General features: G+C 40.0%; 1 protein-coding gene across 2 annotated transcripts; it reads left to right on the forward strand.

Annotated features, from left to right (window-relative positions):
- The first annotated feature begins 11,464 nt into the window (after positions 1-11,464).
- On the forward strand, positions 11,465-60,423 carry LOC103068121 (flavin containing dimethylaniline monoxygenase 3). Of its 2 annotated transcripts, XM_088153975.1 has the most exons (13): positions 11,465-11,597; positions 30,633-30,826; positions 32,120-32,309; positions 32,419-32,484; positions 33,738-33,942; positions 34,477-34,614; positions 40,816-41,004; positions 42,216-42,378; positions 45,092-45,234; positions 45,826-46,025; positions 52,561-52,919; positions 53,392-53,464; positions 54,166-60,423. In XM_088153975.1, the coding sequence occupies exons 6-13, from the start codon at positions 34,483-34,485 to the stop codon at positions 54,506-54,508; spliced, it is 1,602 nt and encodes a 533-aa protein (XP_088010101.1). In that variant the 5' UTR covers positions 11,465-11,597; positions 30,633-30,826; positions 32,120-32,309; positions 32,419-32,484; positions 33,738-33,942; positions 34,477-34,482; the 3' UTR covers positions 54,509-60,423. The 2 variants fall into 2 exon arrangements, with proteins under 2 accessions (XP_088010101.1, XP_088010102.1); XM_088153976.1 differs by lacking the exons at positions 11,465-11,597; positions 30,633-30,826; positions 32,120-32,309; positions 32,419-32,484 and having other exon boundaries at positions 33,547-33,942.
- The last annotated feature ends 525 nt before the right edge of the window (positions 60,424-60,948 follow it).

A 60,948-nucleotide genomic window follows, 5' to 3' on the forward strand; every position in this document is an offset into this window, starting at 1 on the left:
CTGAATTTCTCTAGTGGAGCAGAGAGCTGCTAATCTGGAAGCACATTCAGCAGTTCAGTTCTGGTAATCTTCTGGTAATAAAGAAGACCATGGAATTAAAAAAAAAAACTTTTAATGTTGTAACCAAGATTGTCTTTAAATCTCTTGAAAGCTGCAGCAAGATATGGTAGCATAGTGAATTTTCTTCACTTTAGTTTTCTTCAAGATTTCAGCCTCTATGAAAAATTTCTCTGAAAGAACAACCTACTGGTCTTACTAGAAACTAGGTAAGTTATAATGTAATTTTTAATTAACTGAAAGATGACTGACTTTTTAAAATTACACAATAAAAATATTCACCCAATTTCTTTGTCCTCTCCTGTCCAGTTCTTACTTCTTTTTTGGATTTTGCTTACTACATTGTCACTTAAAGAACAACTGTAGCCCTTGGTCCATCAGGAATTGCATTTCAATGTTCTAGTACCACACTAATTTAGTGCCTCTGACACGGGCAAAAACTAGTGCAGGAAATCTCTAGAAGGTTGGAAATGGGGTGATGATGGCATGTGGACTGAAACTGTTCAAGGAAGATGTATTGTTGAGAGGGCAATGCTTTGAGAGGGCAAGGGGCACCACTGCTTACAGCAAGAATGGTTTCTCTTCTCTTACACAGCAGTCTTTCCAGTTTTAGTTCTCTAAACAGAAGGATCCTTGGACAGAATATGTTCCATTTCAACTTCACTTGGCAAAAGCATTTAACAAGTGTAAAATCCTCAGTTAAGGTATCATAATGCCCCTTAAATTACAGCTGACCCTGTCTCTAAATTTCTGAAGAGCAGGAGAGAAACACTGTCCTTCACTGGATGGTCGGTCTTCTTTGAGAGTCCCACCTTTATGCAGCATTTCCCTCCTGGGCTTTATGGTGTACAGATAAGGTATGTGTGCTGGGAACTAAATGAGCAGAACAAGCATAGTTATCTTTTGAGTTAGCTGAGCAGTTACTAAATCTCCAGAGACAGATGAAGTACTGCAGTTTGTGAAGGAGGAATGATCTCATTGCTGCTTCACTTTTTTTTGTGCAGAATCTCTATGGAAGACGAAGGCTCTGACAAAACAACAATAAAGTTACACCAAGATTTTAAAGGGAGCACCTGATGGTTATATAGAACTGAAGGAGGAAAATGTTTCCCTGCCAAACTGGTGCTCAGGACCCTGACCTTCTCTGAGAGTGAATAAGAGGGAAGGTACTCAAAAGGGTGGTAATAGAGGCTCAAAAAGAAGCTGGACCAAGAGTCAGGAGATGATTCTCCCACAATATATCAAAGTCAAAGTAATCTTTATTGTCATTGTACTTCTTGTACAATGAAATTAAATGCCACCCCAGTGCAGCTTTAAAAATATAAAAACCATAGAACACATAAAACACATAAAACACATAAAACACACAAAACACATAACCTTCACATTCCATTCACCATTGCACAACCCCTGATGCTGCATTAATACTGCACTATACGGTAGAGTTCAGTATAGTTACAGCTCTAAGATAGAAGCTATTCTTCAGCCTATTGGTCCTTGTTTTCATTATCCTGTACCGTCTGCCAGATGGTAATAGTTCAAAAAAAGAATGTCCCGGGTGGGATGGATCCTTAAGAATGTTTTGAGCTTTCTTAAGGCAGCGGGAACTATAAAGTTCTTCCAAAGAGGGGAGAGGGCAGCCAATGATCCTCTGGGCAGTGGTGGTAACCCTCTGGAGCGCTTTCCTATCTGCCACTGTGCAATTAGCAAACCATACACAGGTGCAGTGGGTTAAAATGCTCTCAATGGTACAGCGGTAGAAGGTCACCAGGAGTTTTTCATTCAGAAGTCTCAGGTAGTATAATCTCTGCTGGGCCCTCTTAACCAAGGCTGCAGTATGAGTGCCTCAGGTCAGGTCCTCCTTTATGGTAACACCCAGAAACCTAAAACTGGCCATCCGCTCCACTCGGTCTCCATTGATAACCAGGGGCTGGACATCTAATCTATTCCTCCTATAGTCCACTATAAGCTCCTTGGTCTTATTGATATTAAGAGCCAAATTATTGTCTCCGCACCATGAAAGCAGCCAGTCCACCTCATCCCAGTAGGCAGACTCATCTCCTTCAGAGATAAGCCCCACCACTGTTGTATCATCTGCAAATTTAATGATAATATTGCTGAAGTGAGTGGGGGTATAGTCATATGTATAAAGAGTGTAAAGTAAGGGACTCAACACGCAGCCCTGTGGTGAGCCAGTGTTGAGAGTAAGAGCTGAGGAGATATAATTGCCTAATCTAACCCTCTGGGAGTGGCCAGACAGGAAGTCCAAAATCCAAGAACAGATTGAATATGGAAGCTCAAGATCCATAAGTTTAGACACCAGTCTATGTGGAAGGATTGTATTGAATGCAGAACTAAAGTCTACAAAAAGCATCCTCACATAGGTCCTCCGCTGTTCCAGATGAGTCAGAGCAGTGTAGAGAGTGATGGCTATAGCATCCTCTGTGGATCTATTAGTTCTATATGCAAACTGATGTTTATCAAATGTATGCGGAAGGCAGGAAATGATGTGCCTGCAGACCAATTTTTCAAAGCACTTCATGATGATAGGCGTGAGTGCCACTGGTCTGTAGTCGCTGAGGTTGTTAATAGGGAACTTCTTTGGCAGTGGAACAATGATGGAAGCCTTCAGACAGGATGGAATAGTGGACTGGGATAAAGACCAATTAAAAATCTTAGTGAAAACCCCAGCCAACTGATCAGCACAGTCTTTAAGCACCTGGCCAGAGATGCCATCAGGTCCGGCAGCCTTTCTAGGATCCACAGCCCTCAAAATACTCCTCACCTCGTGCTCCTCCACAGTGAGGTAGGGGCTATATTGGACTAATGGCTGTACTCTAGCTGCCTCTGGTGGCTCCACTTCAAAATGGGCAAAAAAATGATTCAGCTTCTCTACCAATGAAGCATCCCTGTCAGCAGAAATGACATTATTCGGTCTATAGTTGGTAATTTGTTGAATCCCCTGCCACACCTGCCTCGTGTTGTTGCTATGAAAATGATCCTCAATCTTCCTCTTATAATCTGTCTTGGCCTGCCGAATGCCTCTCTTCAGACTGGCTCTAGCAGCACTGTATTTTGCCCCATCACCAGACCTGAAGGCATTGTTCCTGTCACACAGGAGACGCTGGACTTCCTTAGTCATCCAGGGCTTCTGGTTGGGATAGATCCAGATGCATTTAACCATAGTGACAGTGTCTGTGCAATATTTAATATAGCACAGGACAGCTGCAGTATGCTCCTCCAGATCTGGATGGTAAAAGATATCCCAATCTGTCTTCTCAAAACAGTCCTGAAGTTGTTGAGAGGCATCTTCGGGCCAGGATTTCACGGTCTTTATTGTAGGCAGAGCTTGTCTCCTGAGAGGGGTGTATGCTGGTGCTAAAAGCAGTGACATATGGTCTGACTGCCCGAAGTGTGGTAATTGTATAAACCTGTAGCCATGTTTAATGTTGGTATATACTTTATCCAGTGTATTTGCTCCTCTAGTGGCACACTTAACATGCTGATGAAATTTGGGGAGCACTGTTCAGAGGCAGACTAGCAGTTCTGCTACACTAGTTCAGTGGGACAGCTAGAAGAAGGAGAAGTTATTCCCATGGCCAAGGAGGAGGTGACAGTGGTGGAGGAAATGGGTATGGGTAGGCATGGCAAAACACATTCTTTCTTTAGAGAAAAAGTATACCTATTATTCTTCTGTTTGCAAAAGGTACTGAAAAATAGACATGTGTTGGATGTCTACCTCATTATTTGCTAAACCTATAGCTGTGGACATTGAAGCTCTTGTTTATGTAGCTTATAACCCGTTAATCACAAGATTGCACAGAGGAAATTCCAGCTCAATAAACTGGGGATCTACTATTTTTTCAAGATATTAAATTGAAGTGCCATTATGAGTTAAAGAGCTTCTTCCAGCCAAAACTTCTGATGTTTCTTTATTTAGATGGACAGATGGATCTAAAATAAACCTTTGAAGTTATCTGTAAGCAACTAGATCTAGTGGAAGTAAATGAAACTTACAGAAAGATTAATTTTGTCAAACACAAGTATTTTGAGAAAGCTAATAAACCAGACAACATTACGTTATCAATTGTCAAGAGAACAATAGAAAAGAATTATTACTTCAATTTAGGACAGAAAGTGGTATGGTTCAACTCCAGAGGAAATTATGAGTCTATTTATTAAATATTATTGCTGATTATGGGGGAAAAGGCATCACATTTGGAAGACAATAAAAAAGTTTTTAAATGCACACAGATCATAAAATTCACCCATCAACAAAAGGAAGTCCTCAATTAGTGAATCACAGAAATTGAACCAAAGTAGCAATACAAAAATTTGCTGAATAAATTCCCAGAACCAGATGTAAATATGAAGTGTACGTGGCTGTATAGGAATCAGTATGGATGCACAGAGTAGCCAGCAGTAATTCCCTTAACAGCTATGCAGTATATATTGGAACCAATTCCTTATGTAGTCATTGCCTAATTCTGAATACAAGGTATACATGTACATACATTAAAACATATACTATAATGTATACTTTAATAATATTGCTCCATAATGACAGCATAGGCAGAGTTTCTGGATGGATACCAACATATTAAAAGCTTGGTGATCATGCCTTCCTCTAGATTTAATCAGAGGTTGCATTTCTTCAGTCAGTCTCTGCTACCCAAATGTAACTGAGTGTGTGAAGTGATACAGAAGTTGTTGGTCCCCCCCCCCCCTTTTAATGGGGCAGATTTTCTTTCTATATGTTGAATATATATGCTTTTCTGGGGGTTTTGTACAGGATAGGTATCCATGATAATAAATGCATCCATGATAATAAACACATCCCAGCCTGGTGCTGTATATCAGCCATCAGTTGATATGACCATCCCTTGTGGGCATCAGTAAGGTATGTTCTGAGTGAGCATTTCCAAGAGTAGAAATCTGACCTGAGCAATGACTGGCAAAGCAGATTTTATAACTATGACAGAAAGGAGACTTAAGGAAAGACATTAAAGAGCTGAGCAACCTCCTAGCTATCAGCCAGAAGGAAGTGACCTCAGATTAGCAATCTTTTAGACAAACAGCAGGCAGTGCAGTAGACAAGGAGGGGACATGGAATAAATCCTCATCTCTTTATCCAACCCCAGTGCTCCCTTGTAGTCAGAGGACGCTGAAGCATTGATGCCACTGAATCCCCACTTCCTGCAGGGGAACTGCAGCGGTTCCGATCTTACTGGACTGCAGCTCTCAGCTTCTCAAGCCCACATAGCCAAAAGTGAGAGACGCTTACCTCACTACATACATTTACTTCACTAACAGCTGACGCAATATCTCTGCCTTACTTAATTTAACAAGTCTTTATACCATCGGTTTATGTAAATAATGCATGTACAGTATATTATTCCACAGTGATATCCCAGTGAGACAGCTTTTAATTTTGCACACAAAATTACTGCATATGTAGTATATTTATTCAAATGAAACAAGCTTGTATCCATAAATTATGACTGTGTTGTGTTCTGACTAGCTAAAAATAGTTTAAATATAGGACTTCATGGGGAAATGTCAGATACTTATTTCATTTTATCACTTCATTAATTTGTCCAATTATATTACTTTTATCCAGGTATACCTATTTATTTAATGCAGATTAGATTCCTACTGTTATGTTCCCCTAGATCATCCTTTCATATTTTTCTCTGACTTAATTTAAAAGTAAATTATTAATTTTAAGCAGATCTTCCTGATTTGAAATTAGGTCAATTGTTTCATTTCAGTATTTGAAAGGATTTTATTTACTAATAGTGCAATCCTAATTGAAGTGTTTATATAATAGAACAGATTTTTTTCCTGTGAGGGTGAGATAGGCTCAGCATCTGAAGGAAAAATCCAACTTCATAACCATTTTGGAGCACTTGCATAGATTTATGATACCATTCTGATGTTTTGATTGGGGGGGGCATGGAGAGAGGGGTGGATTGGTGAGCTACTCCAGGGGTGGTTTTGTAGATATCATCCAAGATGGAAGGAAATGTGTATCAGCCCTGGAATTCTGATAATTAATTCCCCTTTCTCCTATATGTTTGAATTCAGTGGAATTTACTTCTGAGTAGATATGTTTTAGATGGCACTCTTAATTATATATTTGTTAAAACTCTTTCATGATGTAAAATGCTGCTATTTTAGGAATTCTCTTTGCATCCAAGTATTCCTTGGTATCCCTAATTATTTCAACATTCTAAAAAATATAGTAATAAGGACAAGACTAAGGACCTTAACAGGACAAGACTTTTTGGTCTCCTTTAAAAAACAAAAACCTTAAATGTACCCATCAAGTAGTTTTTTTGTCCTCAAGTCTTATCAGAGAGTACTTTAGATCAATCAATCAGTCAATCAGTTTATTACAGTCACAGACCAGTACAACTAAAAATGCACATAACGTGTCTACTTAAAAATCTTAGATATAATAATATCAAGTAAAATCTATATCATAATTATAATTTGGCCACCTAAATGTCATTTATACATGAAGTCAAACAGCCTATCCTATAGTGTAATCATTACTCCTTAAATTATGATATCCTACAATTATTGTTAGCTAAAATAAGGTGATGATAAAATGATAATATCTAAAACTGAAGTGTGTTGGTGATATTTCTGTCTGTTTTTTTCATGGTCACCTACTTAGTCCACCCCTACCAAATCGATTCCACTCAGCAAGGCCCCCTGACTCTCGAAGTAGTATTTTCAGGTCTCTTTGGGAACTGTTAATGCAAGCAAAAATACTAGTTGGCTATAATCCATTACTGCAAAACCTTTCAGCAGCTTCCTATCCGATGTTGACGGATCTTTATTGCCGCCACGCAGAACCTGGCTACCTGCGCTGTAACGTAAGGCCAGTCATCCATGAGAAGCATTTGAAGATAATCTGATTCTTGACAGCCAGGCTGCTTGCTGATCAGGGGTGCGAGCAATTTACTCCGTGGGACTTGGTAAAAGATACAACAGAGGAGAACATGGCCCATGTCTTCTACTTCCTTGGCATCACAAGGGCAAAGTCTTGCAGCTAAAGTCTTGCAGCCGTCCAGCACTGCTGAAGGAAGAACATGGCAACGAGCTAAAGAGAATGCTTTCCACTGACTGGGGAGCTCAAGCTGCGCTAGATATCTGGCAGCAGTGACAGTAAACTTGCTACATGGAGGAGACCAAAAGGATGGAACCTTCCCTAAATCTGCTTGACGTTCTATATCCTCTGTCCTTTGCTTTATGGCCATTCTTGCCTGCTCATATTCCATTGCTAGAATCCTAGCCGTAGAATAGCCTAACTTAGAGAGGTTGAGCTCGATATCCTTTTTCCACAAGGATTGAAATTTATCTTGAAGGATAAGTGGAGCTAGGCGCTGCGGGTAGTGCTTTATTTTTAGCCAAAAATTCAGCGAAGCTAGGCACACTTTCGACTTGACCTTTATCGTGCCTGTTTCCAAGTGTAATTGTGCATTGGAGATACATCTGGGCATTTGCAGGACCACCCTGATGAATTTAGCTTGGACTCTTCCCAAGTATGTCACACTTGAAGCTGGAGACCCGACAACAGACCCATAGAGAAGTTGGGCTAGTGCCTTTCCCTGGAAAAGTTTGAGAGCTGCTGGGACAAAATATCCCCCTTTACTTTGAAAAAAAATTAAAATGGCATAGGCGGAACAAAGACCTAAATCAGCCACATATTCACAATGAACTCTCCTCAATCCGGAGGCATGCAAATACCTAAGTATTTGAAACTATTCACTGGTTCTATTCTATGACCGTTGATAGTCCAGACATGTTGTTTTGGTCTTTTGGAAAAGGCCATAATCTTTCTTTTCTGATAGTTTATATCTAGAAGATTGTTTGCACAATATTGGACCAGAGTTCTCAGGGCTCTTCTTAGACCAATTGGTGTCCTAGAAAGGACAACTGCGTCATCTGCATAAAGCAGCAGGGCAATGTTACGAACCCCTAATTTAGGTGGGTGAAAATCCGGGTGGTTTAGGTATCTCACCATGTCATTGATGTAAAAGTTAAAGAGTAAGGGACCCAAGATACATCCCTGTTTCACCCCCTTTTGCACTTTAATTGGTTTTGAAAGAAACCCTTGCCTATTACATTTAACCTTAAGGGTGGTGTTAGTATGTAGCGCCCAAATTAAATAGAGAAGCCTACTGTCTATTGATGCAGCTTCCAGCTTCTCCCAGAGCTTGGTCCTAGAAACAGAGTCAAAGGCTGCCTTGAGGTCTATAAAGGCAGCATACAATGATGTTATCTTGTTGCTGGAATACTTTTCTATCAGACGTTGAAGAACTTGACATCGTTCGATGGTATCTCGTCCCTCTCTGAATCCTGCCTGTTCATCTGCTATCAGGTTCTTCTGGACCATCCAGTCCTTGAGTTTTTCCTGTAAGTGTCTAGCATATAATTTGCTGATTGTGTTTAGCAAGCTAATCGACCTATAGTTTGTAGGGTCATCCCCCTGCCTTTTTTAAACATTGGGACTATAATAGCCAAGCCCCAATCCTCCAGGATTCGTCCCGTCTTATCAATGTAAGTAAAGAGAGATGCTAGCATCGGAGCCCACCATTCCATGAAATTTTTCAATGCTTCTACTGGAATAAAATCCACTCCCGGGGCCTTCCCTTTTCTTAGTTGACCAATTAACATCTTGATGTCAGCTGTTGAGACAGGCAGCCACTCGTTTAGGCCATCTTTCATTTGTATTTCCATCTCAGCGGAGGAATCTTCATATAGTCTCTGAAAGTGAAGTTCCCATATTTCTGGGGCTATGTGGGAGTCTAACATGGTAGAGGGTCTTGCGGATCAATGGGAAAGTAGATGCCAGAACCAGGAAGAATTCTTCATCTTAGCAGCTTCAATAAGTCATTGCCAGGTGGATTTCATACCATTTTTCTTTTTGTTAGCCAATAGTTTCTTATACTGTTTTTTGATATTAAGTGTTCAAGAGACTTGGTGCTGGTGTTATCATTCTCTATTTCATTTTTATACTGATGGTAGGCCAGTGTGTTTTCTTAATGTCAACATATTCTCTATCAAACCATGGCTTGGAAAAACTTGCCCCCCTTTTGGCCGAGGAGTTTGAGGTGCGAGTTATTATAGGTTGTAATTTTTGTATTAATGTTTTATATACCCTCAAAGGGTCCTGTGTGTTATCAGTTGACATAATGGATGCCCGAGGTGTTTGTAAATCTATGAGTGCTGACCTCATCTTATGGTCAAGAGAAGGAGACCATCTGGCACGACACTTGGCTTGACCTTCTGGGACAATTCCAGGAATATAATGACTCACCTGATGCTCCTGCATAGCTGGAGTCTCCAGCTGCAAACAGAGTGGAAGATGGTCATTTTCTGGATGTGGTAGTACCTCGAAGTTCTTCACCAGGTGTGTTAGATTTGAATTGACTAACATATAGTCAATAGTGCTTTTTCTGTACCCATGAGAACCTCACTTCTGATAAAAGTGAGTTCACTTTTGGAGCCATTTAGGATGAGTAAATTAAATTTATTTGCCAACTTGGTGAGTCATAGTCTGGCATAGTTAGATTTTTTATCTCTAGAGAGTCGCACCAACACGGTAGGGGGTAGACTAGGCACAACAGAAGGGGGATGCTGATGGAATTTGGAATATAGTGCATGGTTATCAGTGCCTAGTCTAGCATTGAAGTCACCCCCAAGAAGAACCATGGCATTAGGGAATTCCAAAAGAAGATTGCCAACATAATCCTCTAGTTCCAGCCAACTTGTGGCAGTTTCATTTTTTTTCCGCTTGGAGAAAGATAAACATTAATAACTAACAAATGCATGCTACCCATGTTCAAAAGTATTGCCATGGCCATTTGTTTAAGAGGGGAGATAGGTATAGGGGCAACTCTCAGGGCGGTGGAGATGAGAATTCCCAGACCACCTTTTAGTCGCCCCACGCCTTTACCTTCAGTTGCTTCCAATTTATATGATTGGAACCCATTAAAGAGGAGATCATCAGCTGTCCAGGTTTCCTGCAGCAGTAGAACATCCATGTCTGACAAAAACTCAAGATGGTTGAAGCCATTATTGCGATGCCAACCAGCTAAATTCCATGATATAATCTTTAAGGGGCTTTGTCTTGTACCGGTCCGCGTGCTGCTAAACCATCTGTGTTAAAGGACTTTCCCTGCTGGAGTCCTCTATCTGTTCCACCTCATCAGTACATCTATCTTCTGCAAGTCCAGGATTGGGTGTATCAGAGGGTTGCTCATGAATCTGGGCCACTGTTAATATATTTTTTCTAGTAACTTCCTGTTGCTTCTGGAAGAAATTGAAGCTTGTACTATGCGTACTAGGGACTTCTGACTCCAATGTTATAACCGGCTTTTGTGTTTTGTGTATCTTTACAGCATCTTTATCAATGCTGTTGGGAAGTTCCACTCCATCTGTGCATTTACTTTGATGTCCAAGGGGGGGGGGGATTAACCTGCATTTTGCAGAGTTCTAGGTTTATAAGTGGCTTTGCTGCATGACATATTGACATCAAGGATCCCCTTAAATCATCTAATTTCTTAAGTATTTCCACTTGTCTGCTATCGGCAAGGGCACCGAAGGAGTTAATTAGAATTTCTTCTAATGAGTCAGCAGGCAGCTGTGCATACGTAGGACAAGTGGGTTGTTTGCTTTCATCATTCGTTGTCCCGGACTCCACTGGTGGAATAGCCTTGAAGTTATCTGAAATAACCTTTCCACTACATATTACAGCTCCATCGTTCTCTCGGCTGCACTGAGCTGTTAGAGAGCTAATTGCCCCAGAATGAAAGACCCGGATTGGAAATATTGAAAAGGATTTCAAAAAGGCTTTCATTTTTAGGAGCATACTAGAAATCACTGGCTGCCCAAATGTCAGCAAAACCCGCTTAAAGCTGCCTCTGGCTGGTAGCCATTCTGTCTTATGCAAGTCCAGGAGCTGTTTTTCACAGCGTACTAGCAGACTTAATGATTGGGTCACTGTCCTTTTGGTCTCCCATTTGCCTCTACTCATACCAATGTTTAAAATTTGAAGTGTTATCTTGTTGGTTTGTAAGTAACAATTACTTATTACCGGTCTGTCCCCCTTTTCACCTGAATGTACAAGGCTGTTTATCTTTACCTTGTCCTCCCTAGCTGGTCCTACTGAGGGGTTTGTTCTGAGACAAGGGTCTTCCTTTCCTCTGATGAGTGTTTGCAAAGGGCATTTTGGAGGTGGATTCTTGGATTTGTCAGGGTACTCAAATTGCTTCTGATGGTTTTTAGTAAATTCTATGAAGGATTCTTTTAAGGCATCTACTTGGTTTTTGATTGTGGTCAATAAGTCAAAAATTGAGAGAACAGTCTGTGCCGTCAACAAACTGTGTCTAGATAATAAATCTACAGCATTTTGATCTTTCAAATTTTGGAGGTCAGAAGCTCCAACTCCCTTTTGGATAAACTGTTCGGCAGCTGAGCTGACAGCAACAGCCTGTGGAGAGGGGGCATTTTCTATCAGGGAAGAGGTAAGCTCCACCAGTTGCTGACTCTCTATCTCTGCTTGTAAGTCCCACTCTAATGGATCATATCTGTCCGATAAGTGAAGTAGGGAGGAATTACTTGCCGAAGAGATACGTTTATTGGTTATAAATTTATCTACCTTCTGTTGCTTCAGCGGCTTTGCTGAAGGTTGCCTTGCAGAGGGTATTCTTTGTCGCTTCTTCCTTTTCCTCATAACACAAGGAGTTAGTTGCAGCTTTAGCTGTTATCCAAGAATACTCCAGAAGGGAGGGTTGTACCGTCTTATATTGCAAGTAGTTCTTAAAGTTTTAAAGGCTATGTGGATTTAGAAGTAGAGAACCTTTTTGCAGGAGCTCGTTGTTAAAGCTGCAGCCTCGTCGCCATCTTGTTTCCTCTCTCTTAACAACGCAGTATGAATACCTCTCTGCTGGTAGCCACCTCGTACTTTAGATCACTAACAGGAAACAGAGTAGGACTAAAGGCACAGTCATTTTTTAATCAGTATACATCACTTGTGAAAACAATCCAATGTGGAGGAGATGTGAACCCTAGAAGGGAAAGTCCAACAAGCCAGAAAATGTTATGGAAGGGGCTTCCCCTTCAAACACAAGTATCCTTGAACAGTATCTGCTGTTTGCCAAAGATATTGAATAAGGCAATGCACTCCTTTTACAACTGTATTTCAAGGACAGTCACTAATCAGGTGGAAGCAATATGGATGACAAGAACAGCAAATAGGTAGTGGAAACAATATGGAAATTGAAGGAAAATGCAGGGGTACAACTCTTTGAGGAAGAAAAAAAAAGCATCAGGAATAACAGACTAAAAATACTGATTCTTGCAGCAATGTAACTAAAGCATTGAGTGAGAGCCAGTTTGGTATAGTGGTTGAGGCATCAGGCTGAAAACCAGGAGACTGTGAGTTCTAGTCCCACCCGAGGCAGCAGAATTTTAATACAAGACTGAAGATTGATAATACAGATGTAATTGTTCTTAAAGAAACTTCTCTTAGAATCTTGCGTAAGAGAGAAGAATATTCTTCTTTGACTGATAGATTAAAACAGAAAAAGATCCCATTTCGGTGGGATGGATTGGAAAGTGTGATTTTTACTTTTAAACAGCAGAGTTTTCAACTGAATTCTGTGCAGAAGGTGAGGTAATTTCTAGAAAAATTTAAAGAGGAATTTCAGGAGTTTCAAATGGAGGTGTCAGAGGAGACTACACAAAAACTTCAGCAGGTGCTCCAGGTATCGACTTTTCTAAATTTTTGGCTTAATTATGGAACACAAATACTTAACATGGAATATAAATGGAGCAAATGATCCTCAAAAGAGGAAAAAAATCATTATTTGAAAAAATTAAAACAAGATATAATTTGCCTACAAGAGACATATATTAGAAAAAAGGATGTAAAATGTTTGATTTATAAAAATTTGGGTGAATAATTTATTTCAGCAGGAACGAAAAAAAGAAATGGAGTTGTTTTGTATATAAATTCCAAATTAAAACCAGAACTTGTGTTGACTGATGACCATGGTAGATTTGTTGGGGTGGAAGTTAATTTACATGGGACTAAGGCTCTGATATTAGGAATTTATGCCCCAAATGAGGATAAAGTACTGCTATGTAAAGGACTTATGGAGAGACTAATAGGTTTCTTTATGAAAATTGGTGTTTCATAGGGGATTGGAATGGAATGATCTCCCCACAACTGGATAGAACTTGAGAAAAATATTGAAATCACTCAAGGCAAACTACCAAAATTTTCTTTGATTTGATGGACAATTTAGGGCTTGTGGATATATGGAGACCAAAAAAAAAAAAAAAGGTAATTCAAGAGAGTACACCTATTTTTCGGAAAGACATACAGTGGTACCTCCAGTTACGAACGCCCCTCCTTACAAATCTTTCGAGATACGACCAGCTCCGGCCCCAAAAATTTACCTCGACATGTGAACTCCGCCTCGAGCTATGAACCGGATCCGCGGCCATTTGCCCTGCTGCCACGCGGTCACGGCTTCCTGTGGGCGAGATCGCGGTAGCAAGGAGACGTTCGGTGAGGCTTGTGGTGTGTTTTGTGGCGTTTTGGAAGGTTTTTGGTGTGCTTGTCAGCATGGCTCCAAAGAAAATGCAGAGCAGGCTTGGCAAGAATAAGGCTTTGAAGAAAAAAGTGACAATCAAACTGAAGAAGGACATTATAGAAAAGCACGATCGTGGTATTCATGTGACTGATCTGGCCTCGGAGTACAAGATGCCGAAGTCGAACATCTCAACTATTTTGAACAATAAAGATGCCATCAGAGGAGCTGATGTGGCAAAAGGAGTAACGATCTTAACGAGGCAGAGGACACAAGTGCTGGAAGAGGTGGAAAAACTGCTGTTAGTGTGGCTGAATGAGAAACAGCTGGCAGGTGATAGCGTGAGTGAAGCTATCATCTGTGAAAAAGCCAGGAAACTGCACAGTGATTTACTGCGGACAAACCCCTCTACCAGCGCAGCAAGTGAGGAATTTAAATCCAGCAGAGGCTGGTTTGAGAAATTCCACAAGAGAAGTGGCATCCAGAATGTGGCAAGACATGGTGAGGCTTCCAGTTCTGACAAGGCTGCTGCAGAAGCCTACAAGACAGAATTTGAGGAATTCATGAAGGCGGAAGGATACGTTGCTCATCAAGTGTTCAACTGCGATGAGACAGGGCTCTTCTGGAAGAAGATGCCAAACAGAACTTACATCACGCAGGAGGAAAAGGCACTGCCAGGGCACAAGCCCATGAAGAACAGATTGACCCTTTTGCTGTGTGCGAACGCAAGCGGCGACCTGAAGATTAAGCCGCTACTGGTGTACCATTCCCAGACCCCTCGTGCGTTCAGGGAACACAATGTGAACAAGGCCAGACTGCCTGTCATGTGGAGGGCCAATGCGAGAGCGTGGGTCACAAGGCAGTTGTTCATGGAATGGGTGCACGAGGTGTTCGCACCCAGTGTTAAAAAATATCTGTCTGACAACCAGCTGCCTGAAAGGTGCCTTCTTCTGATGGACAATGCCCGGGCACACCCTCCAGCCTTGGTGGATGACATGGACGCCAAGTACGACTTCATAAAGGTCAAGTTCCTCCCCCCCAACACAACACCTCTTCTGCAGCCCATGGACCAGCAAGTGATCTGCAACTTTAAGAAGCTCTACACAAAGGTGCTCTTCACCAGGTGTTTCAATGTCACTGAGGAAACATCCTTGACTCTAAAAGAGTTTTGGAAGAAACATTTCAATGTCCTCCACTGCAACAGCCTCATTGACAAAACCTGGCAAGATGTCACCTGCTGGACCTTAAACTCAGCCTGGAGGAAACTGTGGCCAGAATGTGTCGCTGAACGTGACTTTGAAGGGTCTGATGCAGAAGTAGTGTAGGAGATTGTGTCCATGGGCAAGAGCATGGGTCTGGTTGTCAATGATGCAGACATAGAGGAGCTTGTTGAGGACCATAAGGAGGAGCTGACCACGGAAGAACTTGCTGAGCTCCAGAGTGAGCAACAGAAAGCGCTTGGCGAGGAGCATTCCACTGAGGAAGAGGAGGACGGGGAGGAGGTTAGCAGTGACGTGATACAATCCATCATGGCGAAATGGAATGAGTGCCAGGATTTCCTTGAGAAGCACCACCCCAACAGAACTGTGACAACCAGAGCGTTGAACATGATGAATGACAACATGTTCTCTCATTTCTGGAGGGTTATGCAGCACAGGAAAAAACAACTGACTTTAGACAGGTTTTTCCCCAGAACTGAGCCTGCAACTAAGAGGCAAAGAAGAGAGGAAACCCCTGAAGGAGATCTCCCCGATATCCTTTTGGAGGGGGACTGTCCCTTCAAACAATAACTGCCTCCCCACCCCATTCTCCCTCTTCATACTGTGCTTTTTTTCATGTTTTTGTGGTTTAAAAATAAAATGCATATGTTTCAGAACTGTTTAACCGTATGTATTTACATTGAACCTTATGGGGAAATTTGCATCGTGGTGCGACCAAATTCGGAGGGCGGAACGGATTAACTGTATTTACACTGAACCTTATGGGAAAATTTACCTCGACTTGCGACCAACTCGACTTGCGATCAGAGTCACGGAACGGATTAAGTTCATAACTAGAGATCCTAGAGATCACTGTAGATCCTTTTCAAGAATAGATATGATATGGATTTCAAAGAATTTGCCTACTAAGGTTTCTAAAGTAGAGATATTACCAAAGATTTTTTGGGGATCATAATCCTGTGACTTTAGTTTATAAAAGGAGATCTAGCTCTTTTAGATTGAGACGAAATGAAAGAACCAATAGTGGAGGATTGTAAAAAGAAATTTAAGGAATTTTTTGAAAATAATGTAAACAAAGGTACTGATTTAAGAATGGTTTCGGGTGCAATTAAAACTTTTATCAGAAGTTATTTCATACAACATAATAGTGAACTCAAAAAGAAGAGGCAAGAGAAAGCACAAGCTATTTTGGATGAGATAAAGAGAAAAGAAGAATAATTAAAGAAATTTCAAGCAAAGATGTATTTCTCAACAAATTAAGCTTTTACAACAACAGTTATCTATGTTAATGGTAAGAGAAATGAAATAAAATATGAACTATGTACAGCAAAAAAAAAAAAACACCTTTGAGCTTGCAAACAAACCAGGGAAATGGTTGGCATATAAATTATGAAAAGAAAAAGGAAAGAAACTGATATTGAAACTACAAGAGGGAGATACTGTATTAACAGATAGCATGGCCATGCAAAATGTATTTCATCAATATTATTCTAACTTGCATAAAGCAAATGACATCTCTCTGGAGAAAATAGATGAATACCCAAAGAAACAAAATTTACCGAGGATTACAGAGGAACAGAAACAGATTATGAATGAACCTATAACAATAAGGGGAGTTTCTGAAGCTACAAAAAAGATTTAACCAAGAAAGGTGCCTAGACAAGATGGATTATCAGGTTCTTATTATAAATGTTTTGAGGATGAACTTTTACAACCTTTACAAAAGACAGTGAACTCCATCTTACAGGGAAGAAAGATGGCAGAGAGTTGGAAAGGGGCCAGTACAGCCCTAATACCTCAAGAGGGACAAGATTTGACTTTAACAAGAAACTATCAGCCGGTATCATCACTGAATAATGACTACAAGTTGTTTACAGCGATTCTGGCTGATAGATTGAAAATAATTTTGCAAGAATTTATTCATGAGGATCCATGTGGGTTTTTACCTAAAAGACAGTTAAAGGACAATCTTAGAAATGTATTGGACATTTTGGAATATTTAGAACAACATAATGAAAAATGAGTCGGGTTGATTTTCTTAGATGCAGCGAAGGCCTTTGAATCGGGCTTTCCTGTTCAAAATTTTGGAAGATAGGAACTTTGGAAAGAACTTTATTAAATGTGCAAGGTAGATTTATACCGTATTTTTCCATTAATAAGAGACCCCCATGTATAAGACAATCCCCTTTTCCAACCCAAAATTAAGAAATCAATATTTTAAAGATAAAGCAGAACACATTTTTATTTAGTAATTAGGTAACCTTTTCATGATACACTCAGTCGGATGAGGTCCAAACTGTCTCTCTGCAGCTCTATTTCCATGCTGTTTTGCATAACTGATTACATTCAGTTTGAATTTTGCAGAGTAAGACATTCGCTTATTTATTTTTTTATTTTCTGACATCTTTATGGGCTCAGAATGCTCTGACATTACCGGTCCCTGTCGCATCTGCGCACTGCCTACACGCTCTCTGCCTCCAACGGGATGCATTCCAATTGGTTTGTTCAGCATCAGCTGACGTCAGTTACATAAGGCTCGTGACTGGAGGAAGCCTGTTTGCAGAGACAAAGTATGGGCAGTTTTGCAACTGCGCGGTTCTCTCCTCGGCTTACTTCCTTGTATAAGACAACCTTCAATTTTTAGTGTAATGATTTTAGAAAAAAGTATCGTCTTATACATGGAAAAATATGGTACTTCACAGAAAGCACAAATAATTGTTAATGGAGATTTAACAAAGCCTTGTCAGATACGTAAAAGAACAAGACAGGGCTGCCCACTATCTCCTTGCTTGTTTATTTGGTTTTGAAATACTGAATAGAGATAATAAGACAAGATGAGAGAATTGTGGGGGTAAAGATTAAAAACGAACCTTATAAATTAAGGGCTTTTGCAGATGACTTGGTGTTGGTTTTGGATGATCCTTTAAAGGGAATTGAAACAATAATAGGAAAGCTAAAAGAATTTGGTGCATTAGCAGGTTTTAAGATTAACAAAAAACATGAAAATAGGAGATCAAACAAAGCTGATGAATACAGCAGGTTTTAAGATTGAGAAGGAAGTAAAAGATCTGAGTATCACTATGACAGATATGAACTGTATGTTATTGGAATGCACTCTGCTTGAGGCTGCCTTTGAAAACTACTCAGAAGCTGTAGCTGGTCCAGCTTGTGGCAGCTTGAGTAACGATGGGCGTTCCATAATCTGTCATGTGGCATCTCTACTTTGAGAGCTTCATTGAATACTAGTTTGCTTCCAAGTACAATTCAAGCTGCTGGCTGTCACCTTTAAAGCCCTTCATGGTGCGGAATCTGAATATTTTCAGGCTGCCTTCTCCCAGTTGAGTCTGCCAACCTGATTAGATCTTGTGAGGAGCGGGGCTCAATTCAGGCCCTTCATTTAGAGATTGACACCTACAGGAGCCTCAGAGACAGGCCTTTCCGTTGCTTCCCCCTGCTTGGAAGCAGCATTTCCCCTGACATCCAGACAGCTCCTACCCTGCTGGGTTTCCAAAAGACTATCAAAACCTAGCTTTTTCAACATGCTTGAGGGGGTCAATGTCTACTGCTTCTTCCTATAATTTGGAAATATAATTTGAGGGTGGGGTTTTATTTCTTTTTCCTCGTGCTATGTTGTTTATCTTTCAGGCTTTGTACTTTTTAATCTTATTTACATGTGTATATTCACAGTTTCAACTGGCGCAGCATAAAAGCCCTGTAAATAAAATAAATAAAAATGCAGCACAACCCCATATTAGTTAGCCAGGGAAAAACTCAGATGGCTCATTCAGCAGGGTGGGATGGAATTTGCAGAAATACCCCAATGGATTGGTGAAAGAGCATCGCATTTCATAGAAATCAGTGATGGAGATTTGAGCTGTACTTATCTATAATCTGCTTTCTTTGTTAGTGGCTTTGTCTTCTTCGTTTTTCACCCAAATGGTACGAAATTTGCACAAAAGCTGGATCATTATGAGGGGATTAAGTACACTATTTGTCATAGGAATCATAGTAGGGGGTTCTGATCTCACCCTATGATGGCAAGGAATATCCATAACAAATATCAGACAGACTAAGAGATTTGGGGCTAAGAAGAGATGTAATCATAAGGAATTATTGCAGATTTGCTGATTGCTAGGGGTTGAAGCAGATGTATGAAAAATTAAGTTACCAAACTTTTTAATAAAATAAAGCAATTGTTTAGCCAGTCAGATCATTAGAACATCTACAAAACATCCTAACTCAATTGTCTGAGCAACCCTGAGGTGAAGCAAATGGTAAAACTAAGGATTTATCTTCCATGATCTGTCCTTTCATAAGATGCTGTGACTAAGGTGACAAATACTGATTGATCAGTGCTCAGATTTATTCTGGCTATCTAAAACTCCCATTCAAAACTGGTATTTTACAATAACCCTGAAAGTATCCTGATTTCTTCATTTGGGTAGAGCTATTGTGATATCACTATTTTCAGCACACAGGAGCTTTACAAAAAAAGTGGAACTGGAGTTTTGTAGGAACTGAAATGGGGCAGGCTAGTTCCATCTGTTTCCTTTCAGATGAAAGAAAATCTATTGGATTTATTTTACTTGTGAAAATCTCTGTTAGGTCAGCTCTCCCTAATCTGATATCCTTCGGGCAGTGTAGGGATCAGAATTATCCAAAGGCCCCTCAGATTATTGTAATATGTTGAAAATTGCTGCTCTATTTTTTATGTGGAGCAAACATCTCATTCATCATGAACATTCCCCGCCTCCCTCTTTTCATTGTCTTCATAGATATTAAGAAATATAAAGGAGTCTATATAATATATATACACTCCTTTATATTTATAAAATATAAGCATCCAGAAAAACTCCCAAACCAGTAACTCCTCATCATAGGCTTGGAAAATTCTGGGGCAGAGACGCTGGTGTACCTTAACCATGTCACCAAGCAGGCTCATTTAAACAATCATTTGCTTTCCATTCTTTTAATCGTCTGTTGCTTTTGTGAAATTCTTGGGAAACCCTAATTCAGATACAGACAATCCACTGAAATAAGTGAAACAGGCTGGTTCCTTTTGGTGGGTCTTCAGAAGTTGACCAGTGGCAGAGAGGGTTACTTGAACCTGGAATTCCCTAGTCCAAATTCAATGCATCAACCACCACAAACACCATAAAAAGAGTCATAATCTGCCAGCAAAAAGGAAGGTCTAGCACAGTGGTCATAATTTCCTTCCTATGTAGAAGAAAACAAAAAATTATTCTCTCTGACCACAGCAGTCAACACAGCTACAGAATTGGTAGTTGCTTCACCGTGGAATCTTCTCATTTAGGATTCCCTGAAAAATTGTCTTCCTCTGTGACTTCTAATGTAAATTTTCTTATTGGCAAAATAGCCAGTGGAAAAGACAGAGTAACTGTTAAGTCAATTCATCCTTAAGACATACAGCATAGGACATGTAATGGAAAGTGATAATTTTTTAAATAGCTAGTGTTCCAGATTTCCGTAAATATCCATTTGTGTGCTGGAATTTTGAAGGGGGGGAGCTCTGAGAATTCTGTGAAAGCTGCACTGTCTTCATAGGATGCTGGTTCCTAGAAATCCGGGGGGGGGGGGGGCTGTTGAAAATTAAATCAGTGTGTTAGTGAAAGTACAATAATGCATTCCCACCTATTCTTCCGTCTTCCACACGGTGGCGCCAGATATTCACATTTGACCTATTCAGTTTCTATTCCAGTTATTTTTCAAGCGAGATCAGCTCAGGCCTGACTCAGACAGCAGCTCTGCCTAATTGTGCAACCTACCGCAGGCAGGCAGGAAGGGATCCAGAGAAGAAGCTGTCCCATAAAGCAGTGCCTCCAAGTGGGGTTTCTATATGCAGCCACCCCATCTGAATGGCTGTGCCAGATAATGATGGTCTCACCGGGATTTATAATCCTTTGCACAGGGTGGATATTTTTGACAGGTGATACTTGATAAGTTGTGTAATGGAAACTTTTAGTCAAGTGTTGCAAGTGGAGCAATTTCTGCCAGTTACAACCATTAAAAACTTAGACCCTTGCAGAATGAGTAAATTGTGGCAGAGAACTGATGCTACATTTTTTAATGTTTAATACTTGATGCAAACTTACATAAGACATAGCTACGCTGCAGAGAGGAGCATCCTGAAACTAGTCACTGCTCCCAGTTTAAGAATCCTGACCCCCGTAACCTTTGTAGTAAGACATTCTTAGCAATTTTGCGAAACTAAATTCTATGATACTTGGGAAATTCTTAAATGGGCTTTGACTTCTAAGGAGAACATATTCAAAAGCAAGTCCAAAAAGCATAATGAAGTGCTTTGGAAAAGGTCCCCATGCCTAAATAACTCCAAGATTTTCCAAAGGGAAAGAATGTCGAAATAACTCTGAACAAGTACAGGACATTTTCCTTTCACAACTGAGTACCCATAATTTATCCAGTTTATGGATAAGTTTAAGTAGTGGGGTTTTCTCAGCAGATGGCACACCTATCCAGAAAGTTTAATCCCAAGAGTCATTCTTTTTAGTCATGCTACTTGTACTTTTCACTCAAAAATAGAGTCAGATCCACTTTCTGTAAGGCTGTGCTCACACAACACATTTAACTGGGTCCTGGGTGGGGTAGTGGGTCAGCAGCAGACTGGTACCCCACAAACAGAGCCTGAAAAAGCTTGTTTGGGTAATGCCACCAGCTATTCATCTCACAGCTGAGATGTAATCCCTGAGAATATTCTTTGACTTCCTGGATCTAGCAATTACCTTCTATAATTTATTATGTTAACTCAGTTAAATCCGTAATTAAGTAATTTGATCTTTGGTGAAGTAGTAATGCCTGCTAAAAGTATAGGATCTTTTTGTAGTAAACCCTTAACAACAACTCTTTCTTGAACTGGAAAGATTCTTATTTTACAAGACCATGAGCTACATGATCTTACATGCTCCATAACACCAATTGTTGGCAGGAGTGGCTTCAGAGACTTTATTCCCTCCAGTAACAGTGCCAGATTAAATATAGACCATATCATTATTTTACGACCTTTACAGATCATATTCCTTCCAAAAGGCATACAAAAGTGTGATTGTGTATCTGTTGACAGCTAATCAAACAATGACTTCAATTACTTGGATGTATGCATTTTGAACAAATTAATGCAGACACTTGAGTAAGATGTCTAAATATCCCATTCACCAGGTGAATGGGGGGAAAAAATCTGATCTTATAATTGGTATAAACAAGAGTAACCAGCTGGGAAGAATAACAGGGAACGTTATTAACACAGAACATTTGCAGGAAAAAAAACAAAAACTGCACATACAAAAAATATCCCTGAAACTACATCTTAGCTTTATTAACATGACTCTGCTTCTTCCCAAGGGTAGATTATCTATGGCAGAGAATTGCCCTAACAGTGAACAGTACATAAATGCAGTTTCTCATAGAAAGCTAGGAGAACGGTTTTAGACTAACCTAGTCTTCTCCATAACAATACAGGTTGGCTGATTTTATTTGTTTCCACGTTTTTATGTCAAAGAAAATGCAGTCATATATCTCCATGTACCGTGACATCCCAAACATTGACTTATCACCTCAGTGACAAGTACTTTATAATTTGGAGATACGTACATTTCTGTTTTACTATTTATTATAGTGTTTGCAGCTAGCCTAGATTGATTGATTGACTAATTAGACCAGTGTTTCTCAACTTCAGCAACTTGAAGATGTGTGGACTTCAGCTCCCAGAATTCCCCAGCCAGCATGCTGGATTAGACTAATAGCTTGCCTTTTTGTTCAGGAGCTCAAGGTGGTGCATGTGGTCCCATGGTTTCTTCCCATCTGCCCATCTGCTGTCTGCCATTCAGGCTGATTTGGTGTGCTCCAGGTCCCCTCCATTAAGCAATGTCATCTAAGCAGATTCTGGAACTGTGTTTTCTGTGTCACAGCACCTCTGTCCTCTGGAACTGCCTCTCCAGGGATTCAAACAGCACTGCTCTCCTTCAAGCAAAAGTCGAAGATTGGGCTCTTCCCCCAAGCCTTGGGTAACCTTATGATTACGACAAGTGAATAAATAAGTAAATGTTCCTTCCTCCTGTTTCTTCCTCACAACACCCCTGTGTGGTCAGTTGGACTGAGAGAGCAGGACTTTGGGATGGGTGAGTGTGGGGCAGAACCTGGGTGCCAATCCAGCATCTTAACCCCTACACCACACTGGCTCCCAGTCACAACTGCATGAACTCATCCAATGTGCAATTCAACATGCAGGGTGAAACACTAGCATCAGTTTTGATAGCAATTTGATGCTATTGAGAAACAGAGTTAAACACATGGCAAATAAGGTCATCAATCTGCAATCTTTATAGGGCTTCTGTGCCTTTAGTTAAATATTTCCCATTTATTATTACTTTCTTATTTATTTATTTATTTCCATGCATTGAAACTCTAGCATTAATTTTAGTATGGTTTTGCCCTAATGTCAGTTTCTGTTTCCATGAATGGGTAGAAGGATATTTTAATAAACGATTTAATCTCTCGTTCGTTTTTATAGTAAATAATATTTGTGTTCAATCTGTCTGTGTGAATTTTCTGATAGACAAACTGAAAAAAATAAAATAAAATTAATATGTTTTCCCTGTTCTGTGAAAAACAGACACTACAAACTGTTCAAAGTGCAGTTAAGAGGCTGCCATCCCAAATTCTATAATTGCTGAGTAGGACTTTTGAGAAAACATGTAAAAATGAGAAAGGGTTAGGGTCGCATAATAATACATCACTGCATTAAGTGTTGTGTGGTATCTGTTTTAATGGACCTTCAGCTAATACAAAAGCGTTGCTGAAAGGTTTTGCTGAAAGAGCAACCTAGAGCTGGTGAGTGAGGGGAATGGGAGAAGATAGGATATGAGGCCAATCGCTAACGGGCAAAGCAGAAAACTTCCCAGCTGAAATCTGACACCTCCCTCTGGATACAGAGCAGGAACCTTCTCTGGAAAAGAATACTTTTGAGACAGGAAATGCTTTGAATTTTATACTTGGTTTTCATCTCAATTTCAATAGTAGCTCAATCTGCCAACAGCATCAGACTTGCCATGTACCAACCTATTACATATTATAGTGAAGCTCATTACTCTGCCACTATTATTGCACAGTTTAATATTTTTAAAGCATAATGTTCACAGTCTAGTTCTTTGCGATCTAAATGGGGTCCCTGTGTGAAAACAAGAAATGCAGAATTAGACCCCGTTATTAACCGTTTGTTATTGTACTGTGGTTCTTCACATCTGCCACCTGAATCAGGCTAGCTCTTCCTGCTCAACAAGATTGATTAACATGACCTTAGCAATCAAACATCTTTATGGAAGAGCAGGGAAGTAATGCATTTTTATCCCAAAAACAAGAGCTGTGCAAGAAAAGGCAGAGAAATGCCAGATAGGACCTCCTAAAAATCTTACAGAGCAGTATTTTCAACACATGGATTCATTGGATAGCGGATTTTAGGGCAGCACTAAATCTCATCATGCAAGAATGTGAACAGAGAGGGTGCCACGGAGTTGAAGAGGAGGTAAGCTTTCACTGCTTTTGCTGCTGTAACCAAGAGTGATTTGTTCTGCATCCTGTGTGGGACAGACTTAACCATAGTTTCAACTGGGAAAATGTCAGCATCTTGTTGTTGTTGTTGTTTAGTCGTTAAGTCGTGTCCGACTCTCCGTGACCCCATGAACCATACTGCGCCAGGCCTTCCGGTCCTTCACTGCCTCCCTGAGTTTGCTCAGTTGTCAGCATCTTAGACCAAGCTAAATCCAAAAACACGAGGGAATTCCTGGAGGCTTGGTATTCAGACAAGTCAGCCATCAACAGGCACATAGAGATAACCAACATTTACACACTATTCAAAAGAGACAATAAAAAGGAAACAAAAAGACCAGAATACCTCCACACCAGCAATCAACACCCAGATAAGCAAGGATTAACACCAAGATTAACACCAGACAAACAATCAAGCAGCAAACAATATCCTAATCAAGGAACTACCAACTCAGACAGACAATCAAGCAGTAAACAATAGCTTAATCAAGGAATTACCAAGGAGAAAACAACACCCCCACCAACACTGAAGCTACTGTACATAACAATCAAGCAAGCTAATGTATATAAACAGAGAGCAAACCCCATCCCATTTTAGCACTGAAGATTACATTACATTACATTACCTAGCCGGGTAATGAAATGTTTGCAAAAAACAACCAAGCTCAGAGAACCCCAAGGACTCCACAGTTCAACCCTGAGCTGCACATATTCTCTTCTATTGGTGCCATGCTTGAGGACTTCAGCTTCTGCTGTCCCTCAGCCTTTTGGGTTTTTTATATGTTATATTTAGATGTGTTTGCAATATCCTTACTTGAAAATTAAGTAACAGGATAGAACACAACTAGAAACAATGGTAAAACCATCCACCGGCTCAGACATTTAGTGCCCTGAGGCTTGAAAGAGGCTTGGATTAATATGTAATATACTGCAAAGGAAAGGTCAAATTCCCAACATCTTTTCCCTGGAAGCAAGAACTGATTAATTATTCAGTGCTAACCAGAACATTGTACAGTGCTGGACAGTGTAGTACAAAACCTCACACCATTCTTAATTTAACTCAGAAGCCAGGCCTATCTGAAAAGGAAATCTTGACTACTTTTCAGGGAGGGGAGGGAAGGGGGAGGAGCAACAGTGCAGCAAAAGGCCCTTACCCAAAATTTATCCTCTGGACAAAACCTATTAAAGCTGTTTTTGTGTTGCAAGATATAAAGTAAGCCGTGTATATGTGGAACATACATTTAATTAGTACTTTAAAAATGTTTATTCATTATTAACAGGCTTGACTTCTATGGTTCATGTGAGATTCAATATCTTCAGTAGGGAGTAATCACCATTTAATTTCAAAATCTGCTTAAGTGCAGAAAGAACTTGCCCATCCAAACCAATGTTTTATGTTCAAGATTTCCTCCACAGCAAAGCTAAACTCCTTCTTATCTACATAAGATAAGTTCATACAGTGGTACCTCGGGTTACGAACGCCTCTGTTAACGAACTTTTCAGGTTACGACCAGCTCCGGCCGCAAAAATTTACCTCAGTTTGCGAACTCCGCCTCAGGGTACGAACAGGATACACAGCCATTTTCCCTCCCGTGACACGTGGTCCGCGGCCATTTTCCGCCCCTGACACGTGGTCCACGGCCATTTTTCCGCCCCTGACACGTGGTCCGCGGCCATTTTTCCACCCCTGACACGTGGTCCGCGGCCATTTTCCGCCCCTGACACATGGTCTGCGGCCATTTTCCGCCCCTGACACGTAGTCGTAGGGAGGGGGACTCTCCCTCCAAGCAAGAGCTGCCTCCCTGTCCTCCATTCCAGAACGGATTAACGGTAATTACATTGAACCTTATGGGGAAATTTCCTTCGGGTTGCGACCAATTCGGGGTGCGACCAGAGTCACGGAATGAATTAAGTTCGTAAACCGAGGTTCCACTGTAATTGATTTATCCTCACTTTATCCAAGGAAAGCATGCAAGCAATGAGTAAGCGCAATCTTACACTGGGCTCTCTGCTCCAGTGAGAGGATGATGGCCCACTCACTGTGTCCCCTTGCCTCTGCCTGCTTCTCAGTGTCCTCCCACAGCTGTGGCAGCCCAAGGACAGCTTAAGAAGCCCTGCACAGGAAAGGTTGCTTTCCCTCATAAACTGCCTCAAGACCCTGCTTGAATCAGCTTGAAATGATGGGCTCTTTGACAGCACGTTTGTGGCTGTAATTGGTTCTGCTGGTTTCCTGGTGGAACCTCCCCTTCACCCTGGGTCCTGGCCCTTCACCTTTCCCTCAGTCCTCTTCTGGCAATCTTTGTTGGCACTGGGCAGCTGGGTCAATTTGTTTCCAGTTTGGACATGGTACAAGAGGGTTCACACTTGTCCTGCCACAAAGATGCCCCCCCAATTATTTCTGAGGAAATGAATGCATGCAGCTGTCCTTGAATGATTCTGGTATTTCTCTGCTTCTGCTGGCACAGGCCATGCTGAGCAGTCAATCTGCAGCGAATCATTCCGAGTCAGTTTAGGGGCCAAGGGCAGGCCCTGTTGCTATTGACCATTTGAGGCTCCTGTGGGCACACCCTGCAGTCCCTGGCCACTGATTTTCAGAGCCATTCGCCTTTTGATAGTGGGGAAGTCAAGACTCTCTGTGTGCCCAAAAGCAGTCTTCTTTCCCACTTCTCCTGCCATCGAATGGGTGACGTGCAAAGTGCGGACAGAAGAAAGGGAAGCTGAACTTTTGGGCGCCAGTTCTGCTGGCATCCAAAAGACCCATTTTCCCCAGGGGAAGGGAGTAGGGTGGAAGCGAGCATTCTGCTGTTGGTTCTGTGATTTCCATGTGAAAGACGAATCAGCAACAAAGGATCTTTCTTGCTGCCTTCAGTTAGATAGTGGGATGAAAGGAAGCATTCCCCACACCATATATCTCCTCTTTCTGCTTCTGCTGTGAAAAGAACGCCTCCTCTTCTTTGTTGGAAAGGCAGAAGTAAGGTTGGCGGAATGGTCAACGTTTCTTTAGACAACCTAGTTTTCAGCCACCCCCCCACCCTGAATAGCATCGCTTTAATGCTGCCGTGCAGAAGAGCCTGACTCTAGTGTCAGAAATGCGGAGACTCTGTGGGGCTTGGGAGCAGGCGATTGTCCCATTGGTGCAGTGTTGTCCAAACTTGGCCACTTTAAGATGAGTGGACTTCAACTCCCAGAATTCCCCAGCCAGCCATGCTGGCTGGGGAATTCTGGGAGTTGAAGTCCACTCATCTTAAAGTGGCCAAGTTTGGACAACACTGCATTGGTGGGAACTCTTATCTCACCAGTCTTCAAGCTTCTGGCCTTTCCCTGCTCCTCATAGAGGCAGCTTCATATTGGATATGACCTTAAACTGAGCAGAAGTTTGGCGGCTCTCCCTGATTGTTTGCTCAGGTTTGTTTGTTTCTTTGTTGAAAGCAGCAAGTGCCACTTGAAGTAGCTGGTGGTAGAACATGGACAGGGCAGGACTCCAGGTGGATGGCATTGTGCACAGTCCTGCTTGTCAGGTGCGTTGGCCCTTTTTTTCCCCCTCAGCATTTGCAGGTCCAGTGCAGTGAGGACAATGCAGGTTGGCTTTGAACTACTTGCTGAGGATTTGGGAAGTGAAGACGGTGGCATGGAAGGTGAGGTATTTGAAGTTAAAACTGAACAACACAAGAGGGTAAAGCAATGCTAAATGTACAGAAAATCAATATTTATATGCATTTAAATAATACAAGTAAACCCTGAAACAGTAAGCTGTTTCCTAACATGGGACAAGCTAGTATTCATGGAAAAGGGAAGAAGAAAAAGGAGCTCCGTAAAGAGCATAATTAACATTCAGTGTTCAAGCCCTCAGGGCATTTACTGCATTTCCATACCAGAATTTTGCACCACTTGTTCTAGTTCTGTTTGGTCTCATCACCCTTTTGGGCACCTGCAAGAGTTGGGAGTAGGGATAGGGTTTTGAAGTGATTCCACTCCTGAGTAGGCATTCCTAGTGAGTGATAGGGTATCCCTGTGGCTCTGTGCTCTCTCCCATTTTATTTCATATCTACATGAAGCTGCTGGATGAAGTCATCCATCAGTTTGCAGTGAGATATCATCAATGTGCAAATGATGCCCTGCTATTTATCTTCACCCAGGCCAAATGGAAGATGCAGCGGAAGACTGGGTCCAGAACCTGGAGGCAGGCAGGGCCTGGATGAGGACAACCAGGTTCAGACAACCTAAGCAAAAGAGAGTGACTATTAATTCAGAAACAAACTTACTCTAGGACTAACTTTGATTCTGGATGGGGTTGTGTTCTCCCTGAAAGAGCAGACTTGCAACTTGGAGGGCCTCCTGGACATCCAGCTCTCGCTTGAGGAGCAAATAGAAGCTGTGGCCAGGACGGCTTTTGCCCAGCTTTGACTGATGCACCAGTTGCAGCCTTCCTTGGATTGGGAGCCACTAAAGAACTAAAAAACTAAAGAAAAGAAAAGAAAAGAAAAGAAAAGAAAAGAAAAGAAAAGAAAAGAAAAGAAAAGAAAAGAAAGCCACTAACTCATGCCTCTTGATTGGATCACTTAATGTGCTATACATGGAGTTGTCAGAAACTTCAGATGGTACAAAATGTGGCTGCACATGTGCTTATAGATCAAATATGGTATTGCCATGTGACACCACTGCATTGACTGCCAGTCTGTTGGCAAGTGAAATTTAAGAGGCTGGTTATAATCAATTCAAATCAAATCAGTTTATTACAGCCATAAGGCCAGATACAGTAAACATCCAATAGTAGAACTGTTACACACACACACACACACACACACAAAACAGAAAAACAGTGAGTATAAAATCTATATCTATCTATCTATCTATCTATCTATCTATCTATCTATCTATCTATCTAACAGAAAAACAATGAGTATAAAATCTAAAGATAAATAAGAACATGTATAATAAAATAAAATAAAAAATAGTTATTGTCTATAAAGCCCTATATGGCTTGGGGCCGAGATAGCTTCAGGACTGTCTGTTCTGAGTAGAATCTGTCCACCCAAAGTATAAAACAGAAAGTGTTTGCTGAAGGTCCCCACATATGAGCAGACTCAGAAACAGGCATTATTTATACTATGATGATTATTATACTGCTCTTATATTGTCAGTTTTAATTATGTATATCCTTGGACTATAATCCATCTAGAGCTGTCTGTGACTGAGGCTGTAAAAAAGCCACATAATGCAAAAAGCATACATATACATACGTATAATCTATTTAGGAGACTCTTATTCATCTATTGGAAATCACAGCAAAACTGTTATTTTCTTTTGAATCACTGCTGTTCTGCAGATCTTGAGGAGAAACACGTTTTCTACTATGAGAAAACCTTGCCCCACTGCACCTCTTGTCTCCTGGGCCACTACTCCAGCCCCGTAAAGCATTCAGTTCTTGGACGGTTGCCTTTTCCAGGTTTCAAACTTTTCCCCTTTGGCACCCAACAGTTGCAACACGGTGTGACTTATCCACTGTTGCAATATGCAACTATAGTTATATCTATTAGAAAAAGCCTGTTCTTTGTATTTTGAGGTCAGCAGAAAAAGTTGTGAGTTGGCTTCAAGCTACTTTGTGAAGAATTGGCAGGTGGTGGTGGAAATGCTCATAGTTGGTAAAAAAGACATTAGCATATATTTTCAAAATGTTGGGTACATAGCAGAAGGGGGGAGGGGGAATCTACTCAGTGGATTTCTTTCCATTATTACTTTTGATAAAGCAATTTTTGATGAACCTCCAAAACCCAAAACAGAAATCACTGAAAAACAGAATACAGACCCATTAGTGTAGCTTTCCCCCACCCAGCCTTCCCCAAGCTTGAGGCCCATCAGATATGTGGATTTCAACTTCCAGAGTACCCTGGTATCTGGTAGGCATGTAAGTTACAACATGCTGCCCTGGGTATTCAAGGAATTATAATGCCCTCCAGATGCTTTGGCATTATAATTCCTAGAATTTCCAAGAAGGCATCTGTTTGGAAGTCTGTATCTGTACATCATACATAATATGACTTTACTATTAACATGCAAATACTGGATAGTACAAGTGCACAGCTTTTGTAAGCATGCCCAAGGATTGCACAATTTTGGGGAAATATACTACTAGTACTATCTTACTTTCTGTTATCTTTTGTAGCAGAGAATGAAGCAACAGAGACTCTGGAGAGTTGCCCTGATGGTATTTGCGTCAATTGTGCTAGAAATTAATGGATCCAGCAGAAGCAAGCTCTGCCAAAACTTCTAGGGTACATGCTGACACAAATCCTTGTACTGAGGGAAGTAATGGAGACTTGAAGACAAAGGAAACAAATGGTGGTAACTGCAATAATTGTAAGTTTAAGATGGGATCCCAACACGGTGTCCAAAGCTCCCACTGACATTTCCTTTGATGCTCCTAGGCTTCCATCCTCTCTCTACTTTGTAATTGCTTTTAAATTTTGATTTTGGTTTTGAATGCCATTCTGAAGGACACTGGCATGCCACAAAAGCAAAGACCAGTCTCCAGAATTACCTTGCTTTCCAATCTAATTAGAAAATAAAAATGGTGAGTGGTTGCAGCTCAAATGGCCTCTCCTCTGCCAAGAAAGACATTCCAAGGGGAAGTAGCTACAGGAGTTTTCCATAAGACGTTGCATTTCCTTTGACCCAGATCATCACCAGAAATCCCCATTTTCTCAAATTTACATCAGAATTCAAGCTACAGTACTGAAGCAAATTGCTTATCACACAACCTATTCAAACACATTGCAATAGATGCCCCTTCATTACCTTTGCCCCTTTCTCTGCATATATCAGTTGGCTAATAATCACATAATGTTGCCTTAAATTCCAGTTGTAATGGAACCACCTCCTGATTCCTGAATGGGAATAAAAATCTGCTATTTAGTGGTTTCTTTGATTATAGTCTTTCTCAGAGTAGTTATACAACTCACTTGAAACGTAGGCAGTGGAATCAAGAGGCCAGGCATTAATGGCAAGAAGAACTTTGCTGGATCAAACCTAATTTATGCCAGGGTTCTGCTCCACTGTGGCCAACCAGATACCAAAACCTGGATGCAGTAGAGAGGCCATCCTTCCTCACTTAATGACCACAATTGGAACTGGAATTTAGGTAATGCAGTCATTACGTGAATCATCACATGACTGGACCCAATTTTACGACCTTTTTTGCAGTAGTCGTTAAGCGAATCACCACAGTCAATGAGCAAATCTTGCGGTTCCCCATTGATTTTGCTTGCCAGAAGCTAGCTGGGAAGGTTGCAAATGGCAATCACGTGACCCTGGGATGCTGCAACCATTGTAACTGTGAGCTGGTTGCCAAGCGCCCAGATCACAATCATGTGACTACAGGGGTTCTGCAGCAGTCATAACTTTGGGCACCGGTCGTAAGTCACTTTTTTAGCACTGTCGTAACTTTGAACAGTCATTAAACAAGCAGTTGTTAAGTGAAGACCACCTGTATATACCAGCGTAGCCTCCACTATTTTTTCTAAACCATGTTTGAAGCATTCCAAGTTGGTGGCCATCCCTTCATCTTCTGGTAGCAGATTCCATAGTTTAGCCCTGCATTATCTGAAAATGTACTGCCTGAATTTCCCACTCAATTTCCTTTTGTGATCCTAGATTGAGAAGATCTACTTTCTGGGACTTCTGAGAAAGCAGTGGCAGACTGAATACAGCTGTGGTGGAATGAGGAGCCGGTGAATTGATCAGCTCCTTGGAACACCTCTCCAGAGGAAGGAGAGGACCAGGATTGCCCACAAGTGCTCCATACACTGGCTCCCCCAAGGAGACTGTAAGACAGTGATCTCTGGTGGGTTTTAGAGCTCTGGGAGCTGGGAGAAAGTCATCTTGCCTAAGCTGCAGTTTGGTGCCTTCAAAAGGACACTGGGTTCACATGCTTCCTTTCTTAACCACTTTAGGAAATTGCTTGTTAATGGCTTTTTGGATGTTGAGAACTTTCAGAAGGGCAACTTTCATTACACTTGGTGAGTTTCCTTCTATCCTTGACAAAAGAAGTTTCATGCAAGTTTAAGGACTTTAATTTTTTTTTTTGAATAAACAGCAAAAGGGTGACTAAAACATTGATTTTGGAAAGTTATAAATGGATTAAGAGGCCAGATGGGCTTGAAATAAGTTTTTGAAATTAATTACAAGAATACTTCCTTGTTTAAAATTTTATGAGAGAGAGAGAGAGAGAGAGAGAGATTTTTTGAAATCTTCCAGTGGAAAAGTGTTGTTGATAAATATGATAAGAGGGGGCTTCGAAGGTTGACTTGAGGGAACCAAAGAGAACTAAAGATTATAATTAAAGGAGAAGAGACCCATTAATATAGAATGGAGCAATGTTATTTGACTGTGGAAGAATTCAAGGATATTTGGGAACAATTCACTCAGAAATTACTCTTAAGAATGTCTGCTATTATAAAAATGGATTCAAAAGAAGTTAAGGAAGAGGAGCAGATTTTACTGAATAAAACTGAGGCTGATTTGAATGTGAATCTGAAAATGGATTTTAAAATGACAGGCTACAAGAATGATATGGAAAATGATGTTACACTGAATTTACAAATGAAACTGGATAGTGTCTTAATAATTAAAGGGCATGTACAAATAATAAATCAGAAAAGTGACTTGCATAGCTTTCTTATCTTGGATTTACAAAGGAGACATGTTAAACTTGTGAAGGAGTTTTTGAGAGGAAATAAAAAGAAAATGTTAAGAAATCAACTTGTGGGATACTATTTGAAAGGATTAAAAATTAAGATTCTTAAAAATAAATGGAAAGAATACAAAGTGTCACATATTGACACAACCCATAACTCCTTCAGTCATTGCCAACTGAACATCAGTATATCAGATCTGACTGAACTGACCACTTTTCACTCATTGACATTTAACTGTACTAGCCTTGTTGGTACAAGTTCCAACCATTTCCCAATAATCCTGACCAGCCCATGGCTCATTTATAATAATTTATAAGCAAGTTAAAAGTCTCTAATCATTTATAACCAAGATAAAAGCCATTGGCCCAACAACAGACACCTGAGGAACCACACAGTTCCCATGCTTCTTTGAAAGACCTGTTCTTTTTCCTTTTTCCTTTTTCCTTTTTCCTTTTTCCTTTTTCCTTTTTCCTTTTTCCTTTTTCCTTTTTCCTTTTTCCTTTTTCCTTTTTCCTTTTTCCTTTTTCCTTTTCTTTTCTTTTCTTTTTTCTTTTCTTTTCTTTTTTCTTTTGCAGTGCATTCCTGTTTCCCCAAAGGCTGCAGATTCTCAGGAACCACAGTCAGCCCACAGGTTATGTAACCTTGCTCTAAAGGAGCTCCTCCTACCTTTCAGAGGCCAAACTCTAAAACTAGCAGGGAAATATATTTGTTTTTCCTTGCTGAGGTCTCTTGTGTGGTGGAAAGAAGCTGACAGAACAAGAAGAACAACAGCCCAAAGAAGTAAGGTGATGGGGGGGGTATGCTTTGTGTGGAGTGAACAGCAAATATAAGAGGAACAAGTCAAGAGCTGGAAAGGGAAAGGGTGAAAATTTATACCAATACTTCTCTCTCTGATCCCTGTTCTGAATTCCTTAGAACAGCATTCCTGAAACTGGAAAGTGTAGGTAGGGATGTCAATATAGCTATTAAGCAGTAGGAGCCTTTGCCTGCCCATGCCAGTTCTAGGCTTTGGGCAATGCCAAAAGTCTTTTTTAGAAAGATCCCTCTCCACAGAAGCATGTTCCAGTCTTGGTCTATCTACCTGGATTATTAGACTCCTAAAAGGTTATTGAACCTTTAAAAAATTTACCTAGAACTTAGTGGTTAAGGTAGATGACTCCTGAGGGGTAAACTGGCATCCTTGCAGTGGCAGTTAAGGGTTAACAGTGGACATCATTGATGTAATCAGTATCTGATTGTTGGGATTTTTTGTACCACCATTTTTTTAATGCAAGGACAGAACAAGCTTTGTCTGTACAATTCCTTTCCCATTAGGGAACCATGGTACGCCGTGTAGCAATTATTGGAGCAGGAGTGAGTGGTCTTGCATCCATCAAATGCTGCCTGGATGAGGGGCTGGAGCCAACATGCTTTGAGAGGAGCGATAGCGTTGGAGGACTGTGGCGATTCACGGTGAGATCTAAATACCCCATCTGTGTGACAGATGTACTGGCCTTGAAACTTACTTGCATATGCTGGAGCTCTTCTTATGCCTGGAGTGTTCCATCCCCGTTTCTTTGGTTGGCAGAATATCTGATATACTGTATGTTTAGATCTTAACTCAAGATATCTTGAATTTGCAGTGATGATATTAGAGATTTTGTTTATAGTGGATAGTGGAAAATCTTATAGAAACATTATGGTTATTGTGAAATTGTGTCAACAAAACATGTATATGCATTATTTGTGAAATATATGGGTTACCTTTCTAAGTCCATTGAATGTGTGCTATCGAAAATCATAGTGGGACACGAAAGCTTGACTGGTACATGGAAGAAGTTCATTGGTGCTCCTTGCTTTCTAACATAGTATGAAAAGTCCCATCTTTAACATATTGGAGTGTATGAAAAAGTCCTGACCAGAGTTTTATTCAGTTCATGGAACACTTTCAATAGGGTAGCGAATAGGAGCCATTCATATTGCTGTATGTCTTTACTCCATCTCTTTACTCTTTACATGGAGTAGGTCCCAGATCACATAGAACTATTAATGGAATTCAAGTAAAGATTGGGTAGTTCCCCTTCAGACTTACAGCTGAATGCATGGAAGTTGGGAATAGATAGGAGAGGGCCAGTGTGAGTGTTCCATTCTGTACACCAATTGAGCCTTCCACAGATTAAGCTAATGCCTGAACAGGACTTTATTATTGGGAGAACCCAAATAATCTGAACACCCAGGAAATCTGAGCAGCTAGCCAGAGGGGGCCCAATAAGATTTATTTGACCAATCAAGAATCAGTTAAAATCAGTTCATAAGATCCCCAGTATGTCTGTTGTTTCCAAGATCAGCTGTTGCAAGCCCCAATTAACCTTCATTGTTAAAAACAGATACTTTATAGGCATTACCCAGTGCAACTAAAGGGAATTTAGAGAGCCATTGTTCATATATGCCAGGGTGTCGCACACATGGTATTCTTAGGTGTAACCCCTAGAGGGCGTCAGTGAAACATGTATAGCCTGGCTGTGAGATCTCTGTTCTAGGAGGCCACCATCTGTCACTTCCACACATGTCCCAGTCCTGATCCTGTGCAGAATCCAGATATTAACAGGAATTGGATAACCTTGCTGGTACAGCAGAGCATTCAAAAGCACTGACTTATGCTTGACTTGGTCAATCCTGGAATCTGAAAGATACATAGATGGGATGGGGGAGATTAATGCCTAAAAGTACCTGCCTGCTATGGCTCTTTATTCCTTTCTTCCTTCATAACCTCACCAGTTTACCAGATGAAATTATGGGTCCTTTTTATTTTAAAAAAACTTGATTGCACACTGCAGTGAAAGCATGCTGGGCTAGCTCCAGTCACCCTCCATCAGATTTCTCTGTATTTATGGAGGGTCTCCAAATGGAGTACAGTTGTGTGAGATTCTGAAGCAGGCTTAGAAATTGAAAATGGAAAAGAAAAAGGGGTGACATCTCGCATAGTTTATTTTTCTGGAGTTGGCTGTTGTCATGAAAAGTGCCTTCTTCCTTTCTTAATTTGTTGACTGGTTGGTTGGTTGATTGACTGATTTGATTATATGTCTTATGGCCTGAACAATTTCAGCTGATTACGTAAACGTGTCCATAAATCTTGACATAAATAAATCACATACTGTAAGTCCATTGTGTGAGCCATAAGCCACTGGTTCCAGGATGCAGCAGGAGCAGAAAAGAAAATGATCTCCACCCTGAGTAGCTCCATCAGGCTTTGTCTCCTGTCTCCTTCCTGCCACCTCTGACTGTCCTCCAGCTGTCTCTCCCTCAGGCTCTAGCAGAGGAAGGGAAAGAGCCACTCCTTCAGCTTAACTGAGAAACCAGCAACTTATGGCTCTTGCTGTAGGCTAGACTAGGAAGTCAAGGGCAGTGGCCAACCACTTCCATATGTCATCAAGAAAACTGTGGGAAATCCTCAGGAGTCAAGCTTGACTCAAAGAAATCTTTACTATGTTTTAGTCTCTTTGAACAGTTTCCATTTCCAACTTGCAAATGCATTCAAATAATTAAAACGTCACAGCTGTTTTTTAAAGATCCATATAAAAATAAGAGCTGGGTATCTGAATGTTCAGTTTCCCTTTGCTTTGCTCCCTCCTTCCTTTTTTCTTTTCGTGTTCTGTGTTTTATACTGCACGTGTGAGGGTATGGATTCCCAGGCCGCTCTAGGAGAGTGTTCAGATCAAAGCAAGTTATAAATACTTCAGATAAATAAATATTTTTCAAGAAACTATGATTACTACAAATAGTAGTTTGCAACTGCTGTTATACATGCTTACCATTATATGTACATATGTTTTCAGAAAATAATGCAATAATTAATGCAGGAAATAACAGGAGAAAATTAACTGCATTGCAATTCCAGGATAGCTTATAACGTGAAGAGTCTCTCTCCAAGTTAATGAGTGCATTTGACAGGACTTTGACATCTGTCTTCTTTTCGTTGCCTGTGAATAAGCTGTGGTCTTTTGTCTCAGTTATGCAATCCTTCATCTGCAGAATATTAATCTAACTGCAAACATGTTAGATAACATTACAAGCTGCTTGACTGAATACTGGCCCGCCTTAATCTTTGGATTGCTTTCAAATTGGCAGGGTCTTTGTGCAGGCTGTGGGCTTTTCTGCACTCCAGTTTTAAACTGCTGGACCCCTGAGAGTAAAACCAGCTGGAAATGAAGAAGGTTTAAGAATTTCATTTCCAGATTTCAGTTGATTCCTCTCCCTTTGGGCTGACATTCTGTCTCGACTGCATTTTCCACAGCTTCAGATTGTAGATTTCCCTGCTTTTTTACCCCTCCTGGACCAGTAAAAGAAAAAGAAGAGAAAAACAGCAGTTTTTCCTGCCACTCAGACTAGAAGGAGAAAGTGGCAGAAATCTTGTCAATCTGACCTGCTCTGGAAGGAAGGAAGGAAGGAAGGAAGGAAGGAAGGAAGGAAGGAAGGAAGGAAGGAAGGAAGGAAGGAAGGAAGGAAGGAAGGAAGGAAGGAAGGAAGGAAGGAAGGTCCAACAGAAGTTTGGAAGAACAGTTTGGAAGAACTTGCAAATTTGTTCCCATGGAAATCAATGGCAGGTGTATTATTTTTTTCCCCTTAGCATCCCTACTTCTTCTTCTCAAATCTGCAGCACACATAAAAAACAGACAGAGCTTCAATCACATAGCTGTGGCTGCCATCTTGCCTTTTTCCTATACTCTGCTGGGACCCCTGCAGGTCCATCTTTTCACTGCTTTACCTGTGATCCTGTAAAAAGAAATGGTCGTGAAGGTTAGTGGGTGACCAGCAGGAGCATTCCTGCCTCGGCACACAGTGACTGACTAGACTGGAATGTTTTGCCTACCATGAATGAAGTGCAGCAGGTGATCTGAAGAGCACCACTTGAGATCGCACAGCTCAGAAAACACTTTTCCCACATAGCAGAAAAAGATGGGTAAGCAATTGCCTTCCCAGTGGGTGGGGGATGGCTAGAGCACAATGTTGTGTATTGCTGCCCTCAAGAAATGGGTCGGTCAGGGAAGTTCCCACAAATTAGAGCAGGCCTCTAGCAACAACAAAAATACAGCCCCTTAAATGAAAAATGGGAAATGATTAAGGCAGCAGGCTAGAAACCAGGAGACTGTGAGTTCTAGTCTACCTGAGGCACAAAGCCAATTATTTGCTTTCAACCCTAGGAAGGAGGCATTGGTGAAAAAGAAAAAAAAAAAAAATTTCCTTGACTGCTGCCCCCCCCCCAAAGGTCTTGAGGTCATAAAGTCACCCACAGTGCTCAGAAAGAGACAATATATTTTTTCCAATGGAAATAAACTTTTCTGTAAACTTTGAATTTTGAAGTTCCAAGGTAGATAGGCTGGCTCATATGCCACTGATTGCTGATCCCTCTTCTGACATCTGAAAATGTTTCTGATAGATTTGCAGCTATAATCCCCATACCTCTAAATAACAATCTGCACTCCTGAGAACTTGCCTAAGGCAAGTGTAGGTAAGCATTTCCCAGCCTCACGAAGAATCAGAATCGGGTTTAACAAAGAAGGGATAGTAAATAAAACAGAATCCCTATAAGGATATTGCCTTTTCTTCTTTTCTTTTCTTTTCTTTTCTTTTCTTTTCTTTTCTTTTCTTTTCTTTTCTTTTCTTCTTTCTTGACAAAAAAAATATGAAACCCACAAAGGGCTTCTCCCAACAAATGCAATTATTTGCACTGCTGGGGATTGTACAAGTAGGTGTCTCAGTCTTGTCCTCAACGGAATGAAAAATGCCCCTCATCTCCTAGGGTCTTCCCTTCTTCTGGTAAGACCCTAGACTCTTGGGGGTGGGGGTGGGGAGAGGAATGGAGCCAGCACTGTCAGCAATCAAAGGCTGAGACAAACAGAGCCCAGCTGATGTCCATTTGCCTGAGAGGAATTTGTTGGTCTAGGATAAATTAATGAAAGTCCTCTGCCAGGGACATTCAGCTGTCTCATTTCCTGGTAAAAATGGGGAGGAAATTTCCATTTACCAAGATATTCCCAGGTCAGCAGTCAGCCCTGTTCAGGTATCTGTAAGTTGTTGGACCTCTGCACAAGTGGACCTCTGTGAAGGCAGCTGCATTGTATGCAAAGTTCCCTCCCTAAAGAAGGGAAAGAGCTGTGGCAGCACCTGAGTCCTGGCCAGGAGGCTGGAATTGAAACTTATTGGCCTTCCTAAGGAAATATCAGTAGCTATTGTGATGGCGTATATCTCTATCCAGATTATATATTGAATGCATCTTCCCAATCCAACTGATGTCCTACTTTCCATCTCTATTCTGTTACTGGTATATACATACAGTGTTAAAGCTGGAACAATGAAAGACTGCTCCCTTTGGGGCCCTCCATGCTAATTATCTACAGCAGTGTTTCTCAACCTTGGCGGCTTGAAGATGTGTGGACTTCAACTCCCAGAATTCCTCACCCAACAAGGCTGGCTGGGGAATTCTGGGAGTTGAAGTCCACACATCTTCAAGCTGCCAAGGTTGAGAAACATTGATCTACAGCATTGTTTCCAATGGCTCTAGAAAGTTCTGTCCCTTTTGATAGAGATGTATAGATATATTGTCTGTTATTCATCCAATTGTTCATGTCTCTCTCTCCTCCCCCCCCCATATTTTTGCCCACCTGTTGTCCATTTTGCCAGATAACCTTTTTATGTTTGCTGATCTTTAATAAATAAACAAACAACAAACTATATTTTTGCTAGCTGAACTGAGTGGTGTGTGAGCTTGGTCTGATCTGAATATAGAGATTGACTGGAAATGTGTTGGGTGTAAACTAACAGAAAATTATCCATAGTAATTTTCCAACAGCATACCTTTTCACATATTTGCAAGTATTTTCTGCAGGGAAACAAAGAAAGTGGAGGATTTATGCTGATTCATTCCATCCATCCAGGGTGCACAGGAAAGGTCACTCTGCACATATTGTTAGGTGCATATACAGCTCCTTTATACCAGAAAAAAATCTTAGGGGACCAAATTCCCCCTCACACAGAGGAACCTCATATGTAATCCATAAAATATTTTGTCTTTCTTACTTCTTCCTTATCCTTGTAATATTTTGCCTGGTTCTGGAAAGCCCCAAAATTTGCATGTTGTTTTGTTGCATCATTCACCTCAGGCCTAACTTATGGAATCTGAATTAATATTAATTGCTTCATCTTAGGAAATGCTCTATACTGATTATATTGATTTCTATACAAGTATGTGAGTTCCAAAATCAGTTGCTATCACTGACTACTGTAAACTACATGCCACCACTTGTTTTATGAATATTGTGCTTTCTTTGTGTCAATCAGCTATTTTGGTTGCTTCTGGCAAAACCTTTGTCTGGGCGTCCCTATGGCTGATCTAAGAAGTTTTTCTTCACCATGTTGGCCTTACAATTCTGCAAGCAAGCAAAATTGGGCTAGCAAGCCTAGATTTTATGGGCAAGCTCAAAATGATCCATCACTTCTCTCAATGCAAAGTACCATCCCTAGTTTAGCTCCTGCCCCCCCCTTTTTTGTGCAATAAACAGAGCTGAGGAAAATCCAGCACCCCAAATTTCAAGTTAACTGTAAATATTTCCACCTCCTGCAGCTCTGTTTTTTTACAACAATTTTATATATGATCTGTCTTTGTTTCTCTACCAGGAGACTTCAGAGGAAGGCAGAGCCAGCATTTACAGATCTGTGTTTACCAACTCATGCAAAGAAATGATGTGTTTCATGGACTTCCCTTTCCCAGAGAATTTTCCCAACTATATACACAACTCCAAGCTTCAGGAATATATTGAACTATATGCCAAGCATTTTGATCTCATTAAATACATACACTTTAAGGTAACAGATTACAACCTGATTGAGAAGGGATTTTTAGCAATTGCCTCTCATTGCTGGTTCATATTTAGTTTGTGGACCCCATAAATCCTGACCTGTGCTGCTGCTTATGGTTCCTAGATAACAGTCAAAAGATGTTTTCCCCATTGTGATGGGAAATTGAAGGAGGTAGTAGAAAATGATGGGAGGATAACAAATGGAGGAAAAAAGCATTCTAGGGCTCTCATAAAAGCCTGTGAGTAAGGCAGGGCAATAGGACTAGGAGAGCAGACAAAGATGGCTGCTGACCCCTCAGATTTATGCAGATGGCTGCATAAACCATGGTGTACAAATGGGAATATACTAAGTCCAAGCCACACAATTTTTATTATTATGGCTTCATGCAGAATTGGCAAGCTTTGCAGATACTGGACACCATCTTGATACAGCTTTCCCCCCTTCCCCCCATTTTGTTTTTAATGAACATTGCTGAAATTTCATCCCTGAGATCTCACAATACTTTATTGTTCTCAACTGATACCTTGCAAGGGTTGGCAATCTTACAAGAATTCTGCCATTTAAAATAAAATTTAAGAATAATCTGGGTATATTTATACATGATCTGAAGTATCATGGGCATTTGGCATCACTGAGTGCAGCATTGTCAATGCCTGGCTTAGCATACTATGCAGATTAAGACATAGATATTATGGGTTGCAATCCTAAATGCATTTATTAGGGATTGATTGACTGATTGATTGATTGATTATGTACCACCAAGTTGTTTTTAACTCTTAGCGTCCACATAGATAGATATTAGGGATAAGTCTTACTATACAAGATGGTTTTCTTTGAGTAAACTTGCATAGGATTGGATTACATGGTCCTTTTGTTAATTCCCTAATTTCACTGAGAAGAGCTATAGGTAAACCATAAGAATGCATCCATTCACACCAATTTGATGTCATAAACAGCAATTTATATATAGTTCCTTGGGATCTTGAATCACACTGACTCCTGTTTCCCCAGACGTTTGGGCTAGGAGGTTAGGCCAGCTGTTTTGTTGGTGTGGTTTTTAAGACTGGGATATACTGTATGGTTTACTTGGCCATCATGGGTTACTGCATTGTTGTTTAAAAACAACCTTTGTATCCTGCCCAGATTCAAAGCTGTGAGATGGGCAACCATATAAATTATTTAAATAAATAAATACATCCTTGAATCTTTCTTCAAAGACACATGTGACCAATATTAAGAAGCACCCAGATTTCTCTGTCTCTGGCCAATGGGATGTCATGACACAGAAGGATGGCAAGATGGAATCAGTTACTTTTGATGCTGTCATCATTTGCACTGGACATCATGTCTATCCACATATCCCAGCTGATAGCTTCCCTGGTAAGTGATGGCTATATTAAATACTGTAGATATGAAAAAAAAAACAGATATCTTATTAAAATCAAGTGGAGTGAGCAGCCCTGCCCCCTCCAATATTGTACATATATGTGTTAGTTTCCATACTATCCCTGATCCTGTATATCAAGGTTTGGGCTCACATGAAATCCAATTCACGTACAGTAGTATTTGTAAGGTCTCTGCTGGACAAGCATCCTGTGATAAACATGCCTGTCTCTGACTGAATCAGAGACACAACTTAGAAGGGGTGGTACTGTTCTCCACTCTTGGCATGGGGAGTTTTATATTTGTCATAATGACTAAACAGAACTAACCTTGATTAACCAAAGTGATGAAACATATGTTGTGAATTATTTGTATGAGTGATACAAGAGACTCCCATATGCATATCCATAGCTGGATGCAGCTAAAGTGCCATTGTATTTTCTTCCTTGTAGATAATTATTTTTAGATTAATATTTTTATTAAAATGTTACATAGATAAAAGCTAGTTAATAGAGAACTAAGAAAGATATACAAACAAAAAGAAAGAAGAAAGAGAGAAAAGAAAGACATGCAAAGGGTGACTTCCCCCTCCCTCCAAACAAGTTTAAACATTTATAGTAATTTAAAACCTTCTCTATTATTATAAAAAAAAAAATTGTCATCCCTTAATAATAGCCGTATTGTAAAAAAATCATCAATCTTACATAGCAAAAGCAGTAAGAATACCAGTAATAACCCATATATTTTAAACTTAAACAAATAAATCCATTATGTATTTAACTATAACTTCCTCTAATAGGTAAAACATAAAAGATTTATTCCCATAGGTATAAAAATACCAACAATGGTAATCTTAGACTAAATCAATCAGGTCCCTTTTACTTTCAAACCTATAACTTTCTCTAACAAATAGAACATAGAAAGTTTATCCCCATATGAAAATATCTTTAAATCCTCATCATACAATCCTGGTCATAATAAAAGATTCCAATAGTAACAACCCAGGATCACAACTTATACAATTTAACCCTGATCAAATAAGTCCACTTTGAATTCCTTTTTGTTCTTTTTAAGAGGCTTGATCTTCAGTTGCTTTTTCAAATAAATAATAATCTCTTATAATTTTCTCCCTGTCTGTTTTTATACTTCCCTTCTATGGATCCAAAATAAGATGGCTCTCAGAGTCACTCCTCTGATTTATTATCTGAATATTGTTAAAATATCATCTAGCATAACTTGTAGGTCCCATGCAGTTCTTTCTCCATGACACTCTTATAAGCAAACATTTTTAAGTCTCTTTTCAAATCCACAACATTTTCCATGTCTTCCATATCTCTTTTATGGTCTGACAGTTTTTAAAAGTCCATTTTAAGATCCCTGTTCAAATCGTCCTCAACCTGTGTTTTATCCAATAAAAACTAATCTTCTTCTATAGCCTCTGTTAACTCCACTTTAGGAATATTAAGAAGTTTTAAAAATAAATCCTGAACACATTGTTCCAAAACTGACTTAAATTCTTCTATAATAAGATAATGTTCCTCCATTATGTTAGTATCGTCTCCTTTAATCACTCTCTGGTTCCCTTGAGTTAACCTTCAAAGCCCTGTCTTATCTTTTGTTTCTTTTCAGAGTCAAAACTTTCCCATATTAAGGTTTCTTACAGTTAATTCCAAAATCTTCAGTTGTATTTTTATAAAATTTAAAACAGTCTATAAAAACTATTCTTTCAAATCCATCTGGCCCCTTAACTGTCCACAGTGAAGTTTCTAAACTCCCTTTTGCTGTTTCAAAAATTAAAGTTTTGTTCCTTTTTTAATCTTTAAGCTTACTTAAATCTTCTTTCTTCAAGAAGGAAATTCTCCTAGTATACAGCAACTTGCTTTTCAGAAGGTTTTTAATTCCAAATAAACTGTTAATAGGTAGTTTCCTTTGCCAATTGAAAGAGGGTTAGGGTTAGGGTTAGGGTTAGGGTTAGGGTTGTGAATCTATGTGAATCTAGTGTCCTTTTGAAGGCTCTGAGTTTGGGCTCAATGTTTCCCATGACTCCCAGAGTGTTCAACCTGCTGGAGATCACTAATTTGCAAAGTCTTCACAGGGAGCCTCTGTAAGGAGTACACGTGGGTGATATCATCTTTGTCCAGAGATAGTTCTGAAGAACCAAATCCTTTGTCGGCTCCTCTTAACTGCCATGGCTGTCAGCTCCACAGAAATAGAGCCATCTTTAATCCACCATTACTCCCCCAGAAGCCTTCCTTGTAGATATTTCAAGACAAAATTGAGCCTACAATTAAATGCATGACTACCTTAATCTATCAGTTTTACCTTTAACAGTAGTTGCTAGCAATGAGGAACTGGACTGGGATCATGGCACATGAGAAGGATTTTTAAAACCATTTCCTACTATCCCACTATCCCACTTAAAATCCCTCCCCCCAAATCTATAAAGAAAATCCTGTTGGCTAGCAATATGCTTCACTTTTAAGGGCAATGGGGCATTCAAATCAATTACTCTAGGAAATAGTAATAGTAGAAACTGAGATAAATATAGATGACAAAAATGGTATAAGCTGGAAAACTCAAGATATGTACATCCATGTCAGACCTCAGCTTGTTTTCAGTCTATTGCATCAGTGATTTTAATAATGCTTTGATTTGCTGGAAGATTTCATTTGTTACAATATTGGTTTGTTTTCAAACTTTTCCCATATAGGGTTAGAGAAATTTCAGGGTACCTTCTTTCACAGCCGGGAATACAAAGGCCCTGAAAAGTTCAAAGGGAAAAAAGTTCTGGTGATTGGCCTGGGGAATTCTGGAAGCGACATTGCTGTTGAGCTTAGTCATACAGCCTCTCAGGTATTGCCTCCACCCTGATAGTCCTGCTCTAATTCTCAGCATAACCCATTCAAAGCTATGCCATTCCTATGGAGTCTATTTCAAAGGGACTTAAATGTGCTGTATTTAGACTGACTTGTGCATAGGGTAATAAGAAAAATTAGGGATTACACATGGGGACTTTGAGGTGAATTACATGCAGAAGGTTCCAAGCTCAATTTCTAATACATCCAACTAAAGGAACTCTCCATCAGTATGATAGGGACCCATCACTCTGAGGCCTTGGAGGACCTTTGCCAGTCTGTCATAATGGTCTAAGATGAGTTCACATTGTATTAAACCGTAGCTTAACTGGGAGTTGCACTCTCAATATTAAGTTACATTAAGGGTTACAATATCAGAGACTGGCTTCACATAATATATTAAGCCATAAGGAAGCCTCACTGATTTCTATGAACAGAAAATGTCTATGCAGTCTGGATCCTCACAGCATGAGAAGCCTCCAAACTTGGTTAAAAAGACTTTATATAATGGAGGGAGGTTGAGATGGTGGCATGCATGGCCCTGTAACATGGGTTTCATATTTTTGTATCCCATCCTTGTTTTTTAAAGGTTTGCATCAGCTCTAGAAGTGGATCCTGGATAATGAGTCGTGTCTGGGACAAAGGCTACCCTTGGGACATGTTGATTGTAACTCGCTTTGAGGCATTCCTCAGAAACATCCTCCCTACAGCCATCTCTGACTGGCTGTATGTCAAGCAAATGAACAGATGGTTCAAACACGAAAACTACGGTCTGATACCCGTGAATAGGTAATGTACTGAATGAAAGAGCTTACAGTGAGATCCCGTCAAAACACATTTCCGCTACCAGATCCATACTGGTGGGTGAATATATTGCTTATTTAGAAGGCTTATGTTCACCTTTTGATTGAAAGATCTTTAATACAGCTTTCAAAACATTATAATAGGCAGACTAATACAATCCAAAGCCCATACCACAAAGCAAACTTTAACTAATTCCTAATCAAGTCAGAGTGGATATGCTGGTTGGAAATTATGGAAAATGTTCTAACATATCTGATGATGGGCCCAAGAATGGGAAAGCTGTCTTAGCATATGAATAAGTCACTTGTAAAGCGAAACCAGGGAAGAATTGTTCAAATGTATGATTAGAGAGTAACTGTATCAACTATATTTAATTTAAATTTTAATGTTGATGTAAATAAAACTAAATCAAATTCAGTTTTCTTCCTATCCTTTACTTCTGGTAGTGTAAACTCTGGCCACTCAAAAGCCAAGTATGGCCTTTGGCCCAGAAAAAGTTATACACTCTTGATATAGACACTTCTCCTTTTTTCCTGTAACATATGGTTTGACTTAATTTCCTGAACCATTTAAATTACCCCTAAAATCAGAAAAGTTCCACCCACATGGGGCACCATTTTGTACAATGCTAATAATGGCACACTAAAATTTCTACAATATTATTAATGTGTCCATATCATTTTCTACATGATATCTACAGATTTGTAGAAGGATCCTGCTTTTTGATAGCATTGAACTAAATTATCTTCAAATACATTTGTCCTTTGAATTATATGAAGTAATGTAACATAACAGAATCTTGATAAGAAGAAGATACTTCTTACAATGTTAAGATTAATGTAAATAAAGATATAGCCTTATGGATTGAATTTATAAAGCTGAACAAGTTCAGTTACGTGCCTTGAAGCAGAATAAAAATTTGCCAAAGCAAAGACACTAATGGGGCGAGAAAAACCAAGTACGAACATTACATGCAATCATACTCTTTCATATTCTCTGAAAAAAAAGTAGCCTTAAAGTGTCAATCCTGTTATCTTGCTGAAAAGAAATCAACATTTTAACTAAACATACTTTAGATAAAATGATAATAATAATAATTTGACTTTTCCAGGAAAGATACTATAAACTATAAGAAGAAATCTATAAATAAATCACGGTCTATCTGAATTGTTAAATAGTTTAAATATTCTTCTGAAGTGAGTTTGATTTGTGCAAGGCACATGGTTCATTTTATACAAACACTGAGATTAAAAGAAAATGGTCAAAGTTCAGGAAAACTATTATTTTCCTATCCATATCAGCTCAAAGCCAAAATCCAATCAGGAAAATGTTACATCAACTTTTATGTCAATCCCAATGAACTAACACAGTTTCACTCCTTAACTTTTTCTTGGCGGGGGGCGGGGGGTCTTGAAAGCTTCAATACTTTTAGCAGAAAACCTGAAGAATTTTAAACATTTTATCTGGGGAACAGAAGTCTGTTCAGTGTAAGAATCCCTACCACAGTTCTACAAGTAGGACTGTTTTATGGTAGTCATGGACTGTGATGTAGGGCCAACTTGCAACACAAGATCTGGAATCTTCCAGATATAGCCCTAGATTAACACTATATATTGATTCCTATAAAACAAGATGAGGGGGAAGGAGGAAGAAACAGTGATCACTGTTTCTTTAGAAGAAAAAAGATCACTGACAAAATGATCTGGAAACAGAACAGCAGCACTATGCAGGCCAATCCAGTTCGGATGACCAGTTGATCTGATCTACCAGCTAATGGGTGGAGTGGCCTATTGGAAAACCCCATTGGTCTGATTTCTCTATTGGCTAATATGGAGAGGCATTAACCAGTGGGTAAACTGGACTGCTCATAAGTCCTGTTGGCCTGATCTGCCCATTGGCGAACTCAGAACTGTGTCAGCACCTGCTTGTCTGAAAATCCCATTGATGTGAGGCAGATGTGCATTTACCATTTAAGCTACTGCTGTCTTGTGCTCCTGTCTGCTTCAGTCCCATCCAGACTATGTCACTTGGCAACAGCTTACAAAATGTTCAATCCAGATCGCAGGCTACCACAGCCCCCCATGGGACAGTTCCCTTGCTGTTGTGCCTTCCCACCTGTCTCTTCCATCAAAGTAGTGGCCAATCACTTTCCTTCCCGTGGGCTTACTGGACATATATGTCTATATGTATGTTGTATGTATGTGTAAGGTTCTTGGTTCAAAACTCAGTTGAACCCTTTTTTAAAAAAAATACTAATTTTATTTTTCTAAACACCTAGTTTTCTCTCTGGCCTTTTTTTTTTTTTTTAAATAACTCCAGGGATACATCATTTTACCATTTTTCCAGTCACTTGAAGTAGAAGGGTTTCACCCCTGGCCCCTGCCCTTCTATCTTAGGTGAGTGGGAAAACAATAAAACAGTGTATCCCTGGATATTTGTTTTTCATAAAATCCAGTGAGAAAACTAGATGCTTAGAAAAGAAATCATAATTTAATATGCATATTTGTACGTACATGTTTATCTGTTTGTGTCCGTGTGTGTGTATTTACATTTCCCTGGAGAAAATCTATCTACAGTATGTGATCACTAAAAGTCGATGTCAACTTGATGGTCCATAATCAAGTCAAATATTCTGCCAGGTTTCAAATCAGCAGCTTTTTCTATGCTAAGCAAAACGATCAGATTCTGATTTATAAAGGGAAGTGCAGAACCTAAGAGCGCATGACAGGCATTGCCTTAGCTGAAGGGGCCACGAACTGCTGGACTTAGCCTGGCATCCTGAATAGGTAACAAGGAAAAGTATGCTTTGGAAGTGGAGCAGAAAAACACACCCTGAGGTCACCCTGGAGATGAGTGTGGGATTAACATAGGGTGATGCATCTGTAACTCCCCTCCAGAGATGGTTGCCTACCTTTCTGGCAATGGGGCAGCCAGGCAGTGCCAATAAATCCACCCTCTCCCAGGTAGACTGATGAAAGTAGGCAGCTGGAACCGCCTGCTGTCCCACTCTCAGACTGGTGGTCCGTAGCCTGATTTCACTGTCGCTCTGCCAGGGAGTGGGGGTGGGGCACACTTATGGGGCGCAGCCATCCCTTCAGACTGCTGTTGGTCTTCATTCTTGTACTGGAACTTCTCCCATGCTGATGCATTCCTCTGTCCTGGGTCTTGCTTGTACAAGTATTGGTGTATCGTGATTTTTTTTTGTTGGTTAGCAAAGAGTCTTCTAGATTTCATCCTATTTTTGTACTGCACTTCTTTTTCCAAAGAGACTCTTAGATGCACCAATGCTTGGGCTAATTCAGGGGAGAATTTTGCTAAGTCATAAAATCACTATTTCCAATTTAGCTTTAATTTGCCAACTTTCTAACTGCTGCAGAGCAGTCACATGCCTAAATATACAATTTTGCTGTTGTTCATTACTTTCTTTTCTTTTTTCTACTTTGTTATTCTATGATTCCTTTTGCCTTTGTTCTGTTTTATTAAAGAAAGAAAGAAAAAGAAACCCAAACCCTTTCTCTCAATGCATATGTCCAAAATGTGACATGCTAGTGATCCCAAGTTGCATTTTCTGTGAATTGAGCTTAATGTTTCTCTCTCTACATCTTTTTAGATGTGCAGTGAGTCTGAGATCATGCTCATTCCATATAGGCCCATATAATATGTTGTTTATGAATATCCCATCTCTTTGGAGTCCTCTTAAAACTCCACATTCTTTTTCCAGAAAATCTCATATGCTGATCAGATTACAGACAATAGCCTTATGTATCCCCCTCTCTCAAATGGCTAGTTGTGTGTGTATGTGTATGTATACACACACACACACACACACACACATACATACATGCAACTAATGCCAGTATCCAAATAGTACACTGATATTTTCCAATGTGCGGAATTGATCAAGTTTCTTCCTGATGATTTGGCTGAGATCCATTACATCTGAATCAGTTCTGAATTGCTCTGAATTTTCTTTTCTGTTGCTATAATTAAACTTACCAATTATTACTATCTATTTATTTCATTTTCATAGGTGACTGTTGCTAAAAAGAGTTGGTCTTTGAATATGAGTGTCTGCATTGCCCTTGCCATTCTGAATCATGCCCTTCTCTCTTTTTCATACCTTTTTCTTTGTAAGGTTTTATAAAATGATGTTTTGGTTTGCAGTGTTTTATATGCTGCCAGGTGAGGACATTCCAGTTCATTATGTTGGGTTCCGCTACATCTCGGACATTGTCTCATTCTGTCATTATTTCTTTGCTTTTTTGTGTTTTGTACTTCTAGCTGTATGTACCCTTCTCCAACATTCACACTCTTCACCTTTGTTTTGTAAGACTCGCATTTGCATTCTTAATATTTACAAGGCTTTTGAAGTCTCGGCAGTAAAATCTAATTGTCTTCCTGCAATCGTTTGTTGTTGTTTGCATGTCTGTAGAATTTGATCCCATCAGAATTCTACCCTTTATCTTCTACCCCTTCTACATAGTGAAAAACACAGTATTTTAGTTCCAGTTAACAACTCAATTCAATTGTGAATTTGATTATGGATTCACCTGTGCTTGTTGTTTTTCCTAAGAACTTCCTCTGCATGTATATGAGCTGACATGATATATAACCTGCCTCAGACTTTGCAAATCATATATTGAGTTTCTTCTTGTAATAGTAATCTATGCTCTGCGCATAGCTCTTTCTACAACTTTTTGCTCTTAAAATCATTTGTCGACCTTACAAGGTATTGTTAAAAGAGCTGGATATTTTACCCTGAATCAGTAATATATAAGTAATATAAGTAATAAATAAGATTAAGGGGAGACTTGATAGCATGATCTGAATATCTGAAGGCATACTACATAATAGATAGAGAAGACTTGTTCTGTCTTGCTCCAGAAAGAAGGAAAAAATGAACCAATGGGTGAAAACTTCAGGAAAGTATATTTTGACTTAACATTACAAGCAACTTTTTAATGGTGAGAGTTGGTTGGCAGAAGTGCAGATAGCTGTGGAGAGTCCTGTAAGGCAGGGGTTCCTAACTTTTTGCCACCACACCTCCCTTTTGTGTAATCTTAATGTGCACACCTCCCCTAAAAATCCAAACACCAAAATGAACACAAATGAACAATGAAAACACTACAGTGAACCTTTGGGAAAGATGGATTTTTGTAACAATGGAACTAAAAGGTTCTTTGCACCTCTCCAAGGGAGGTACACCTCATAGTTTGGGAAACCCTGCTCTAAGGGAAACTGTCAAGAATGCTATAGAACAATGTTTCTCAATTTTAGCAACTTTAACAAGTGTGGACTTAAACTCCCAGAACTAAATTCTGGGAGTTGAAGCTCACCCATCTTAAAGCTGCCAGGTTTGAGAAACACTGCTATAGAAGATTTGGAAGTGAGCAGGGTGGGACATGTTTCCCAAGGTCCATTCCAACAGCTAAGAAAAAAAAAATGTTTCAGTGCAAAGTGGCTAAGACAGAGCCATAAGTTTGAAAGTGCTCCAGGTGGGTGGCTGAAAATATGGATCTGATCAATCTGATGGGAAAATGTGGTATCTTTGGGGAAAGACGGAACCATGGGGGAACTCACTGGATTAGGCCCACAGCCCAGATATTCCTCATTATGTGACATATCTCTTTGGTGTTTTTTCTCTCATGAGCTGTTTTTTATTCATTTTACAAATTGTTTATCCTTAACTGGGTCAATGGCAAGTCAAGCATGCATGGCTTTTCAAGACCAGAGGCCACACTTGGCCTTGCAATTGTATGATGGGGTCACATCCCAAAGGTGATGAGATCAGGACAAGAACTACGATTCAAATTTAATTTAAATCAAATTCAGTTACAAATATATTTGTCAATTCCTTCCCTCTGTCACATTAAAATTGTAATTTGGTAGCAACTCTTATATTTACAAGAAACCTTAGAGCCTGTGGTTTTGCACTTTGGCCCAGGTAACACTTAACATCATTCATGAATGTATTTAACTAAAGATGTGCAGTTTTAAAAGTAACAACTGGCTGAGAATGTCAGTATGGTCAATTTCTCTTGAAGCTAGGCTGAAATGCCAGGTGGAAGCCTTCTTTTCTTTTAAACATGCTTTACGGAATAAACAATGAAGTGTGTGTGTTTGTATGTGTATCAAACAGTAGGACAATGTGATATGAAAATTTAAACCTGAAAAAAAGTATAGTGTGGAAGAATAAAATGCCTGAGAATTTATATCATAAGCAAAACGAGCAAAATGCATTTGATCAAATTGTTCAAAAGTTCTCTTCTTTTTCCTATGTTCAAAAAGAGATAAATTACAATGTTGATGAACAGCATGTATTAGCATTCCATTGCTGTAGATCAGATAGAAAGGATGAAGACTTTCTAAGGACCAGCAAAGACCAAGAATGATCCTGCCCCCAACTCTCTTTCATGGGATCATGAGACAGCAACAATAATGTTTGTCCCTTTTTAAAAAGTGGTATCTGCCAATTTAAAGGGCCCCCCTGCAGTACTGCCTCTCTTCTCTTTCTGCCTAGGACTCTGCGAAAGGAGCCTGTCTTCAATGACGATCTCCCAAGCCGCATTATCTGTGGCACTGTTGTAGTGAAACCCAACGTGAAGGAGTTTACAGAAACCTCTGCAATATTTCAAGATGGGAGTGTGCTGGAAGGCCTTGATCATGTCATCTTTGCTACAGGCTACAGATTTGCCTACCCCTTCATGGATGATGAATCCATTATAAAGAGTAGAAATAATGAAGTCACCTTATACAAAAGCATCCTTCCCCCTCTGCTGGAGAAACCAACCATGGCAGTCGTTGGCTTAGTCCAGTCCCTTGGATCTGCTATCCCAACTGCAGAGCTTCAGGCTCGCTGGGCTACAAGAGTATTTAAGGGTTAGTGTGGTGATAAAACTGTGCATCAGGAAGTCCCTGTTTCACCTCTCACTTGTCATTTTCATGTCTTCAAATTAAGCAAATTACTAACCATAATCTTATATGAATCATACAGAGCTGGTTTATATTCAGAGTAAAACTTGACATCTGATATGGAAGATCCATGATCAGAATCTATATTTCTGTTTTGGTTAAAGCCAAAGTACTCTGAATGATCTTCCACCTTTAATATTTTCTGCATTTACCTTTCTTTCTTGAAACTTCTCTTTGATTATTGTTTGCTTATATCCAGCTCCTTAAATCATATTGAAAATCCAGGCTGTATATTTTAAAGTAGCCCATTACAACTCTTCACTTAAAGTAATGCAGCATGTATGAATAAAGAGGTGGGCAGAAGGATGTGCTTATTGTACCTGTAAAAAAGAAAGTGAATATCACGAGGCATCATAGCCAATTCTTCCTTCTTTTACAGGATTATGTGAGCTGCCTTCAGAGACCACCATGTTGGATGACATAGATGAGAAAATGGGGAAGAAGCTCAAATGGTATGTATTAATTGCAGATATGCCATTTTAAATATCTGCCCATATAAGAAATGTTCATACCATCACTTCAACTCCAAGTCCTAAAAAGTAATTTGGAGACAATCATTGTCCTGATAGTCTAACACTGAGAAGGAACAAAAAATCTCTGCTTCTTGTAAAAAATCTGGAGGAGTCTGGTAGCATTTTTTCTGATATTATTTAAAGGCGTAAGTTTTCATGAGCTGCAGCTCACTTCACTGGATGAAGTTACTCCTCTTAACAACTAAAATCCTCTCACCTCATCATGCAAAGGAGAAATAAGATAAACAGACTCAACAATCATGGTCCACATCCTTACTTCCTGTTCTATGTATCTGTCAGGTTGTATGTAGAAAATAAATAAATCCCAGCAGACCTTATGAAGGAGACCAGAGAAAGCATCAATCCACTTTCCCCTTGAAGGACCTGAAGCCCAGTGCCAGGCAGGATGAGGGAAGAGTTTTTGCAAAATCATCCCCAAACTCTATGGAACTGCAGTATTTTTGCTGAACTTGGTTTTCCTTCTGAGTTTCAGCACCAACTATTCCTTTTATCTATCCATATATTTGACCCATGACTTCCTAACAGAAACCAACATTAAAAAGGGGGGGGCACTTTCCTTAGTTTTTCCTTGCTCTCCTTAGAAGTGCTTCTACCAAACTTTCTCCTTTTTTTCTTTTAAGGTTTGGCCAGAGCGATACCCTGCAAACAGATTATATTCTCTATATGGATGAACTCGCCTCCAGCATAGGTGTCAAGCCCAACATCCCACTTCTCCTTCTGACAGATCCCTGGCTGGCACTGAAAGTCTTCTTTGGCCCCTGCAGTCCATATCAGTTTCGTCTCACTGGGCCAGGGAAATGGGATGGAGCCAGAAATGCAATCCTAACGCAGTGGGACCGAACGCTGAAGGTCACAAGGACACGAACTGTATGCAACTCTCAGAAGTGTCTTTCTTTCTTTGTTTTGCTCAAAATCCTTGTCATTCCTCTTCTCGTTGCTGCTGTTTTTATGGTGTTGACCTAAGTAACTTCAATGTCAAACTAGACAATGCCATGGAATTTTTAACTATGTTTTATTGGAAAGCAAAATATTTTTAATAGTTATTTTATTAAAAAATACAATTACAGTGATAAAAAAAGTAATACAAACTAAAGAAAAACAAAAAAAAAATAAAAGGTGAAGAAAAAATGCTTCTTCCTTTTTGCATCCCTGTAGATGCCTTCGTATTTGTTCTTGTATTGGACACAAACTCTTCATCCATAATTTCAAAGCCTTTCTTGTCCTCTTTATTTCTCTGTCCTCATATCTTGCCAAATATATGTGCTCCAGCTCCAACTCCCTCTAGTAAAAAACCCCCTCTCTTTGTAAATGTTCTGCTCTTCTCCTACGGTGGTCCCTCTTTCCTTCTTATCATCCTTTCTCTCTCTCTCTTTTTAACAGTATTTTTATTAAAAATTACAATTACAAAGATAAAAACTAATACAAACTAAAGAAAAAAGAAAAAAAATAGAAGGTGCAGAAAAGAAAAAGATAGAAAAAATAGAAAAGAAAGAAAAAATAAGAATATAGAAAAGAAAAAGAAAAGAAATATATAAAGAAATGACTTCCCCCTTCATCACAAGTATAAACAATTTTAGTAACTTATCACTCTTAAAATACAACAAATGATCTCTTCTTCCCATATCCCATCTCTTATCTATAAACAAATCCTTAAAGCCTTGTCGTTTCAGTCCTGATCAGCAAAAGTCTATTAAGGGTTACCAGAAATAACAACATATCTATTTTAACCTTCATCAGATAAACCAACTTTATATTCCTTCCTTTTACTTCTGACAATCTTGATCTTTAGTCCTTTCAAATAATGTCCTAGAACTTAATTTCTTTTCATTTTTCTTTGTATTTTTTAAAGATTTAACAAGTCTCTTTTGTAAATCCAATATAGGAAGATTATCCAGGATACTCTCTTGCTTTATTATTTGTATACCTCTTTTAATTATTAAGACATCAGCCGGTTTCTTTTGTTTGCCCAGTGTAACATCTTTTTCCACATCATTCTTGTAGCTTGTCATTTTTAAATCCACTTTCAGATCAGTCTCAGTCTTTGTCAAGTAAAACTTGTTCCTCTTCCATAACATCTTTTAAACACAGTCTATCTATAGAGGCAAACACTCTTAAAATTAACTTCTGGGTCCATTATTGAAAAATATCCTTCAATATGTCCAATGTTAAAATATTTTGCTCCATCCTGTATTTGTAAATCAAATGTAAGTGTTCCTCTCCTTTAATTGTAATCTTTAGTTCCTTCTACTTCCCTCTAATGTCCAACCTTCAAAGTCCCATCCTATCATGTTGTTTTTTTAAGGAATTCAAAATAAAAGTATTTTCCCATGGGAAAGATTCTTATAATTAATTCCCAAATCTTATTTCAAATTTATCTGGACCCCTAGTCCTTTTGTAACTTTGTAAAATCACCCCATTTTTTGTTTATTCTAGAAAAAAAATGTTTAAGTCCTTAAACTTGTATTTAAAACTTCTTTCACTAAGGATTGAAGGAAACTCACCCACTGCTGTAAAACTTGTTGATCCAAAGGTTCCTAATACCTGAAAAGCAGCTAACAAGCAATTGCTGAAAGTGATTAGAAAATGAAGTACACGGAGCCAGTGTCGTTAAAGATGCCGACCGTGGGTTGAGCAAGATGGCTATTCCCTCGTCTCCCAGCTGGAGACTGCTGTCTTGTGGTCTCCTCACAAGGAGCAACTGAATGGAACACTTGTGGGTTGATCTCAAGTCCTCTCCTTGTCCTTTAGGCTTTTCGTCTAAGAGTTTTTAGTGGAGCTGTCTTCAGTTTACCATTTCTTCCCCGGAAGTCTGCTTAGCAAAATATCCTCATATGGTTTTTATAATAAACATTTCAAAAGAGTGCTAAACACATGTGTTTAAGGAGTCCACATAAAATTTGACAAGCATTTCACAGATCACTAGCCAAACATTATATGAGCATATTCCTGTGCAGAAGCCAGATGTCTGGCCTCTCCTTGGCCTAAGCCAAAAGGGCTATGAAGGACAGCGGCCAGTGACCCAGAGGGAGAGGGCATAGCATAAGCTATAAGCATAAGCAGCAGCTTAGAGTGGCCAGCAGGAATCACTTTGGCAGATCCAGCTCCTTGACCACTAACATCTATGAATTCCTACCACAACCTAAATGACACCAACTCATACTTTCTGCACACATTTTAGTCTTTTTGTTTATAATTAAACCTATAAATTCCCTGCATGTATTTAGCAATACCACTTCATAAGGCCATATTATCTTCATTCAGACCTTGCATTCTGCCCCTTTCTCTTAGTGTCATAAACATACATACACATTTAAATTTAAACTATTCTCTCAAGCTCCTTACCATGTACTCCTTTCAGTAACCCGTCATTACTCTCTTTATTAGCATTTTACTTCCTGCATTCCTTTCATACCAATTACCACTCCTCCCTGTTTTGGCTCCAGCCTTTTTAAAGATTTCTAATGAGAGAGCCAATTTGGCGTAGTGGTTAAAGACGCTGGGCTAGAAACCAAGAAACCATGAGTTCTAGTCCTGCTTTAGGCACAAGGCCAGCTGGGTGACTTTGGGCTGGTCATTCTTTCTCAGTCCTGGGAAGAAAATAATGGCAAACTACTTCTGAAAAGTGTTGCCATGCAATTACCAGGAATTAAGATTGACTTGAAGGCACACTCACACACAAAAAAGTGGGGCAGGGAAAAGAGAGGAGAGCAGAGCTCAATTATGTAGAGAAAAAAAATCAGAATGTAAGGCTTGGAAGGTATCTTTGAGATTATTTGGTTCAACTTCCTGCCCAATGCAAGAATCCACAGCCACAGCCATCCCTTTAGATGGCTTCTCAAGCTCTGTTTAAATATTTCAACTGGACTTTTCAACTATTTCAAATATGCCTCCCACCTTTCTTTCAAGGCAGTCAACTAAAATCTGCCTCTTTACCATTCAAGCCCATTGGTTCTTGTCTTCTACATGGCAGCCCTTCAGACACTTGAAGGTAGTTGCAAAGTCCCCCTGCAGTCTTTTCCAGGCTAAAGTTATCCAGTGCCTCCAGCTGTTTCTTCTATGTTTTTTCCATCCAGGCCCTTTATCAGTTTGGTTGTTCTACAGTGATATTAGCATTATTTTTCTTTAAAAGTATTCTGCAATGGCAAAACTTTCGTTATTCTAATCCAGGAAGGAAGAAAACATGTTTTGTACGATTCCACTTCAACAGTATTCTGAAATATATATTTATCTTTAGTTGCAGTCACTCAACTTTTCCTCATTTCAGTATCCAGAAAATAATGAGAGAAGTTGAACTGGGTTTTTGTTGTTTATTTTTCAGTGTTAATCACTACCGCAACCTTGTAAGGGACAAAACTCTATTTTTAGGGCTTCTCCCTGAGCTGGTAGGAATGAATGAAAAGGAAGAGGGAAGGCCTGGCAGCCAGGCTCCAATGGAAAAAAGAAATATTCATAAGGACAAAAGGAATGTTCTGGAACATGCATTTTTCCAGCTCTGAAGTGAGGGCAAAGGAAAGCAGAAAAGTGGTTTTCCAAGGGTGGCCAAAAACCTGAGTCTTTCACTGTTTGCACAAATGATCCACTGGTGTGCTGTTGGCATTGTACAATTGACAGAGCTGCATGTAACAGCAGAAATGTGGTAAAATCATTGTGTTGTAGGACTTAATCTAATTTCACCCATAATACCTTTCCTCTTTCATATAAGCTTATAAGATACCTAAATTGGCTATAATATTTGACTTCTTCACAGCTCTGATAGTTCCATTAATTTTGTAGGTATTTAGGCAAATATATTAAAGCAGGCCCTGTCAGAAGCTTACAGAATCCAACTCAGCAACAGCTTCTGTTGTGTAATGAGCAAACTCTCAGCATTGTTTTAACAGGAAAACTGACACTGAGTAGAGGAATGTCTCATTTACTGCAGGGATATACAAAAGCATACAGGTAGTCCTTGACTTACAACCATTTGTTCAGCGGCCATTCGAAGTTATGGCTGCACTGAACTAAGGGACTTACAACCAGTCCCCCAGGTTATAGCTGTTGCAACACCCCTGCAGTCACATGATCAAAATTTGAGCACTTGGCAGCCTGCCTGCACTTATAACCACAGGGGTGCTTCAACTCCCCCCACTCACCTATCTCCCCCCATCTGTGCCCTTTTGACCGCCTGCACTCCATGGCCCCTGCCACCCTAGCTAACCTTCGCCATCTTCTTGCTCCCACTGCTGAACAAGCGTGCCCGACCTGGCCTTTGTAAGACAGCTGCAGGCCACACAAGGCTTTCTTCCTCAGGTCGTGCATGGTGGTTTCCTCATGACACCTGGGGAAGATGGCCTCACATGGCCAGCAGCTGCCTCGCAAAGGGCCGGGCCAGGCACACCTCATCAGCAGTGGGAGCAAGAAGACAGCAAAAGTCAGCTGGGGCAGCAGAGTGCGGGGCAGCAGGGGCCTTGGAGTGCAGGGTGGCAAGGGTGACTGAGGCTGGGACTGGGCTGAGGCGGCTGTGGCTTTGCAGCACACTGCTGGGCTGGGGGGTGGGCTTCGTGCTGCGAAGGGTTTTGCACTATACTGTGGCTTGGGGGCTTCTTGCAGCCCCAGAGCTGCAGCATTCCAAGAAGCCCCTTTGCACTGTGCTGCCAGGCTGGGGCTGGCCTCGTGCTGCACTGCAGTTCAGGGGCTTCTTGCAACCTAAGAAGTGCACCAAGAAGCCCCTGAACTGCAGTGTGGCAAGCAGCCCCAGAGCTGTGTGATTCTAGGGCTGCTTCCTACCCCACAAGGCAGGGTGCAGGGCGGCCAAAAGGGCAGAAGTGGGGGGGATAGGCAGTTGAAGGGAGTTGTAGGTGAGGCAGTCCCTTACCTTGGAAGAACCAAGGCTCGGGGCTGAGAAGGACCAAGCCCAGAATGGCTTGGATTGGGGTGGTCCTTGGCTGACGACTGGTGGAATTCGGTTAACGACAGCAACAGGGAGTGCCAGGATTGCCGTCACTAAGCGATGTGGTCATGTGATGTCACGCTTTATGACCACATTGCTTAGTGATGGAAATTTTGTTCCCAACTGTGGTCATAAGACTACATGTATTTGTGTATCTCCTTGACAGGGCCCTTATTATTGGAAGTCCATCTATATACCAATGTGAGGGGGTGGGCAATCCTATAAAGTGAATCCCAGAATGAGAGTATAAAGCACCAAAGTGCCTAAATACTGTATAACTTTTTAATTCTCAGCCATCTGACAAAATAATTCAATTTGTTGAGTCTGTGTAATTTCATTCACAGCAATCCCTTCAACCAGATGTTTCAACTAAATTATGAGGTGGTAAATTTTCTTCTGTGTATAATTTTGCATAATCCTTCCTCAGGGCAAAGTCTACTATATTACAAGAACATTTCCTTAATGAATTGCAATACCAAAACTTCAGTGATTTAATATCCTATCTTTTAAACAGACAGTTAAACAGCATGTTTTTCTCATTCCAAACTTTCAGTTATTAGTAATACTCTTATAATTCCATGGTAATCATTCCATATGATCTACTCTAAATTTATTTTGTACTGGCATTTACACAATCGTTTCAGAACACTTCTTAAGATGGTGAAGCAACTAGGACCCCAAATACCATTTTGTCTTAACTTACATTTCTCACAGGAAAATTTTACCTAAGAACTACTGGAAATACAATGTTCCTTATCTCTTATAGTCCAAAACTTTAATTTTTTTTCTTGCTGATTTCAACTGAATGTTATCCAGCTTTAAAGACCTATGTAATGCTAATGTAGTTGAACTATTTTCACTTTGTATAACAATCTCAATGTTTGGTCTGTTTATGCAATTACAATAAATGATACAATTTCCATTTCATCACCACAGAAGAGAAATATTTTTTTTCAGGATGTGCTCACTATATATAAATGAAAGCCCCAGGAGATTTCTCTAGGTAACAGAGAAACTGCATTGACATTGGTGATTGAAGCATACAACTGTCACTATAGCATGGTTCCAAAGTAATTTACACTTCCCACCTTACACTTATATAGCAGACAGCAAAGCTATATAGAATCCATGTGGGGAATTGAGATCCAGGTCTGAGGCTCAGCTCCTGAATCTTCATGGAAGTGTGAGTTGCATAGACACCTTAATTCTAGAATATTCATGGCCCCTAATGTATCTGAACACTTCCAAATCAAGAGTGCCTCTCAAAGAGGATATCCCCTCCCCCGCCATTTAGTTTGAGAAGGACAGTATCTGTTGACACTCTTATCAACAGATTCTATCTTATAACGGATACTCTGGATAGGAGAGAAGGCCAGAATGCAGGAACAGAATTCCAGAATTGATCGCAAGATTAAATATATGCCAGCACTACATCCTGAAACTGGGCATGGAAGTAGACAAGTTTTCAAAAGCT

The sequence above is a fragment of the Python bivittatus genome, unplaced genomic scaffold (genome assembly GCF_059951505.1).
Source record: "Python bivittatus isolate LINGU-HERP-01145 unplaced genomic scaffold, Pbiv_v1 ctg000700_np1212, whole genome shotgun sequence".
Lineage (NCBI taxonomy): Eukaryota > Metazoa > Chordata > Lepidosauria > Squamata > Pythonidae > Python > Python bivittatus.

Excerpts from the sequence above, each read along its gene's own strand:
- LOC103068121 (XM_088153975.1), top strand. The coding sequence starts at position 34,483 with ATGGTACGCCGTGTAGCAATTATTGGAGCAGGAGTGAGTGGTCTTGCA. Across the intron at positions 34,615-40,815 it reads GAGGACTGTGGCGATTCACG|GAGACTTCAGAGGAAGGCAG; the intron begins GTGAGATCTAAA and ends TTTCTCTACCAG. Across the intron at positions 52,920-53,391 it reads GGCTACAAGAGTATTTAAGG|GATTATGTGAGCTGCCTTCA; the intron begins GTTAGTGTGGTG and ends CTTCTTTTACAG.